At 45.4% G+C, this 68,415-nt stretch overlaps 1 protein-coding gene across 1 annotated transcript; it reads left to right on the top strand.

The window, feature by feature from the left end:
* The first annotated feature begins 20,907 nt into the window (after nucleotides 1-20,907).
* Glrx3 (glutaredoxin 3) lies at nucleotides 20,908-52,053 on the top strand. Its single transcript, XM_052196403.1, has 11 exons — nucleotides 20,908-21,047; nucleotides 28,639-28,747; nucleotides 36,479-36,553; nucleotides 37,210-37,411; nucleotides 43,549-43,721; nucleotides 43,913-43,974; nucleotides 45,798-45,855; nucleotides 47,321-47,373; nucleotides 48,475-48,514; nucleotides 48,605-48,697; nucleotides 51,796-52,053. Exons 1-11 carry the CDS (start codon nucleotides 20,950-20,952, stop codon nucleotides 51,844-51,846), a joined length of 1,014 nt encoding a protein of 337 aa, XP_052052363.1. The 5' UTR covers nucleotides 20,908-20,949; the 3' UTR covers nucleotides 51,847-52,053.
* Nucleotides 52,054-68,415: the final 16,362 nt, after the last annotated feature.

The raw sequence follows: 68,415 nt of genomic DNA, 5'->3' as shown, positions 1-68,415 counted from the left end.
CGCCTGTAATCCAAGGACGTAGGAGGCAGAGGCAGGCAGATTTCTGAGTTTGAGGCCAGCCTGGTCTACAGAGTGAGTTCCAGGACAGCCAGAGCTACACAGAGAAATACTGTCTCTAAAAACCAAAAAAGAAAGGAAGGAAGGAAGGAAGGAAGGAAGGAAGGAAGGAAGGAAGGAAGGAAGGAAGGAAGGAAGGAAGAAAGAAAGAAAGAAAGAAAGAAAGAAAGAAAGAAAGAAAGAAAGAAAGAAAGAAAGAAAGAAAGAAAGGAAGGAAGGAAGGAAGAAAGCAGCCTGACTATGTAGTCCAGGGAGGAGAGGAGAGGGGAGGGGAGGAGAGAAGGGGGGATGGGAGGGAAGGAGAGGAGAAGAGAGAAGAGGGGGAGGAGAGAGGAGGGGAGGAGAGGAGAGGGGAGGGGAAGGGAGAGGAGGGGAGGGGAGGAGAGAAGGGAGAGGGGAGGAGAGGAAAGAAGTCTGACTATATAACTATGTAGTCCTGGCTAGCTTCAGACTCAGTGATTCTCTTGCCTCTACCTCATTGAGTATAGAAATTAGTTGTGTACCACTGTGCAAAGCTGTCTGTAAAGCTGACCAGCCTTTATACCCGATCTGAGTGGATCTCTGTAGTGGCTCTGCTGAGTACAAATGCCTTCAAGTTCATCAGCACAGTAGCACCTGTCGACATTTCCTCCTTCCAGAGGCAGAACCACATTCATCCTATGGTGTTGGGTTCCATAGCTGCCTGCAGCTATTATGAAGTGGGTTTCTGGAACAGAAGCTGAGGGATGAATAGGGAAGGGGCGAAAAGAAGAATGGCCAGGACAATGTTCACTGATCGAGGCCGGAAACTTTAATGGCGCCAGACCTTTTAATGGTTTGGGCAAACCCTTCCCCCCAGACTCCGGGTTGAGTTCCGGTGGAAGTTGTCTAGTTTCTCTTGGAGGTCCTCGTCTTGACTGCTCCGGCAGCTGGGTGGGTCACCTGCTTAATTCAGGAATTCCTAGACCTAGAGGAACAAAGAACTCAACCTTTACTTCACCTAGGTGGAGCAGGATCCTGGCTATCTGGGAGAAGTTAACCTTGACCATAGTCAAGTACAATCTTAGCACTCCACCCAAGGATAAAAATTCCTGCTTTAACCTACTTCTCTATTATGTCCTAATGGCAGATTCCTGCCCAAAGCCAGGGATTGTCCTTGACCAAAGTCAAACTCAAACCAGGTGCATGACTGCCCCAATATGGCTCTGTACACTATGGGTCGATAGCACGGTGTGGATTCATTCATCTGTCTCCAGTACATAGCTTGCCTCCATGTTTCTGTATTATGGAAAGTGCTGTTAGTGAAACACTGACGCATGTTTCTAAAAAAAAAAAAGAATTACTGTCTAGTGGGTAACTCTTCTGCCTTTCTTTCTGTCTGTCTATTGGAGACACAAGTCAGTTGTGTCTATAATGTTCCCACCAACAAAGCACAAAAGTCTCATTTCTTCATTTATCATCTGACAAGTACCCTGAAGTGGAAACTTAAAGGTGCTTTGGAAAGTCAGCTGGATGGTGTTTTGCTGGGGCAAACACATGAAGGAATGTTTAGCTGAAGTGGACACAGGTGTGAAAGGCTAAGGCAGACTCGTGAAGGGACATTTAGCTGAAGTAGACACAGGAGAGAGGATGTTCTGCCAAAGCAAGCATGTGAAAGGACACGTGATGAAGGATTCTTTGCCAACAACACACATGTATTGTCCTGCTTTACATTGCATAGTTGAGCTGCATTCGTCCAGACTCCATAGAGAGAAATGTACCAAAAAACTTCTGGTGGTGTGCTGCAGTTTCTTGCTGCTTCCGCAGATTCAAGCTGATGGGCAGAGTGATGTCTCCTGAGGCATATGCATGAGAGGAAGCATGACCCACGATGTTTGAAGGGTATAAATACAACTCGGCACAGTACTAGGGACTGAGATTGGCTTACAGCGCTAGCTGAGCAACGCTGGTAGGTCTCTCATCTTTGTTGATCTTCACTTCTCTGAGAGAGGCACAGCCAAGAACTTCTGGTGTCCTTCCAGGTCCCTCCTGCTGACTTTGTAAGACCCCCCAAAACCGAGGGTTCTCCAGCACCCCACGCCCCGGAAGGTGACACCCAAATCACCCACGAGAAATGGTCTCAATGCAATAACATGAGGATTTCTTTATTCCAGAATTCTGGTCTCAGTGCAATAACATGAGGATTTCTTTATTCCAGAATTCTGGGTTCCACAGCCAGTATACCTCGCAGGGTTAGAGGACTGTGGACCACAAGTGCTGAATTGCGACAGCTTTTATAAGTTTACGACAAAGCCCGCAAATCACAAACCAATCATTTCTTAGCATGGAGAGCCCTCGAATCACAAACCAATCATTTCTTAGCACGGAGAGCCCGTGAAATGTGAGCCAATCGATTTGTACCACTCCATAGTTTTTAGGCCAATCAGTTTAAATTATTGGAGCATGCGCTCAGTGGACCAATTAGTTTCCTATTTTTTTGAATGTCTATAGCTGCGTGAACTCCTGCATAGGGGTAATGGCGTAATTTTACAGAAGCAAGATAAACTTAGCCCATTTCCAGTTACCTTATGTGGCCAGGATCACCTATTCAAGGCCTTTCTGCTAGCTCTAAACAAAGGGCGGGCTCTGGAATGTGACCTTTTACCTAGTTTCTAACAAAGTGAGATAGCATTTTAAATTTCTGACTTCTTGGGGTCATTAGAGGTAGGCTGTATTATTTTCTATCCTTTCAACTTGTGCAGAAGCTGAGGCCTGACTGTCTCTGCTAGGTAGTGCCTCTGTCACTGATTCCTGTTTGCTGTATACTGACTCTACCAAACTGGATTGCTGGTGTATCCATAAGGTGTTTGAGAGTGGGTCGAGCTGCCGCTGCTAACCTGTGAACTGCTGATTTCCAGACAACAGATGGGACTTGCTTCAAAGAACCTTTTTAAACAGGTCCTCTTCCCCCTTCTCCCCCTTCTCCCCGCCCTGTATCCTTGCTTTTTCATTATTTCTGGTGGGCTAAAAAGGAGGTTAAACTGTTTAAGAACCATCATTAAAAATAGGTTTTGAGGGCTGGAAAGATGGCTCAGCGGTTAAGAGCACTGACTGCTCTTCCAGAGGTCCTGAGTTCAATTCCTAGCAACCACATGATGACTCACAACCATCTGTAGTGGGGTCCAATGCAGTCTTCTGGTGTGTGTCTGAAGACAGCTACAGTGTACTCATATAAATAAAAATAAATAAAATCTTTTAAAAAATGAAAAAATAAAAATAGGTTTTGAAAAATTAAAGTTACACTTCCATATTGCTGTTCATCACAGAAGGAAGTCAAGACAGCAATTAAACGGCTGGAACATGGAGGCAGGAGTGACGCAGAGGCCATGGAGGAATGCTGCTGACTAGCTTCCTCATCAAGGCTTGCTCATCCTGCTTTCGTATAGAATCCAGGACTACCAGCCCAGGGATGGCACCACCCACAATGGGCTGGGCCCTTCCTCCAGGGATCACTAATTTAGAAAATGCCCAGCAGGCTTGCCCATAGCCTGATCTTAAGGAAGCAACTTGTGAGACTCCTCCTTTCAGATGACTTTAGCTGTGTCAGGTACACATAAAATGAGCCAGCACACCAAGGACTGTGTTCTTAATGTAAATCTTATATGCCTATTTATTTTTATTTATTTACTTATTATTGTGTGTGTGATGTGAGTGTGAATGCAAGTGAATAGTTTCTCCACAAATGTGTGAAGGTCAGAGGAGGGACAGCTTTGAGCAGTCAATTCTCTATTTCATCCATGGGTTCTGGAGGTTCGATTCAGTTCATCTGACTTGGATGACAACTACTTTTACCACTGACTTGCTGATGTGTGTGTGTGTGTGTGTGTGTGTAGTGGTGCATACTTATAGTCCCAGCTGTGTGTGTGTGAGTGTGTGTGTGTGTGTGTAGTGGTATATAGTTATAGTCCCAGCTGTGTATGTGTGTGTTTGTGTGTTTATGTATGTGTATGTGTGTGTGTATGTGTGTGTGTATGTGTGTATGTGTGTAGTGGTACATAGTTATAGTCCCAGCTGTGTGTGTATGTGTGTGTGTGTATGTGTGTGTGTGTGGTGCCTACTTTGTAGTCCCAGCTATCGGAACCCTTCAAATTCCAGTGACTTTTGGACAAAGAGCTGCTGCTTTAGTTCTTGCTTCTGAGAAATGACAGATAACACCTGCAGTACCTGCTAGCTTGGAGTCTGGTTTGTAGTGGGCATTTCATAATGCCCTGCCTGCTTTGTTTCAGCTCTTCTTCAGATACTAGTCTAAGATTGCTCCACCTTTGGAGCTCACAGTTGCTGGAGATCTGGTGGTGACATCTTTCCCCAGGATGCCTCCCTTCTCTATACTGCAGCTGGTCCTTTCATTTTCCAGGCCTTAACTGAAGATCCCTTCCTCTGAGGAACTGACAACCTGACCTAAAGTCCCGGTCCTCTGCATCCCCATCTCACCTCTCGGACACTGGTCACTGTGCAGCAGTTTTCTTGTTTGCTAATTGAGGTCCCGTGTCCTTAATCCCACACCATTTCACAAACTGATGGTTTCCCGTTGTCCAGGGCCAGGTATACAGTGAGCACTCAGGAATGGACTGTCCCAACTGCACAATTTGTTTCTCTGCCATCTTTGACTTCACTATACTCACGCAAGACATTGCAGGACTACCCTCATGTTTAGATCAAAACAACAGCAAAACAAAACAACAAACAAGACCAGTCAGGGTGACCACTCATGTAATTCCTGGAAGTGGAGGTTGGGGGTGGAGTCAGCAATCCAAAGTCATAGTCTGAGACTAGCCTACTGGGATTCAGAAGACTTTAGACAAAAAGAAGGAGAGGTAGGGAGGAAAAAACAGTTGAGGCACAGAGGTGCCCAAGCCTGCAAAAGGATCGAGGAACATGCCTGATTGTAAACTATACCTTTTTTCCTTTCTGCTTTTCTGTGGATGTTGGTCTGATGTGAAGCCTCTTTACTGAGCTGTGGGTCTTCTGGAAACAAGTGGATTGGAGAAAAAAAAAAAAACGGAAAAACCGAGGGCAGCCAAGCACCCCAAGCCTTGGAAGGCGACATCCAAATCACTCTTGAGAAATGGTCTTGATGCAATAGCAAGAGGATTTTTATTCCAGAGCTCTGGGGTCCACAGCCGTACACCGTGCAGGGGGAGAGGACTGTGGGACACCGAGCAACTGAAGTCAGGGGTATTTTTTTTTTTGGATTTTTTTTTTTTTTTTTTTTTTTTGGTTTTTTTCGAGACAGGGTTTCTCTGTATAGCACTGGCTGTCCTAGAACTCATTCTGTAGACCAGGCTGGCCTCGAACTCAGAAATCCGCCTGCCTCTGCCTCCCAGAGTGCTGGGATTAAAGGCGTGCGCCACCACCGCCCGGCAAGTCAGGGGTATTTAAAGGGGAAAAGTCACAAGGCAAGGGGTGGAGACAAATCAAGCAAGGATCGGGGGAAGTACAGAATGAGGAAGTCAAGCAATAGTTTATGCCTTAAGGAAGGTTAGAGATTATCTGGAGCAAACAACCTTGGGGCATTGTATAGTTAAACATTGGGCCTGTCATCTGATGTGTCAAGAATGTGGTGAGCTAGTTTCTGGGACAGGGTGGGCTATCTTTCTCAAGCTGAAAGCAGAAAAACAAGTCACTCTGTGCTGGGCTAGTTAGGGATCTAAAAACATTGAGTTGGGTCTCTCACATCATGTGGCTCAGATACCACTGGAGTAATAATAAATGAAATGACCTGGCATGCCTGAGCTGGCCTCAGCGCTGCCTCTTAAATGGCTGGGATGCACACTGATGACCTCGTGCTTTGTGTTCACTTCTAGTCTAATCTTTGGCTTCTTCTCTCCCCTCAGACAGGACAGTCATTCCATCCTACACTGTTAGATCTGAAGCTACCCTTCATCCTAAGCTTGTGCTGATGCTGAGGAAGGACATGGCTTTCTCCCTATGCCATTATAAATTAGGTGTTTTTTTTCCTAGACAGTGTCTCACACTGCAGTTTATGGTAATCCTCCTGCCTCAGCCTCCTGAGTGTTAAACCTCTAGCTGTGAGCCTTCAGTCTTGGCTTTTGTTCTAGCTTGCCTTCCTGTTGTTGTAATAAAACATCACAACCAAAATCAATTTGGGGAGGAAAGAGTTCATTTCATCATACAACTCCCTAGGAAGCCAGGGCAGGTTCTCAAGGCAAGAGCCTGGAAGCAGAACTGAAGCAGAGACTATGGTGGAATATTGCTTCCTTGCTTGTTCTCCATGGCTTCCTCAGCCCGTTTTGTTATGCAACATAAGGCCACCTTTCCAGTAGTGGCACTGCTCAGTGGGCTGGGTCCTCCCATATCAATCTTTAAAGAAGAAACGCCATACATTTGCCTACCAATCTGAAGGAGGAGATTACACAGCTGAGATTCCCTTTTCCCAGATGACTCTAGCTTGTGTCTAGCTGATAAAAAAAAAAAAACACCAGCCAGCACAGCCTTTAAGAACTTTCACTTCTAGTAAGACTTCATACAGATTCTAAACCCACTCCTTAGGACTGGCAGTACTTCATTATGGTAAACCTCAGGATAACAGACAGCCCATGGCCTTTCTGCTTTCCTGAAGACCTTTGTGAGTTTAGCTACTTCCTAAAATATTTTCTGTCTTTGTAAATGTACTTTGCAAAGCGAACCCAAACATAGCAGAATTAACATTTGAGAAATATACGACTGATGCAAGCTGGAGATGTATAAGAGTATATGCCGTGTGTTAGGCGTGTTCCTGTATCCACTCCACACATCACAGTAGACACTGACTACACACAGAACTCATCCTTCCTCAGCCTGCCATCTTCACAGATGTCATCAGTGCATAAGAATATTAATCAGTCACAAAAGTCCCTTCCAAAACCAATAGCTTCATATTTGAGTGGAACGCATTAATTATATTCCATTTTGACTTAGCCTTGCCTTTAATCACTGGGTGACGTTTGTCAAATGCCACATACCCCTGCACTTTCTGGGTTATACTTTGTTTCGGGAATAGATGAGAACTTTAGCACAAGGTTTTATATTTTGTCCTAAATTTTTTCACTTGCAAGGATACGCAGTCACATTAGTTATGTCGGATAATCCATTTTGGGTGTGCATTTCCATATAAATTATGGGGTATTTTTGCCTTTCGGCTCTCTCAACATAAGAAAGGAAAAATCTCCAGCATGTGGAAATATGACTGATGCTGTGTTTGCATGTGGGTTGGAAATAATAAGGATTATAAATGACTCACTAGGTATAGAAAATAAGGGGAGAAGACTTATTGAGGAGAAGTAAAGAGCTTGCTCTCTTTATGCACAGCTGAGAGGAGGCACCATGAAAGATATATTGCTATTCACCTTCCTTTTATTTCTAAGGGAGTTTTTATTAACCCCTTTTTATCAATCAAAATAAATTGATTGCTAGAGAATGCAATATTTCCTGACTGTTTAAAATTATAAAACAAAATCAAAGACATGCAAGGCTATAGTCTACATCTCTGGTAACTAAGAGATCAACCTTTCCTGGAGAGATTGTTAAATAATGTTAAAGATTACAAGCATCTTTCAAAACAGAGCATTCATTTAAGTAGAAGGCTGGGCCTCAAGATTGTCTGGGACTCCTGCCTCTCCCAGCTGTGCTGGTGACCAGGTATGCCAGACATTGTTAGTTAATATTTATATCCCATCGTAAAAGAACATATTTCTGTAGGGTAAATACAGTTATGCCCAATAATAATGGCTCTGGATAAGGAATGATGGTATAATAACCCAATTCTCAAGGAGAGAAAACTGGATGACAAGGGACACATCTGTGACTCACTACCCCAAGAGGGGGTCTGGTCATTTGTAATGTCACTCGTACAGTGATTTACAGTGTGGAGAAATCAGAAAATAAAGATTTCCATCAAATTGGTGACAAGATTTCTTTTGATCTCCACTTGTCTTAAAGATGGTCAGAGAATTTGGGACAATAGGAATAAACCTCGAGGCTAGAGACCTGGCTCAGTGCTCAGAACAGATAGTGTTCTTGCAGAGGACCTGAGTTCAGTCCCTAGCATCTACTTCAAGTGGGTTACAACTATAACTCCAGCTCCAGGGAAATCTGATGCCTCAGGCCTCTCAGGGCACTGCACACATGTGCACATACCCACACACATGTACACATAATTTAAACAAACAAACAAACTTGGGCTAGAGAGCCGGCTCGGTGGTTAAGAGCCGGCTCTCTGGCTACTCTTCCAGGGGATCTGGTTTTGATTCCCAGCATTTATATAGAGGCTCACAATCCTCTGTAACTCCAATCCCAGATAATCTGACCCTGTCTTCTGAGGGAACCAGGCAGACATATGGAACATAAGCAGTACATGCAAGAAAAACATCCATATACAAAATAAAATTTAATCCCCCCCCAAACTAGTTACTATTCAAAGTTACATACAAACTTGCAATATTGAGGGGATAACTTGGTGGTAGACTGCTTGCTTTTGTATACACAAGGCCCAAGGTTCAATCGTTAAATACATTAAATCAATACATTAAAAAAAATAAGCCAAGCCGGGCAGTGGTGGCACATGCCTTTAATCCCAGCACTTGGGAGGCAGAGGCAGGCAGATTTCTGAGTTTGAGGCCAGCCTGGTCTACAGAGTGAGTTCCAGGACAGCCAGGGATACACAGAGAAACCCTGTCTTGGAAAAAAAATAAAAATAAAAATAAAACAAAAAAATTAAGACAAAACAAAAACTAGCTTAGAAGATGAGGCCAGATACGGCTCTGGTGCAGAAGAGAGGAGTTGAATAGGCAACTCCTGAAACACACACGGCAGCTCCGGGCTCCTTGCTGTTCACTGCTAAGGCAACTGCTGCTTGTTCAAAGCCAGACTTCTGATGGAAGACTTTGGTAACCAGAGGACTTCTCACTGTCTTTGTCTACAGTTGACCAGACAAAGCAGAGTGGGTTGGGCACTGCTCCTTCCCTCAGCTTCATGAAAGAAAAGACAGCTCATCTGGGGGCCGTCCCCATCTGTCTCTAAGCCTAGAAAGGTAAATAGTGACAGTGACTTGCTTGATTGAAACATTTCTTTGACTAAACAAACTGTTCCCAAGCAAGTAATGGGCCCGGTCTCCCACACAGGTGCTTCTCAGAGCCCCTCTGAGTGCGTAATTGTTAGAAAGTAAGCAACTTCATCTTGAGATTGTGAGAAAAATTACATAGCAATTTGATTTATTTAGAAAGACTCCAGGTTATTGGAGACTGTATGTTCTTTTTTAAAAAAGATTTATTTTTATTATCTTAATTATGTGCAAGTGTGTGTGTGTGTGTGTGTGTGTGTGGTATATACCCATGAATGCAAGTGCCCAGAGGTCAGATGTGTTAAATTCCCCTGAAGCTGAGGTTACAGGCTGTTCTAAGTCTCCTGGTGGAGGTGCTGAGAATTGAACCCAGGTCCTCTGGAAGAGCAGCCAGTGCTCTTTAACTACTGAGCCATTTCTCAGGGACTCTGCATTCTTAAAATTCCCAACTCCTTCCTTTCTCTCTTGCTGGGCTCTGTGAGTTTCCCAGAATTTTTGCAGTCTAGGCTGGCTTCAAATTCACTAAGTAATGGAGGTTGGCTTTGAACTCCTGATCCTCCTGCTTCTTTCTCATGAGTGGGATTATAAGGATTTGATACCACACAAATTTTTCTTCTCATTAAAAAGAAAGATGACTTGTATCTTATGTGTGTGAGCATTTTGCAAGCTTGGATTGTATGTATGGGCAGTATGTGGGAGCCTGGCACCAAGGAGGCCCCAAGGCACCAGATATCCTGGAACTGGTGCTACAGACAATTGTAAGCTGCCATATGGATGCTGGGAAATGAATGCAGATCCTCTAAAAGAGCAGCAGGAGGTCTTAACCACCCTCACATCTCTCTAGTCCTTAGCTGTTTTGTTGTTGTTTTTTTGGTTTTTGTTGTTGTTTTTTTTTGTTTGTTTTTTGAAGAAAGGCCTCATGCTACCTACCCTGGTCTCAAACTGCTGATCCTCACACCTCCACCTGACAGCTGCCATCACAGGCCTGGGCTATCTTGCCTGAAGCTGTGTGTGTGTGTGTGTGTGTGTCCTTGAAGAAGGAACTCTGTCAGTGTGGTTTTTTGTTGTTGTTGTTGTTTGTTTGTTTGTTTTTTATTTTTCGAGACAGGGTTTCTCTCTATAGCCCTGGCTGTCCTGGAACTCACTCTGTAGACCAGGCTGGCCTCAAACTCAGAAATCCACCTGCCTCTGCCTCCCCAAGTGCTGGGATTACAGGCATGCGCCACCACCGCCCGGCGTCAGTGTGGTTTTATATAACAAAACCACAGAAAAACTTCCTGACTATTTGAGTCCAGGGTGGGGCCCCAGTTTGGAGAGTTTCCCGTGGGAGGGAATGTTTTGGGGATGAAGCAGGCCCTAACACCTCCTGCTTGCCCAGATTGTCTGATGACACTGGCTCCCTGACTTTCCAACCTTCCTTCAGTCAATGCTGCCCTGCAGCAGAGGGATGCATGGAGTTTCTTGAGGAGGCCTAAGGACCACACATTCCTGTCTACTCTGCCCACTGGATTCCTAGGGTGCTCAGGATGGGTAAAAATTCAGATGACAGGAATTAATAGTAGCAAACAATCAGAATTCTTTGGGCCTGGTGACACAAATCTAAAATGCTAGGTACCTAGGAGGCAAAGGTAGGAGGATTGAAGGTTCATTGTCACCCTGGGCTATTTGGGAAGGCCTATCTCACAGAGTAAAATGGCAGGATTTTAGCTCTGTGATGGAGTGTTTGCCTAGGATGCTGACACCTGGATTCCAGTCCTAGGATTGGGAAAACAAAAACAGAACTCCCAAACAAGAAGTTATTGTTTCTTTTTTGCACCCAAGAGAAAGATCTCTTGTTTATTAGGGAGGAAACTCTGGTTAGTGCAGTGGATGTTTGAAGGATACAGCAATGATAACTGAGGTCATGGGCTTAGTTCAGTCTCATGATCTGATTTCCATACTAGGATGCTGTCTGCAACACAAAGAGTCAGTCAATTACTGATTGGTTGGCTTTTGTCTATGTGCACCCATATTGTAAAGGTTTCTCTCCCCTCCCCCCCCCTGTGTGTGTGTGTGTGTGTGTGTGTGTGTGTGTGTGTGTGTGTGTATTCCTCATAAATACCTACTTTGAATCCTTCTGCTAGCAGGAGGGGGCAGGAGTTGGGTCTCCTCTGACTACTAGAGAGATCTACTCAGGGAGATGGCATCTCTGAGCACACACAGCAAGTGAGAGTTTTGGACAGGGAGCCTGCTGTCTTAGGGTTTTACTGCTGTGAACAGATGCCATGACCAAGGCAAGTCTTATAAGGACCACATTTAATTGGGGCTGGCTTACAGGTTCAGAGGTTCAGTCCATTATCATCAAGGTAGGAGCATGACAACATCCAGACAGTCATGGTGCAGGAGGACCTGAGAGTTCTGCATCTTCATCTAAAGGCTGCTAGTAAAACACTGGCTTCCAGGTAGCTAGAATGAGGGCCTTAAAGCCCACGCCCACAGGGACACACCTACTCCAACAAGCCACATCTTCTGATAGTGCCACTCCCTAGGCCAAGCATATACAAACCATCACACCTGTGTATTCAAGTAGCTGACCTGGAAGTTTCTGGCAGAAACGTGAACTCTTTGAGCCACTAGCCTGAGTCTGGCTGGCTAGAGCTTCTTAGCTTTGTAAGGAATTACTTCTAGTTCCACAAGCTGTGTTTGTTTGTGTTTTGCTGTTATGATAAATACCTGAGGGGGTGGGGAATCCAAGCAAGAAAAACTTAATTTCTCTTAGTTTCAGAGGTTGGAGTTTGTGGTCCACTGGGGCTGTTGGTACCTCTGAAACCTGTGATACATAGACGACAACGCGACACCTGTTGCCAAGAGATTGTTCACCATATTCCCAGAACCCATTGGGCTCACCTTTACCTGTGACCACGTGTATATATGAAGAACACCCCCTCCCTGTTTCTCTCGATCCTTTCTATTTCTGATGCCACCTTTGCCCTTTCTTCCCTCAATAAACCTCACATGTAACTGTTTGGCCTGGTATGGTCCTTCTGAAGCCACATGCAGTTCAAGATCCTAACAGGGGCCATCACTGTGAGGCCTTTGATGAGGCAGAGTACATCATGGTGGGGGTGGGGTAATGGCAGAGCAGATCAATTTGTAGCAGCCAGGAAGCAGAGAGAGGCAAGGGACCAGGAATAGTGGATGTCTTTCAGGGCATGTCCCCATCGAACACGCTCCCACTGCTGGGCCCTGTCCTTCCAGGCTTCATATTTGGAATCAATCCATGAAGAGGTTATTCCAGACAATTTTCAAAGCCCATCAACAGACAACCAAGTCTCCAACAACTGAGCTTTTGGGAAACTCCTGATTCAAGTCACTACACATGCTATATTGGCTGTGACAAGGGTGAGTTCACCTGTGTCCTTGTTTCTTATATAAGGAACAAACATTACAGCTGCCACACACCATTAGTTCCAGAACTTGGGCGGAAGAGGCAGGCAGATCTCTGTGAGTTTGAGGCCAGGCCCAGTCTACATAGTGAGTTCCAAGACAGTTGAGCTAGATAGTGATATCCTGTCTAAAAAAAGGAAAGAAAGAAACAAGACTTACTTATAAATCAGTACAGAACATTAACTCTCAATGGACTAGGAGAATAAATACATCTGCATGCACTGTTTATATGTGAAACATTTTGGCTTCGAAAAGACAGGATGCATATCTGCATGTTCAGGCTAATGTAGTGTTATGTCTGGGGTGGTCCCTTGCACCTGGACCCCTGGCAAGTAGCAATGTGTGGGGGAATGTGTGTGTCAGTGATTGTGCGAGTTCTTCCTTTTCTTATCTCTCCTATCACTGTGCTGGCAATGCTTTCAAATATACAGTCCAGATGTGGTGGCATTTGTAAGCTCTCAAGTACTTAGCTGATTGGAACGAGAGGGGTTGGGGAAGGTATTAAAAATCTATAGGTCAGCCAGGCAGTGGTGGTGCACACCTTTAATCCCAGCATTTGGGAAGCAGAGGCAGGTGGATTTCTGAGTTTGAGGTCAGCCTGGTCTACAGAGTGAGTTCCAGGACAGCCTGGAATATACAGAGACACCCTGTCTCGAAAAACTAAAAACAAACAAACACTTCATAGGTCAAGAAAAAGGAGCATTAAAAACCACAAGCATTAACAGAGCCTTGGAGCTGTTGGTGTTAAATCATCTTCCTGGGTCTTCCAGGAAGTGGACTAGAGAATCCACTCAACAAAGACACTCTCAGTTTGGGGTGGAGGCTGAGTCACCTGCAGTTCTGACTCTACACCACACAGCTCCTTCTTGACCAGGGTAGAGAGAGGATAGGGGGTGGGGGGGGGCGATTAAGGCTGGGGAGGGAAGACTCATAGGTCCATTAAATGGTTTTAACAGAAGTCTTTGGGGGAGGGGGAACAGAGCAGCTGGGTTAAGTTTGCTGAGCTGCATTCTCACTGATGGATTCTTTCTGAGTTGGCCTTTTGGGATCTGATCATTCAACCCTGTCCATAGCAGCCCCAGTGGTCAACACAAGCTCCTGGTGGAGGAATCGCCCATTCATTCAGCACATCTTCCTTTCTTCGGGGGAAACCAGATTATGTGGAGCCATCAGACAGCACCCGCTCCTGAAAAGAAATGGAACACATTTTATTGGCACAGCCAAGATGAAGTATGTCTTGAAATCTGTTTTACAAATAAACTCGCACATAAATTGTCCATTCTCCGCTTGGAAACCTGCTTTTTTTCTCTCTCTCTTCACATTTGAGGAGCTGTCAGAGGTCCCTAATAAACACTGAGTCTTATTTAGTTTACTGGATATGTAATTCTTCTTTTCTTTGGAAATAATTATTTTTCAAGCAAGTGCAGCAGAAATATAACCAATAAACATCTAGCTATGACAGCATAAACAACCTTTATAGCAAACCCATACATCGAGCTCTCCAATAAAAGTACCTATGCTAAGAAGGGAGCTACAAAATTGGCTGTCTTGTCCCCAGACGGAACTCCTTCTCTGAGGATCTGGAGACTTCTTATAGCTACTTTCCACTTCTGTGCTACAGAAATGTCTATCGAGTGCCAGGCAGACAGTCCGGCTGCCAAAATGGCCTTGGGTTTAGGAGAAGGAGTCTGGCCTCATGGTCGGGCCAAGGTACAGTGTATCTACATGGTTTGGCAAAACCCTGCCTCTCCAGGTCCACTGTGGGTTTAAAACTCTCCATAGGACTCTGGAGGGGCCTTGTGAGGACCTCAGCCTTTGGCCACCCTCCCTTTAGTTAAGGCCAGATGTCACACACAGTATGGACGGCTATACCTGTGCATGAGGCAAGAATAGTCTTTCTAGGAAACTCCCACCTCGGAATTCTGCTCATGGCTGGGTCAACCTTTCCAGGACTCTGGGAAGAGGGAGATTTGTTCAGGTCTTTCCCACCTAAGAGCTCAGGCTGCCTCTCACTGTGCCCAAATCAGTGGGCAGCATGGGAGTTGGTGTGTGTGTGTGTGTGTGTGTGTGTGTGTGTGAGAGAGAGAGAGAGAGAGAGAGAGCCCTGCTGGGCCAAGTGGGCTCCAGGCTTCTCCTGGGGAGCTGTGTGTGTTGCGAGTCCCCAGCAGACTTGCAGGGCTCTTTGGGGCTCATTTATGCTTTTATGGTAGCTCACAAGATGTTATCACAGCTTGAGAACTGAAATTAAAATATGTATCCTTCAGGTGCAAATCCGGTACTAACAGCTTCCCCGCTGCTCAGCGGGGGCTCCATTAATCTCGCACCAGAGAAATTCCTAAGGAAATTAATTCCCTCCAGTTGGGGTTATTCTCAACTGGTCTTTGGGGGGCGGAGTAATTGGAATTTAAGAGTCTCTCTTAAAAGAAGGGAAACCTTGGCCATTTTACTTGAGTGGCAGCCCTTTTCAGTGCCACAGTTTTTCCTCCCCCGCAACTCCCCCAATATCCCTTTATGATTCTCCGTTCTCTAGGTAGGGTTTACAGATCTCTACCCACAGAAGGGAGCTGGACTTTGAGGCTTCATTTCAGCCGACCAGGTATGGTCCTCTGCAGAATGGTTTGTTTGTGGCCTCACAGTCCTGCCACTGTACGGGCTGAGTAAGATTTGGCCACAGGAATGCATGACAAAGCACTAAAAGCTGGTGGTTAAAATACTGTACTAACAAGAGTAACTAAAAAGAGCTTGGCTGTTTAGGAGCAGTAAATGAGTTGTTGTCCAGCCCAGCAGCCTGCCCTCCCCCACCCACAAGTTTACAACACAGTTGAAGGCTGAGTGATATAGCTCAGAGGTAAAGTGCTCAGAGCTTGCCTTGTAAGCATGAGGGCCTAAGTTCTATACCTAGAGCCCACTTGAAAAAAGATGGCTCTGGTGGCCTGCTTGTAATCCCAGTGCTGGGGATAGAGAAGGGGAGACAGACACCTAGATCCTTGGGGCTCACTGTCTCACCAGCCTAGCCTACTTGGAGAGTTCCAGGTCACTGAGGCTTTGTCTCCAAAACTAAGGTGGACAGATCCTGAGAACCTACAGACAAGGTCCCCTAGTCTCTATAAGAACACACGCACATGCACACACACACACACACACACACACACACACACACACACACACACACACACACACAGAGGCACGCACAGAGGCACGCACAGGCATGCATATGTCCCACAGTTGATTGCAAAACCCACAGTTGATTGCAAACACAAGATGGAGTTCTCTGGTTGCCCCCTCTTTGAAGCATTCTTCCTCCTGGGCAAAGACTTTAGCTCACTGACTGGAATCCCAAGTCCAGAGTTTCTATGCTCTGGAAGTTACCTCAAAGTGCTCCTGGGGCAGCTTTATTGTCTTAATCTGCAGGTTAGAAGCAGCTCCTTTGCTGGGAGAGCCATTTCTGGCCAGGCAAATCCAGCAACACAGAATAGCATCTTAACAGAGGGGGTTGGAGGTTCAGGTGTCAAGGGCTCTCAGCGACACCAGTGAGTGTTGTATGCAGAATGACTCTCCAGGGACATAGGCCCAGATCAGCTCCAATCTCTTGCTTTCCTGTGGGTTTTTTTTTTTCCCCACTGCATAGAGAAAAGCCAAGTGAAACCTACGATACGATAGGTAACCTCTAGTTAGGGTTACTATTGCTGTAATATAACACCACGACCGAAGTAAATTGGAGAAGAAAGGGTTTGTTTAACTCAGTTCTATATCACTGTTCATCCCCGAAGGAAGTCAGGACAGGAACTCAAACAGGACACCATCCTGGAGGCAGGGTCTGATGCAGAGACCATGGAGGGGTGCTACTTCCTGGCTTGCTCAACATGGCTTGTTCAGTGCGCTTCCGTATAGAACCCAGGACCACCAACCTAGGGATGGCACCACCTACCATGGGCTGAGCTCTTCCCCATTAATCACTAAGAAAATGCTATACAGGCATGCAGGGAGCCTGATTTTTATGGGAGCATTTTTTTAAATTGATGTTTCCACCTCTCGAATAATTTTAGCCTGTGTCAATTTGACATAAAATTAGCCAGCACACTGTAAATGTGGGTTGTTCTGAACAAGCCCAAACCACTGAACCTAAAAGTGGCTGGTGTGAGCTGAGTGGTGGTGGCACACGCCTGTAATCCCAGCACTCTGAGAGGCAGAGGCAGGTGAATTTCTGAGTTTGAGGCCAGCCTGGTGTACAGAGTGAGTTCCAGGACAGCCAGGGCTATACAGAGAAACCCTGTTTCGAAAAAAAAAAAACAAATCCAAAAAAACAAAATAAAACAAAAAAGTGGCTGGTGTGTTTTCCCAAGGTTGTCAGAAGGAAAGGCCTTGGCTTCCTAGAGTGACAAGATGAGGAGAGTTTGCCCTTAGAAGGGGTAGGGGGAACTCCTGATGTTGTCCTCAAGGCTGGTGAGTGGTGAGCTTCCTTAGCTGTAAATGGGGCAAGAGCAGTGATGCTCACTCTGTCAGCCTGAAGGATGCTGAGGGAGAAATATGCACCCCATCTAATAGCTTTAAGAGGCAGAAAACCTCTAGCCCCCTCCCTCAGCCTGGATCTGTAGAGAGCCATAACTTAGCTTTCTAAAGTGCAGCTTGGCCCCATCCTGAGCTCCCTGGTCTTAGAAGCTGAAGTCAGAGCATTTTTCTAGGCATGAACTCACCTGCAGCCTCCAGGGTTATCTACTCTAGCAGAGGTAACTGCAGAGAGGGTGGGTGGAGAACGCCCCAGGATAGTTCCTGCTGCTTTCCCAAAGTCAGAGCCCCCTCCCCCCCCTCCAGCTGGTGTCTACCGCTTGTAGCAAATTCCATTAACCTGGGAAAGTCAGAATTTGTAAAACTGCCAGATGAGAAGTAGGGTGATGCCCCTTTAAAAAGAGAATTCTATAACATACTTCCCTAAATTACAGTTTTACCGATTTCATGTGTCTGAGTTCTTTGAAGGCAGGCAGAAGCAGGTGCAGAGCAGTGGTCCTCAACCTTCCTAATGCTGCGACCCTTTAATACAGTTCCTCGTGCTGCCTGTGGTGACCCCCTAATCATAAAATTATTTCATTGCTACATCACAACTGTAAATTTGCTACTGTTGTGAATTATAAGGTAAGTATCTGATATGGAGGATATTTGAAATGTGACCCCCCCCCAAAGGAGTCAAAACCCACAGGTCAGGAATTGCTGGGTTAGAGAATGAAGGGCCTCCCATTCGCACCCCAACTCTCATTCTTGGCTAGCAAGCTCTCAGACTTTGGGAAACTTTCAGGAGCCCTTCCTCTATGCCACATTCAGCTATATAGCTTATATGTTTAAATATAATAACATTCTGTTATTATCTTATTTCTTATTCTTTTATTAAGGCAAGGTTTCACACTGAAGCCCTGGCTCTCTGGAACTTACTATTGAGAGACCCTCAACTCAGTGTTTTTAGACCTCTAAACTAGCCCAGCACAGAGTAATTTGTTTTTCTGCTTTCAGCTTGAGAAAGATAGCCCACCCTATTCTAGTTCCAATGTTTAACTATACAGTGCCCCAAGGACGTTTGCTCCAGATAATCTCTAACTTTCCTTACTTCCCCATTCCGTGCATGTTTTGTCCTTCACCCCTTGCCTTGTGAATTGTGTCCTCCAACCCTTATCTTGTGATTTTTCCCCTTTAAATACCCCTGACTTCAGTTGCATGGGGTCCTCAGTTCTCTACCCCTGCATGGTGTATGGCTGTGGAACCCAGAATTCTGGAATAAAGAAATCCTCATGCTATTGCTTCGAGACCGTTTCTTGCGAGTGATTTGGGTGTCGCCTTCCGAGGCGTGGGGTGCTGGGGCACCCTCGGTTTTTGGGGTCTTACACTATGTAGCACAAAGGGACCTCAAACTCTTGATTCTTCTGCCTTAGCCCAGAGAGCTGGGATTCCTGGCCTGTGTTCCCCCAACCCCCACCCCATCCTGTTTCTGCAACATGATTCTCTCCTTTCTCATGCATTTTATCTCCAAAGAGTTCTCTACAGTTTTTGTTTTCCGTCAACCTACTCTTTATTCAAAGATGTAGATTCATATACACTTAATATGAAAAGAAAAGTGCTGGGTCTGGGGGCACATACCTGTAATCCCAGTATTTAGACAGTGGAGGCAGGAGGATCAGGAGAGCACAACAAACTTCAGCTACCTGGGCCAATCAAGAATGTATTTCAATAAAAACAATAATAAATTTATTATCAACTAGGTACACCTGGTAGGTAAGTTTATTTTCAACTAGGTGGTACATATATATAATTCCAACATTTAGGAGGAAGAAACAAGCAGGTCATGAGTTCAAGGCCAGCCTTAACTTCATAGTCAACTCTAGGCCATCAGGCTACATAAAAACTTGTTTCAAAATATAAAGGGTATGTGTGTCAAGATACAGAGATAATGGGTGTACTGTCGCCCAGTGATGAAACCTTGTGTCTTGGTTTTACTAATGTGAACAGACACCATGACCAAAGCAATTCTTATAAAGGAAGACATTTAGTTGCTTACAGGTTCAGAGGTTCAGTCCATAATCATTAAGGTGGGAGCATGGCAGGGTCCAGGTAGCCATGAGGCTGGAGGAGCTGAGGGTTCCACTGCTCGTTCTGAAGGTAACTAGAAGACTGGCTTCCAGGCAGCTAGGATGAGGGCCTTAAAGACCATGCCCACACCCACAGTGCCACACCTACTCTGACAAGGCCATGCCTTCTAAGAGTGCCACTCCCTGGGCCAAGCATAGACAACCCATCACACCTTGCAAACCTGTAATACAATATTATAATCAGGGTGTTAATGTCCGTGTGTGACCCTGATGTCTTTCTGAGGTCTCTGTGGCTTTACTGGTGTTTGTGTATGTTTATTTTCTTACAGTCCTAAGTTTGGGGTTCTTTTTTGTTTGTTTGTTTGTTTTATTTTTTTTCGAGACAGGGTTTCTCTGTGCAGCCCTGGCTGTCCTGGAACTCACTCTGTAGACCAGACTGGCTTTGAACTCAGAAATCCGCCTGTCTCTGCCTCCTAAGTGCTGGGATTAAAGGCATGCCCCACCACTGCCCTGCCCTAAGTTTAGGGTTCTACCACCCCAGCTAAGAAGCAAAACAATTTGACCTGTTGCATTTGGAGCACTGTGATTTACATTTTTAGTAGCTGTGTTTCTCAAGATGTGTGTGATGTGGCTCCCAGGGCTGTTTGTAATCACACGAGCAGGACTACCAATAGAATACAGGAGTGGCTACCGCAAGCGACTCTCCTGTGTACTTTATTTTTTTTAAAGATTTATTTGTTAATTATATGTAAGTACACTGTAGCTGTCTTCAGACACACCAAAAGAGGGCATCAAATCTCATTACGAAAGGTTGTGAGTCACCATGTGGTTGCTGGGATTTGAACTCAGGACCTCCAGAAGAACAGTCAGTGCTCTTAAATTGCTGAGTCATCTCTCCAGCTCTCCTCTGTACTTTAAAATGGTCCAGCAAACAAAGGTAAGAGAAAAAGTTTAATTTCCAATATATCCAAAATATTTCAATATGTAATCTACTACTGTTACTCAGGATGGACTGGAACTCACTGTATAACCCAGGCTGGACTCAAACTTAAGGAACTCTTTCTGTCTTAGTATGGGAAGATATGACTGGAGAATCATATCTTCCCATACTAAGGCTTCCCATACTAAGGATTGAAGCCTGGGAAGGCTTCAAGTAAGAGGGTCAGGGAGACGGGGCCTGGGTGGGGAGGTGCAGGAACTCTAAAAAGGAGCCTAATGGTTCTTAGAGTCAATGGAGACTTAGACCTTGCCTTGTTAAGGTTGTAACGGGTAACAGGTGTCACAGGGTTGTACTGAAGGGTTGATTTTGGGGTTCAGAGGGCATCTCTAGAAGAGTTCGAGTTTCCTCCAGGACTGAGATACAGGGATTATCAGGGTTGTGCTCAGACCCTATTGTCTTTTAGTCTTAAGACTCCTAGTTCATCTTTATGCAGCTTCCTGTGAGATTTCATCTTGCCAATGTTCTAATCTGACTTCACTCTGACTTACAATACACACATACTTACATCCCTTCCTATTGTAGGTTTATGAGCTCCAGAGCTACAACAGCCAGGGGCCAAGGCATCTAGCTAGTTAGCACACCAATATTAAAGCAGGGAGGCTGCGCTAGCTCAACCCAGAGCCGTCAGTAGTGCAGACAAGCCTCCTAGTTCTCCCGGCTCGAGGGCGTGACCTTCAGAGCCAGAGGGCGTGGTATAGTGTATCAGGGGTGGGGCCCCGACCTCAGCGGGCGTGGCTTCCCGTGCGCAGCCTCCTCGCGTGTCCGCCCCGCCCTATCGAGCCTCCGGCGCTCGACTGCTGGTGTCTGGCGGAGGCAGCATGGCGGCGGGGGCGGCTGAGGCAGCCGAGGCAGCCGTGGCAGTGGTGGAAGTCGTCTCTGCCCAGCAATTTGAAGAGCTATTGCGCCTCAAAACCAAGTACGCGGGGCGGCGTGAGGGCCCGGGGACCAGAGGGCAGCGGGCCGAGGGTCACGGGACTTGGGGGCATCCCCCAACGCCGCACGTCCGGAGCTGAGCTCGTGGTCCAACGGCGGCCCTAGTTGGGCCGCGGCGGTAACCCCTCCTAGGGAAGCGGAGCTCGGCGGCCCGCGTGCACAATGGATCTGCCCTCCGGAGACCCGCTTGTGGCGCCTCCTAATGGAAGCCTTGGCTGGTGACCAGCCTGCAGGCCCAGCTAGGGTCCGGTGCTTTCCTGAATCACCGGCTGGCTTAGGGAGGGTCTGCTGCGGCCCGGTGCACGCGGGTCTCGCCTTTGGACAAGACTTCCAAAGGCCAGCCCTGGGGATGCGTGGGGGAAACAACGACCTCGGCGCTCTGTGATGCTTCCCAGCCTTGGTCTGCAGAGTCGTGGGGTGGGGGGTCAGGGTCAACTGCCTGGGACCCCCAACCTTTCCTTTAGTCCCTTATGTGCTTGTAACCCTGGGGCAAGTTTCATAATCTCACCTTCAGCTTCCTCCCGGGTGGACCGGTTCTATTAAAGCGCTGCTGTGGTTGGCGTACCGGAAGCACTCTCCCCTAATGTGGGACCTTGGTACCTTTACAGAGCAGAGTGGGCAGGTGGGAGATTGACTGGCTGACATCTGCCACTCCATACAGCATGGAGGAGAATTAAAATAGCTCATCCAGAGGCTGGCCTGTGTAGCTAGCTAGTGCTTAATATGTAAGAAGCCCTTAGTTCCACTTCTAGCACCGAAAACAATAAATCAACAACAACAACAACAACAACAACAACAACAAGACCTTCCAGTTCTTTCACATTTCAGGTTTACTTGATTTTTTTTTTCAAAGGAAAAGGGAGAATGAAAATACATTAGGTAGAAGCTGAGTTCTGATTGATCCAGCCAGGTTGTTTACCAGGCTTTACGGAGGACGTCAGAGTTGGCCTCTTGGAGTTTTGAGGGCGTGTGTGGACACGTCCTGAAAAGATTGAACTTAAATCATCTGAGAAGATTCATTTTTGTGTGTGTGTTTCACATGCTTCGCTTGTTTTTTTTGTTTCATGTTTTAAGTAGGCCTTAGTGGGTAAAAGTTAGCAGAAGCCATTTATTCTGCAAGTTCAAGGTCAGTTTGATCTTCAGAGTGGGTTTCAGGCTAGCCAGAGGTATATCAGGAGACCCTATTGCAAAAAACAAGGAGACAAACATTCTTTCCTCTTCAGGAGGAGGGGGGCCAAACAAGAACAGCAACAAACCCCAAACCCATTTGCATGTATTCTTGTCACTGGTGTATGCCTGAGATGACTCAGGAGCCTGTTCTGCAGTGATGTCTGGAATGGTGTCATGGGAAGTGCTTTGTGTGGAGACGGGAGCCATTGAGAATATTAAATAACACTTGTGAGTGCAGTCATTCCCATGTCAAGGCTTTTCAGTTTTGATGTGGATTTAAATCTACTTTTTAGTTTTATTATTACTTTGTCATCATTTTACGTGTATTTCTGTATTGCCAGCATGCAGTGCCCTCAGAGGCCAGAAGAGGGCATTGGTTCCTCTGGGATTGGAGTTACCGATGTCATGGGCCCTTGAGTAGGTGCTAGGAATGAGATCTCCAGTCTTCTGGAAGAACAGTTAGTGCTCTTCGTCATCTGCCCAGCCCAGAAGTTTACTTATATTAATTTTTTATGTATTTATGTGTTTGTACTTTTTTCTCTCTATACATTTTGTATATATAAGTTTTTGTGTATATGTAGGTTTTATGTTTATGTAAGATACTGAAATCTCAGTTTCTGTCTGTACAGTAGGGGTGGGAAATGGGTACCAGAGTTTGGGCCTATTCATAAACCACTTAGAGTCCAGAATATGGTAGTGCTTAGAATTGGTAGTATAATTTGCAGATAAATAACTGGAGTAGTGGAAAACTATAATAGAACAACAAATGATTGTTGGGCTCTAATTGTTTCATTGATGGAGAATGGTGACTCGTTTTGTCTGCTAAAATATTCAAATATTCTGGGGTACAGTGTAGCTCAGTGGTGGGGTGCATGTTTAAAGCTCTAGGTTTAAACACCAGTGTGGTGGTAAGGGAGTCATGTTAGTGAGATTTTTCAACTTGATCGTTCTATAAATGTCCTAAAACAATGTATACTGGCTAGTTTTGTGTGTCAACTTGACATAGGCTGGAGTTATCACAGAGAAAGGAGCTTCAGTTGGGGAAGTGCCTCCATGAGATCCAGCTGTGGGGCATTTTCTCAATTAGTGACCAAGTGGGGAGGGCCCCTTGTGGGTGGTACCACCTTTGGGCTGGTGCTCTTGGGTTCTATAAGAGAGCAGGCTGAGCAACCCAGGGGAAGCAAGCCAGTAAGAAACATCCCTCCATGGCCTCTGCATCAGCTCCTGCTTCCTGACCTGCTTGAGTTCCAGTCCTGACTTCCTTTAGTGATGAACTGCAACGTGGAAGTGTAAGCTGAATAAACCCTTTCCTCCCCAACTTGCTTCTTGGTCCTGATGATTGTGCAGGAATAGAAACCCTGACTAAGACACAATGCATAGGGCACATCGGCCTGTCTGTTATGAGGGAGAAACTGGTTACATATAGTACACAAGAGGATGACATCATCCCTATTACATGTGCAGTTGGTATTCCATGCTTAAATGGAAAATAAGAGCTAGGCATGCAGATATAGGAATATCTCGGGCAATACATAATCATTTACATTAAACGCATGCAATGGTGTTATCAAAACACATTTTAGTTTGCTCTTTCTACCATCTCAGGATGGTAGAAAGTTATTAGTTATAGTTGTTATAGTTATAAGTTATAGTTGTGGGCGTTCAAAGAATTCAAAGCCATATTAGTGCCATTGGAGCAAAACAGCTCTGTGTGCGTACATTCCTCTCCCTGCTGCTCTTCTTTTTGAAGCCAGGACTCATATACTGGAGGCTGGCTTGGAACCCCAGATGTAGCTGAGGAAGACCTTGAGCTCCTGCTCCCTCTTCCTCTGCTTGGGAGAAAGGTGCTGTGATTACAGGCAGGTGTCAGCACCTAGCTCTTCTCTTTTTTTCACACGTCGGCTCATACTGGGAACAAACCTGGTCACTTATTTTAATTTATCATCATCATCATCATCATCATCATCTCTGCTGGAATTAAGCCTAGGGCCTGAGGCATGCTAGACTGTGCCATGAGCTACAGCTCTACCCACCTCTTGTAATTTTTAAAAGCAAGCCAATATCGTCAGCATTTACTTATGTCATTAAAATTTCTTTGTGGCCTGGCAGTGGTGGTGCTTGCCTTTAATTCCAGCACTTGGGAGGCAGAGGTAGGTGGATTTCAGAGTTCGAGGCCAGCCTGAATGTATTTTAAATATTTAAAAATATTCTGTTTTGGTTATTTGAAAGCTGTTGTGAGATAAGAGGTTTTTTTTTTGTTGTTGTTGTTATTTTCTGTAGTAGTAGGAAGATACTGGTCTTCCTAAATCTTTGTATTTTTAATTCTTAGAATAAATACCTGGGCTGGAGAGATGGCTCAGCGGTTAAGAGCACCGACTGTTCTTCCGAAGGTCCTGAGTTCAAATCCCAGCAACCACATGGTGGCTCACAACCATCTGTAACGAGATCTGATGCCCTCTTCTGGAGTGTCTGAAAACAGCTACAGTTTACTTACATATAATAAATAAATAAATCTTTAAAAAAAAAAGAATAAATACCTGTGGTGTGGACTTCGTGGGAGGTCTTGTTTTTAATTTCTACCAGCAGTGTAAGAAGGTGTTTCTTTCACTTCCTTTTAGAAATCCTAACTGAAAAGTGTATTCACCTTTCCAGAGTAGTGCTGCTCATGTGCGGCAGCAAGGCTAGTGGGTTTAGCTGTCTTGAAAGCAGGCTCTGGAACTCCTGGAGCCCCTCAGCCACTGATCTGTCAGCATGGTTGCCTTGTTCTTGGATTTCTGTATATATTGCAGTTTCTGCCCTCCCTTCCTTTCTTGGGCTCTCCTTTGCTCTTGTGATTAATAGTGATTTTCACCTTGGCAGGAGCTATGACCTGTCCTGGGCGCTTTGAAAGGGCTCTAGATTGGGTTAATTGAGATGGGAAGACCCACCTTGAATGTGCGTGGTACCCTTCCTTCCACTTCTGCTTTCCAAGAGATGGGATTAACGGTGTGCACTGCCATGCTGGCTAAGTGAGTTTTTTCCTTCTTCAGAATAAGCCTTTACGTGGCTTTGTCAGGCGCACTGCCAGTGCCACACTTGGGCCAGTTGCTAATATGCTCCCCCCTTGCCATGTAAGGATTTTATCTGTGCTGCCCAGCAGGATCACCTTAGTTCTCTGAAGCCAAGTCAGGATTCCCCTCAAGGAGGCCCTGCTTTGAGTCATGAATCAGTCTTTGGGATCCTAGATTTTCAAGCAGGCCAGTCTGTAGCAGGTATTAGTGATGGTGCTTGTTCTCAATTTCTGTCACATTCTCTAAACAAATGTACTGAGTTGTCTTTGATCATAGGCCGTCATGCTCATGGAGGACAGGTGTGTGGGTTTCTTCAGCGATTCAATGCTAGACATGTTCTCAAGCTAAAAGCCCCGTTTTAAAACTTGGGTATTTTGATTTAATCATGTCAGAATGAAAACTGTATGTTAGTACTGAATGAGGGCACAAGTCTTTCCTCTTGTGCTGCTGCTACCCTCAACACTATGAACTGTCTTGGCTGTCATGGTATTCTCCCTTTTTCCCCCATAATATTCAGATCTAGCATCTTTGGCTTGGCTTGTTTTCCAGACCTGACTAGTGGTTGTGTGTATCTCTAGAAAAGCTGTTTTTTTGTTGTTGTTGTTGTTGTTTGTTTTGAGACAGACCTTGGCTGTCTTGCCTCTGCCTTTGCCTCCTAAGTGCTGGGATTAAAGGTATATGCCACCACCGACCAGCAGTCCCCTACCACCCCCCTATAATTGACTTGTGTTTCATTGTTGGAGGGTGGGGTGTTTTGTTCCATCTGTGGGCATTTGGGTGTAGCACAGACTGCTTGGGTGTCCTTGACAAGGTTGTTGACTTGTTTTCTTCTTTCCACAGTTAGGCCTTGGGACCTCTCTTAGATGCTCTGCTGGGCTAGGAGGTGTGGTCAGAACCTTCACAGGCTTATGAGGGAGGCTTTCAGTGTTCTGTAGGTTAGAACTGTACGTGGTCCCCAGACAACTTTAAGGAGGACTGAAAAATGTTGTCTAGCTGAATGAATGACTGAGAGGCAACATTGCTTGCTAGAGCAGTTGCTATCAGCTGAGGTCCAAGTATTCTTCAACGATCTACCAGATACAGGCCTGTATGGTGCAAATTGTAACCCATTCATGGAACATTCAGTGTGTCTTTTTTTGCCTTAGGTGGATCCTCCTGTTTGCCTTTTGTATCCTCTCAAATGGTTTTCTCTTCATCATTTCCATCTAGTTAGTTCTAGTCTTCCATATCTGTCTGCCTCCCCTCTCTGACCCCAGCCCCATTTTCGAGGTGGTCCTACTGGCTCAGGATGGCCTTCAGCAGACTGTACGCAGTCCGCCTTTGAATTGCTCATTCCTGCACCTCAGCCTCGGCAGTGCTGGAGTTACAAGCATGTAGCTCCACACTGGGCTTCCATTTCTCCTTCAGTGTGTGATCTGGCTTTATACTTGAGCAAACCCAGGATTTCAGGAACCTTCTTCCTCAGCCCTCCCCATCCCTTCTTTGTCCATGTCATTTAATCTGCTCTTATTTCTTTGGCGTTGGACTGGAGGTACTGTTCTCTTTGCTCTAGCTGCCTTTCCCGTTCCTAATTTCTTGGAAACCTTGCACCTACAGCTGCCTCAGATTTTCAACTCTGTCTGCACTGGCATTGTTTCTGCACAATACAAGCAGCTGGGGATTGATTTCCTGCACCGGAGTTAAGCTGGATCCTGTGCTCTTGGATTCCTCGGTGCAGTCCAGATCTCTTGAGGTTGATTTCCGTGGTGGCCACTTCCAGTGGGCTCCTGCTTCTTTTGGCAGTTGGCCTCATTCACTGTTTGTTGCTATCTTAGTGGTGTAAATTTTCCCTTCTTGCCATTCTCTTGACTTCTGGGAAACTCTGATCTTAAAACTCCTGAAGCTGTCCCTCTTTTTTTCTCTGTCCATCCATCTGGCCTGATGCGATATTGATGAGACCCAGAGACATTGACCTCCAGTTTCCTCTGTTCCTTCTGTGACATGGTTGGCTCTGCATTTCTAGATTCCCAGATCTATAGAGAGCTGAGGTTCTCTGCGCTTGAGCCCTGGTCCTAATATTCCAATAGACTCCCTTTCCTCCTAGTATGACATTCACCATCAGTGTTTAAGCCAGAGCTTATAGTCAACCTTTGTGGTCTGTTAACTTTTCCTGCCCCTTCTGGCTGTAACCTTCCTCATCCCATATGTGTCTTTTGTTGTGGGTAGGGTCCCACTTCTCATCTGTGTTTTTGTTTTGTTTTTTTTTTTAAATATTTATTTATTATATGTAAGTACGCTGTAGCTGTCTTCAGACACACCAGAAGAGGGCATCAGATCTCATTACAGATGATTGTGAGCCACCGTGTGGTTGCTGGGATTTGAACTCAGAGCCTATAGAAGAATAGTCAGTATTCTTAACTGCTGAGCCATCTCTCCAGCCCTGTTTTTTCTTTTTTTAAAAAAATTTAATTTCTCTGTGTTTCTGTGTGTACATGTATATGTGTACAGGTGCATGTGGGTGCCGGTGGAGGGTGGAATGTTGGAGCTGGTGTTGAGACCTTTGTGAACTGTGTGACCTGCGTGAGTGATGGGGGCTGACTCTGGTCCTTGTGACAGGTAGAGCAGCAAGCACTGCTCGTGCAGAGCATCTCTCCAGCCCTTTATCATTTCTTATTCCATTCCTTGCTGGTAGGTAAATATATTTGCATCTTTTCTCCATGTAACACATTTTTTTTATGTGTTTTCCCCCCACCTTGGAGGAGGGTTTTATTTGAACTTAGAATCCTGTAAATTCAAGTTTCAGTTAAATTTGAGGTGGTTTCAAACATAGGTCTTTGTGAAAACAGTTTTGTATGAAATAAGATTGGTAAAATTGCCTAGTATCTAATGACTCCACTGTCAGCTCACACAGAGGGCTCTCTGGTAGCATAACTGCAGCGGACATCTGTGAACTGTGATTGCAGCCCTGCTCTCTACTGCCTTGCCTTTACTGTTAAGACTTTTGCTCTTCTGTGGTTTCAGTTGTATCCCTTTGTCACAATATTATGTGAGATTAATATTAATAATGTGTCTACAACCATTTCTCAGCAGCAGCTTGCTTGTACAGAAATTCAGTCTCCACTTTCATCATGGGTCTGAAAATATAATTGACACGGCTGTTAGTTGAGATGGATGGTCATTTAGAACCACTTACTAGGGCTTAATCTTGATTTAAGAAATCCCATTAACTTGAATATTCATCTAAGTAGTCTGCAGGCTGGTAGTGATGCTGCACAGACAACGGCATTCTTTGTGTCCCAGCTAGGAGATTTGATCTACACCTGTATTTGCTTCCAGGATCATTAAAATAAAAAAATAATGTTTTTTGATTTACAGGTCACTCCTTGTGGTCCATTTCTGGGCGCCATGGGCCCCACAGTGTGCGCAGATGAACGATGTCATGGCAGAGTTAGCTAAAGAACACCCTCGCGTTTCATTTGTGAAGGTACTATAAATTTTCAGTCTTATATCTTTTATTAATATCTGACTAATGAAATAGACTAGATTTTATAATGTAAAGGAAGAAGCAGTGAAATTCCAAATACTTGAACTTTGTTAAATTCTGTTATATTTGTAGCAAGTTATTTTGACAGATCTTTTAATGTCACATTTCTCACATAGTTTTAAAAAAATCACTATAGAATGGGCAGAGGACAGTGTCTGAAGGACAGGCAGACCAGATAATTCGCTGGATAATTTTGGTTTGATAGCAGTTGATGAACATTGAGAAGGTAGTGTGTTGTGAAATGATTCTAGAAAGTGCATATATAAACACTGGTGGCAGTTGCTGGGGTCAGTTATGTCTGCCTCTCCTTTGTATACTGAGCTCCTGCTTTATTCTTTTTATTTTTTATTTTTTGGTTTTTTGGATTTTGGTTTTTCTGAGACAGGGTTTCTCTGTGTAGCCCTGGCTGTCCTGGAACTCACTCTGTAAACCAGGCTGGTCTCGAACTCAGAAATCTGCCTGCCTCTGCCTCCCAGAGTGCTGGGATTACAGGCGTGCGCCACCACCACCGGCTCTGAACTCCTGCTTTATTCAAGTCTTGGTTCCTACATTTCCTGTTGTCTTTTGAGAGACTGGGCTTTAAGAGGAAGTTCATAGATGTGCCTGGAGGTTAGCAGATTTACTTTTACTCACACATAATTCTAGTCATTCCGGAAGTAATACTGTTTTAGGTTTTTAAAAAAGTGAAATATGTGTTAAGAATAATGAATTATTGGGAAGGGAGGGATACTCTCTGTATTCAAAAGTGTTAATTCTTAGAGTTGATTTATTTACTTTGAGACAGGGTCTCATAGCACAGGTTGGCCTCAAGATCTCAGTATTTTTGCATCCCAAGTCAGTGGCTTGTGCCTTTTTGCCAGTGATGAATCCTTAGTAGTCAAAAGAAAAACAAAAACCTTCATTTTAAAGCTATACATTGTGAATTCAAAATACATGTTGATAAATGAGGTTAGAAACCATGTGAAGCTCTGGGTGTCTGTAGGTCAGATTTCTGACATCTAGTTTCTTAATTCCTTTGCATGGTAGTGATTACATTTTCTGACTGCATTTGCATAGATAGAATTTGTATGCTTTGAATAGGTGCTATATTCTGATGGCTCAAAATGCCAAGCAGTATAGCCGGGTGGTCAATGAGAAGGTTCACTCCATGTCTTCCCTGCCAACCCTTTGTCTGTCCCCATAAGTAACCAGTTGTATTAATTTTGTATGAATTCTCTCAGTGTTTCTTTATGCAGATAGCACAAATATGAATATAATAGTTAGCTTTTTAAAATTTAAGGACTTATTTAAAATTCTGATGAAATGCATAATGTAACCTTAGAAGGTAACCCTAAAATGTCCAGTATAAATAATAGAAGGGGGCATTAAAACTGCATGTTTGGTCAGTGATAAAAGATAATGACTACAAGTGAAATGAATGATTAAACACTTCAATCATAGAATTAGTCAGGATGATGGTAATTGTTCCATGTCAGCTTTCATACGTATAATGTTACTGGTTTAGGTAACACGCTGTTCTCAGCTGCCATCTGAATGATTTATTTAAAGTCACTATAGAATTGCTTCTCACCTTGGTACCAGACTTGGCAGTGAGATTTTAAGTTGTTTAAGTGCTTAAATGTAGCTGTGGGCCAAGAGTTGGAGGTATGCTGTCCGGCTGGATTGTCAGGGGCACCTGAGCCTGACTGTTTAAGGGGTTAGCATCAGTATTTTTGTTAAGTAGGTGTTCTGGAAATTTCTGGAGTAAGGCAAATATTCTATCTCATCAGTGACAGAGTAGAATTTTTTTTTACCTATTTGAGTTGGGAGTCTCACTGTGTTGCCTCGGCTGGTCTCAAACTCTTGCATTCAAGCCAGACTTTGGCATCAGCCTCTTATAGCTGGCACCTCAAGAATGGCCTACTACACCTACTTTCCTTTCATTTTTTAAAAAAAAGGTGTATTTGGCTTTTTTTGTTTGTTTGTTTTGTTTTGTTTTCTTTTTTTTTTTTCAAGACAGGGCTTCTCTGTGTAGCCCTGGCTGTCCTGGAACTCACTCTGTAGACCAGACTGGCCTCGAACTCAGAAATCCGCCTGCCTCTGCCTCCCAATTTTTGGTCTTTCAAGAGAGTGTTTCTCTGTGTAGCCCTGGCTATCCTGTAACTCACTTTGTAGACTGGACTGGCCTCAAAACTTATAGAGATCTACTTGCTTCTGCCTCTTGGAATTAGGCATGTGCCACTACTGCCCAGCTAGTTTGGCATTTTTGACTTATGAAATGAAGTGATTGTTCCAGTCTTTGATAGTAGAGTCACAAAGTCATTTAAATAAGTGATTTTATTTTAAATAAGTTTTTGCATTTAAATTATTACTGCTACTACTTCTTCCTTGTCTTCTTCCTCCTCTTATTTTAAAACAGAGCCTTGTGTGTCCTAGGCTGGCTTGGAGCTTACTATGTAGCCATGGATGATTTTGAGGTTTTGATCCTCTTGCCTCTATCTCACTGTTGATGGGATTTTAGTGGGCTCTATCATGCCCCAGTTATATGGTGCTGAGAATCAAACCAGGGCTTCCTGATGGTAGGCCAGCAGCACCGTGCTTACTGAGCTACATCCCCAGCCTAGAAGACAATCTTGAGTAAGGTGTTTTAAACTGGTTATAAGTACCAAGAACTAGTTTTCTAATTATTAAGAAACCACCAGCTCAGACAAACCAGCCACACATTTCTGGTGAGAGTTGTGAAACTTGTTCCTACCAGGACTGAAAACTGAGAGGCAAGGCTTTCACATTTTCTGCTGAGACTCTTGTTCCCCAACTTGTGATGTGGCTGTAAGATGCTACCTCTGATGGCTAGGTCCTTCCTTGCCTCAGTTGCTGCCATATCTAGTTGGATCCTGAAACTTGGGTTTTTCTGTATTTCTAGAACTGTGAGGAAGTACATGAATTACTTCCATTGGTAAATGCTTTACAAAAAAGATTCAAACTTATCCTGAATAGAGTGAAATAGCTAATTAAAATATTTAGAAGTGCTTTTTCTTTTCAAAATGCCTAGTAAGATCTCTACCTAAACGCTTTATTGATGATCTGTGGCTGTGTCTGGGTAGGTGAAAGGATGAATTTATCATCATCTGCCTCAGCCTCCTGGGGGCGGAATAGGCTTGTGTACCGCGCTGCTGGGAATACATATTTGTCAATTATTTGGTAGAATCTTTCAGATTATGATGTTTGGGAATGAGAGGTAATAGGAAGGAAACAGAAATTCCATGACTTTGTCTGTGAGGAAAAGGTGGGGAAAAACATCAGACCCTGTTTGTAGGAAATCCATCCTTCCCTCCTGCATTTCTCATTTGCCATGTGTCAAAGTTGCATTCCTATCGATGTGATGGCATACTCTGACAGAAACAACTTAAGGGAGAAAGGTTTATTTAGTTCATAATTCCAGGTCCATCATAGCAGGGAAGTCAACTGTAGAAACTTGAGGCAACTGCTCAGATTGCAGTCATATTCCCAAGAGAACAAGAATGACACATGCTGTTGCTTGGCTCCCTTCTCCACTTACCCAGCCCAGGGTCCCCTGCCAAGGAATTGACACTCCCCATGCCCCATTGGGTAATTAGGGCAGTCATGCCCAGAAGCCAGTCTCTCAGATGTTTCAAACTTTTGTCAAGTTGAGAGTTAACACTGACTATTACTAACAGTTTCACTTCATTATAAACTTTCTCAAAGATTAAGAGTCAGCACTGGGTGGTGGTGGCGCACGCCTTTAATCCCAGCACTTGAGAAGCAGAGGCAGGGGGATTTCTGAGTTCGAGGCCAGCCTGGTCTACAGAGGGAGTTCCAGGACAGCCAGGGCTATACAGAGAAACCCTGTCTCGAAAAAACCAAACCAAACCAAACCAAACCAAACCAACCCCCCCCCAAAAAGATTAGAATTAGCTATTTAGGGAGAGTTTTATGATGTTGCTCTAGTCAGTATTATTTTATTGTATGGTGCAGTGATTCTCACCCTGTGGGTTGTAACAAAGGGGTTCTTTGAAAGTTGAAGGACCCTTTCACAGGGTGTCACCTAAGACTATCAGATAATTACATTATGATTCATAACGGTAGCAACATTATAGTTATGAAGTAGTAATGAAAATAATTTTATGTGAACATACCATGAGGAGGTGTACTCAAGGGCCGCAGGGTGAGGGAGGTTGAGGACCACTGGTACAGTGGTTGCTGTCCTGCGAGTTAGGGCATGGAGGAGTTAGAGAGTTACAGAACTGTGCTTTTCATCCCCTACACCAGCGCTTGTGCTGTTGGGGACTGTACTCAGGACCTCACATTTATGTTGGGCAAGTGCTCTACTACTAAGTTACATTGAGGTCATTGTAGGAATCATGGTGGCTCAGCAATGAAGAGTATTTGATACCCTTGCTAGGACCTGGTTTTAGTTCCCTCACCTACACAGTGGCTCATAATTGTCTGTAACTGCAGTTCTGGGGCATCTGATCTGTGGGTACCAGGCATGGTACTCTTATATATATATATATATGCAGGTAAACACTCATATACACGTGATAAAAATACATAAATCTTAAAAAACAAACAGACAGGTTTTGGGCTGGAGAGATGGCTCAGCAGTTAAGAACACTGACTGCTCTTCCAGAGGTTCTGAGTTCAATTCCCAGCAACCACATGGTGGCTCACAACCATCTGTAACAGGCACCCAATGCCACCTTCTGCTGTGTCTGAAGACAGTAACAGTATACCCACATACATGAAATAAATAAATCTTTAAAAAAAAACCAGTTTTTTTTAATATCTGAAAAAGCCAAGTGTCATAAAGATAGTTTATGCTACTTTCTAGATGTTTGCACAATTGCTCTGTATAAAATAACTGAGATGATACTGCTGGCCATTGCCAGGAGTAAATAAGTGAATCAGTGTTCCAAACCCCAGGCATTTTCTAGCTTAGAGTAACTCTCAGCTGTGAGCTGATGCTCTGATGTCACTGACCTGTAAAATGAAGCCTGAGAGTGCGGACCCTGCTGGGCGGGTTGGCGCACACCTCTAATGCCAGCATTCAGGCAGACGGGCCTTCAGAGGGTCAGAGTTTGAGGCTGTCATTCTACATGGCAAATTCTAGGCAGCTAAGACTACACAGGGCACCCCTGTCTCATACCTCTCAAAATGAATGAGGACCCCCTCTTCCCACCCGCCTACCATGTTCTTTCCTTTCACTCCTTCTCACAGGCACACCATGGGAAGGCTCTGAAGAGCTCAGTTCCCAGCAGAGACATTGTGAAGAAGCAGTGTGGGTAAACCAGTCCCTAAAGTGCAGTCTTTGTTCTGACTGTAGCACTAGAAAGCTACATGTGGCATAATGACAGAGGCACAGATTTTATATTTAGGCTTCATTTCTGAGTTGCGTTATTTCTCTGAATCTGATTATGTCACCCATGTCACCTTTTACATCAGCCAGACTTGTTCAGGGAAACAGCCAGTAGGATATGGAGTTATAGTGAGTAAGGAGATTTGTTGTAGGAATCTGCTTACCTCATCGAAGAGCTTTAGAAGTCTCTTGAAGCTGGAGAAGCAGGGGTGTTGTGGTGTGTCTGCCTGTGGCCCAAGGAGCTGACAGTGTAGAGCTTGAGCTCCCAAGGACTCAGGAACTGGGCCTCTTATTCCAGGGGTGGAGACAGGTGTTCCAGCCTGAGAAGAAAGCCGGAACTCACTTTTCCTTTGTTCTTGTTTTTGTTCTGTTGATGCTGTTGGGTGGTGCACTCAGGGTTTGAGGACAGAGGAGACTTCCTTGCTCAGTCTGCCTCTTGCTGGCTGAAACACTTTATAGGTATGTCCACAAATGATGGTTTACTGGTTGGTTATCAAGTTTATTCATCGAGTTTAGAGAAGAGCTCATGGTATGGAGCTGGTGTTTATGAGAGGTAGCTTTGAGCTCTTGTACACACACGGAGGTCATTTAAAAGTATTTTCTATTTTCATTACTAAGACCATTATACTCTGTTGGGGCCATATTTTCAAAGAATTTGAATGCTACAAAGATTCCTTTCTGCGATGCTAGGGATCGTACCCAGGGCCACAGGCATGCTAGACAAATCCTGGGAACCTCTACCCCAGCTCTGCACAGGTGTTAGGACATCAAATGGTGATGTTTTGGGGAACTTTATGACTGTAGTGGAAGTCATCACCTCTTCTGTGTGTCTGTATGTTCCCATTGCCTCTGAGGAAGAGCTAGTCTTCTGGAAGCTGATGGGAGGGGAGGCACTTTTAGTTGGTCCTTAGGCAGGAATGGCAGTAGAAATGGAGTTCACATATGTAGGCCTGTGTTAAGAGTTAGGGTGTTGTCTGTCTGGTGGAGGAATGTGTTTCTTAAGCTGTATTGCAGGTAGGCTCTCTTTCTGAGCAGTGCTCAGCTGATCAGAGAGCTGAAGAAAAGTGAGAGCTGCTGTGTGATGTCATGGGCACCATTGGTCTGAGTATGGGATTGCGCTTAAGAGAGAGATAGAACATACATTTCTAAAGCTGTAGTCTGCTCAAAATGTTTGTGTCAGACTGGTCTCTCTTAAAGTACACCTGAAAAATAGATACAATTAAAAACACTTTTGCAGAAGGCACTAAAAGTATTCTTACAAAGCTGAGAAAAGGTGAGGCCCCAGGTAAGGCCACATGAGAGTGCAGGCAGGACAGTGAGTGCCCCAGGTACAGCAGAGGCAAAAATCACATTTCAAGCCCAGTGGAAATCTTTCACTCTTAGAGAAATTCGGTATATATATTTTTAAACACATTTAACAATATAATTTATCAATAAATTTTATTTCCTATAGGTATAATGTGAATACAAGTTTTTATTGGTTTCAAAAAGTTTATATTAAATTGACAGTCCTATGAGAGAAAAATATAATACATCTTGGTTTTCCCTCAAAGTATATTTATAAAGACCTACGTAAATATTTTACAGTGATTGTGTTCTAATTATCTGGAAATTGTGTTTCTAAATCTGTTCAAAACCCATGTGCCAGATACCACATCATACCATGTTTGATGAGGGGCCCCAAGGAAATGATCAGACCAAATACAGTCATCTTAGTCAAAATGAGTTTACATGTTTGAATAGACAGGAGTGTAAGCAACCCAGCAGGCTGTTTGCATAGTGTCCAGCAGCCATGCGGGGGTTAAAAGTAAAATTTATCAGACATCAATAGTTTATTGAAGAAATACTCCTTTTTGCTTCATAATTTGCAGAAAGCCGCAACTGTCAGTCATGATGTACTGCCTCTTGAAATTAGTCAATAGCGCAAACGGCAAGGATTGCTGTGGGCAGAAAATAAGCACTGTAATCATGACATAACTGGGGTCAGTGATTTATGGATTTCAATATAGTAGTAGCTGCATATGATTGAAAATTTACTAGGTCACTAGTGCACCAAAAATTTTATTCACAGCCTCCAGGCATCTTTTGAAATGTGCAACAAAATAAAAACCTCTGAACCTGTTTTGACACTGCAGACTCCGTGGATGACATGCCAGCCCAGTGAGTCTCATTTAAATGTAAATGTGTCATAAACTTTTGTCCTGTAGTCTTAAAATACCTTGGACTTGAAGGGACAGTGCATGTGAAACTGATTTACATATCAGAGTAGAAAAAGGACCAGTGATAATGAATCTTGGATTCTTTTATTTTTAAAGCTGGAAGCCGAAGCTGTTCCTGAAGTATCTGAAAAATATGAAATTAGCTCTGTTCCCACCTTCCTGTTCTTCAAGGTAAGGATGAAAGAGGCACCAGAGATGGTCCACCCAGGAGGCTCCTGGGACTGTGTGTTTTGATTCTTTTATCCTCTCCTGACCTCCTTGGTTGCTCCTAGCCTTGTACCTTTTTCTGGTACTCTCTTTTTTTGCCCTGATGAAGACCATGCTGGTTGCTTGCCATGGGCAGCGGGCAGCCCACAGCTAGAACTGGAGCCTCCTGACCAGAATCCAGTCTTCTCCTGCAGACTCGTACTCTCTGACCCAGGTTTGAAGTGGGTTATTGAGGACATGTGCCTGGATGTGAGGAGACATCTGGCTGGTTCTAGTTGATTAATGACTCCTTGGGAATCGAGTGCAAATCTGTGCTTCAGGGCACCCACGGGTATTATTACCACTTACCACAGCTCTCCAGAACTTCATTTGTGTTCAGTAGGTCTATTCAAGCTGGGATTACTTGGAGATGTCTGTTTCCCCAGCATGCTCCAAAATGAGTGTTTCTAAGTGAGAAGCAGTGCAAGCAGTTGCTAATCATACTCTCTCACTTTAGTAACAACAGAGATAGATACCTTTAAATTGGCTAGAGCTTTAGTTACTTCCTAGAACCTTGGAGTCTAAAGTATAGGTGATGCTTAGAAATGCCACTTTATTCTAAATGACATTTCAAACTTCAGAATTCTCAGAAAGTCGACCGGTTAGATGGTGCACATGCCCCAGAGTTGACCAAAAAAGTCCAGCGACACGTGTCTAGCGGAGCCTTTCCTCCTAGTACTAATGAGCACCTTAAAGAAGATCTCAACATTCGCCTGAAAAAGCTGACTCACGCTGCCCCCTGCATGCTGTTCATGAAGGGAACACCTCAAGAACCACGCTGTGGTAAGAAGCTGGTCCTGATGATTGGAACAGAATGTCCTTGCCTGCATGGGTGCTGATGATGTGCCTAGAGTTAGGCTGGTTACACTTCCATGTGTTGGCATACAAGTCATCAATAGCTGTCAGTGACTGTATACTTGGAGGACATGGGAGCCGGAGGGGGGAATCTTTGCAAATAACTGGGCTCAGGCTTTCCGTTTCCCTCTGAGTCCTCAGCTACAAAAATAACTTGCTCACATGGTAGTTGAGCTGGGGGAGGGATTAGGTTCCAGCTGTCTGTCATATTGCCATCTCTATTAAAGGGTCTTTGGCCTGTGTAGGTTTTTTTTTTTTTTAAAGGTATGGGTGTCTGTGTCTGTGTCTGTGTCTTTGTCTTTGTCTTTGTCTTTGTATGTGAGCATAGCATGTAGGCCCAAAGAGTCTAGAAGAGGATGTTGGATTCTCTGGAGCTGCAAGCAGAGGTGGTTGTGAGCTTCCCAGCATGAGTGCTGAGAGTGAAACTCGGGTCCTCTGCAAGAACAGCTAGTACAAGCACTCTTAATCTCTGGGTCACCCTCTAGCCCAGTCTTTTAGGGAGCACTTGCCAGGAAGGACATGGGAGGGTCTTTGTCAGTTTCTACCCATCATTTGAGGCAATGTCTGGAACCTGCTAGGCTGGCAAGTCCCAGTCATATTCCTGTCTCCATCTTCTGGGAGCTGGAGTTAGAATTGTGTACTGACTCATGGGATGTTACGTGCTTGCTGGGATACAGCTCCAGTCTTGCTGGTTGTGTAGAAGCACTTTTATCTCCTGAACATCTCTGGCCTGTGTAATTTGCTCTGAACAGTTTTCTTTCTTGGCAGCCTCCTTCATGTCTTTGTGTTTAGATTTCATAATTTAACAGCTTGAGGGCTTTCAGTAGGGCCTGAGTCTGCTCTGTCTTCCTGCTTCCCGTCTTGTTCTTGCGTGATGACATTTTTCACCCACTGCTGTCACTTCTTGTGGATAGCTGTTAGTAGATTAAAGATCTCTGAGTCTTGGCTTATAGTCTCATGTACTTTCTGTATGGGAGGGCGCTTGTAATTTTACCCTTAAATAACTTTTGTAATTATTTGACCCTCTGGTATTGAGCTTATGTTGTTTTCTTTTTACTGTGCCTATTACATTATTATGCTACATAATTGAGTTGTTAATGCCTCTTGGTGATTCTGTTGAGACTCTAAGGGTATTCCAGCCTCACTAGGGGGGATTATAAAAATAGGTGGCAGTACAGTTGGGAAGCTGCTGTCAGGATTACTGTGTGTCCAGTGTAGCTGGAGAGAGCCATGCTGCTGTTCTGAGTGCGGTCTGTGGTCAGCAAACAGTCTGCTGCTAGCAGGAAAGGATCCTGATAAGTTCTGTTGAGAAGGTGAAGTGATTCCTTTCTCTCTTAGTTCTGCCTCGAAGGTTTCCCAGGTGGTATCTTTTGGAGTCAGCCTTGTAAAGCTTCCTGGGTCTGTGCTTGAGTTAAGTAGTGACAGGGAACAGCCAGTCTTCATGGTGCTTTTTTTGTTACTTTATTTTTATGAATGTGAGTACACTGTCACCGTTTTCAGACACCCCAGAAGAGGGCATCAGATCCCCTTACAGATGGTTGTGAGCCACCATGTGGGTGCTGAGATTTGAACTCGGGACCTGGAAAAGCAGTCAGTGCTCCCAACGTCCTCCCTCCCTCCCTCCCTCCCTCCCTCCCTCCCTCCCTCCCTCCCTCCCCCCTCTTTCTTTCTTTCTTTCTTTCTTTCTTTCTTTCTTTCTTTCTTTCTTTCTTTCTTTCTTTCTTTCTTTCTTTCTTTCTTTCTTTCTTTCTTTCTTTCTTTCTTTCTTTCTTTCTTTCTCCCTTTTTCTTTCTCCCTTTCTTTCTCCCTTTCTTTTTCTTTCTTTCTTTCTTTCTTTCTTTCTTTCTTTCTTTCTTTCTTTCTTTCTTTCTTTCTCCCTTTCTTTCTCTCTTTCTTTCTCTTTCTTTCTTTCTTTCTTTCTTTCTTTCTTTCTTTCTTTCTTTCTTTCTTTCTTTCTTTCTCCCTTTCTTTCTTTCTCTTTTCTTTTTCTTTCCTTTTTTCTCTTTCTTTCTTTCTTTCTTTCTTTCTTTCTTTCTTTCTTTCTTTCTTTCTTTCTTTCTTTCTTTCTTTCTTTCTTTCTCCCTTTCTTTTTCTTTCTCCCTTTCTTTTTCTTTCTCCCTTTCTTTTTCTTTCTCCCTTTCTTTTTCTTTCTCCCTTTCTTTCTCCCTTTCTCTCTCTCTCTCTCTCTCTCTCTCTCTCTCTCTCTCTCTCTCTCTCTCTCTCTCTCTCTCTCTCTCTCTCTCTCTCCCTGTTTTTTAGAGACAGGGTTTCTTTGTGTAGCCCTGGCTGTCCTGGAATTGACTCTGTAGACCAAGTTGACCTCAAACTCAGAAATTCGCCTGCCTCTGCCTCCCAAGTGCTGGGATTAAATGTGTATGCCACCACCACCTGGCTCTGTTACTTTAATGAGGGTTAGAGTTATTGCCCTGTCTGGTTGTCTAGATAAGGACTTCTCTTCTTCCTGTGTAAAGGGAAGAAGGAAGTAGGAAGCCCTGTAAGGTACAGATAAGCCTCCCTGGCAGGTTACACATAGCAAACTGTCTAACACCCCCCGCCCCCCCCCCCCCTTTTTTTGAAACTCAACAGCACCACTCTGTAAACCTCTGCTGATAACCTAGTGATTTTGGCAGGAGGCAAAATTGGCTGGCAAAGTGTTAGCAGGCAGCAGAGGTAGGGTTTGTGTCACTTGTTGGCCTCAGCCTTCCATTGAAGTTGGCCCTGCTCAGGAACTTGGTATAAGTCAGGTACTAGAAGTACCTTGGCTTTCAGCTGCTCTGGGGGGGCGCTGGGGTGGGGCATGTCACTGAAGGCCTTTCGGTGCAGGGGCTTTCTAATTTTTCAAACATATCAGTGGCAAACATAGAAATAGTCATTTTTAGAAATTAACTTTTAGGTTAGCATACATTGGATTGTGATAGGATCTTTGCCCTTCCCCCACACTATCTCAAGCCTCTTCCAGTTGCAGCTGGTTCTCCTTTGTCAGCTCCCTGTGCTTTCTTGTGGCCTGTGTTTCACCCCTGTTTCCCATTGTCAGAGTTAGTGCCTCTTTTCCTCCCTTCCTTTTCAGAATTGTGACTTTCCCCATTTCCCCATGCATGGGGTCGCGCGCGCACGCGCACACACACACACACACACACACACACACACACACACACACACACAGAGGTGCTCATACCCAGACACAAAGGCACAAACACAATTCTAAATCTAGTTTCTTCATACAAAGCAAAGTATTTCCTTTACTTGTCTTTCTGAATTTGGCTTATTTAGAAATAGTGTATTTCTCGGGGTTTTCTTTTTTCTTTTTTTTTTTTTGTTTTTGTTTTTTGGATTTGTTTTCTTTGAGACAGGGTTTCTCTGTATAGCCCTGGTTGTCCTGGAATTCACTCTGTAGACCAGGCTGGCCCTGACCTCAGAAATCCACCTGCTTCTGCCTCCCAGAGTGCTGGGATTACAGGCATGCGTGTATTTCTCTAAACTGAATTTATAACATATTTCTTGAGTTTTTTTCTTATGTTGCGACATTCAGACTACAAAAAGAATAAAAAGAAAATTTAGATATTTTAGAGCGATGAAAAAGAAGAGTTTTAGGCATTTAAATAATGGAAAAAAGATAAAGAGATTATTAGATGCATAAAGGTTTAACTGCTAGTTCTTTTTGGGTGCCATCTTTGTAACCTTTCTAACAATTCCAGTAAGCACCCTTTTCCTGATATTTGGTTTCTTTTTATGTGTCTTACTTCCTGGCACATAGAACAAACAGATTATTGGAGAGTACTTACTAAAGTGTCCATGTCGGTCAGCTGAAAAGCCTTTGCATGGGGACTTCCTGGTCACTTCTGGTGTGTGCTCTCATCACTTTGCTCCATCTCCTGTCTTTGAGAAACATGTGGCTTTGCTTCTGTTCTTGCTTTCTGAGCTGCCTAGTATAGATTTGATCTTCACAGGAGAGCAACACTCCTGTGAAGAGTGTGGGCTAGCCCCTTTATAAAAACATAGGCCATGTCTGTGAACTGGTGAGGTTCCTGTCCTGCAGTAGAGTCTGTTTTGAGAGCACCCTGCCACTCATACTGCTTTGCTCGTGACTCAGCATCTGCTGTGGAGGAGGGTTACACTTGCATTTCAATTGGTGGCCCTGGCCTTGCTTTATGTTACCCAGAAAACTTGAATAACATTTGCACTTCCTGTCCAAGACAGTGGGAGACTGTTTCTAGAGCCTGTCTGTTCTAGAACCAATGCAGGCCTCTGCTGCACCGTCTGTTCTCCTAGACTCCATCTGCAGAGTTGATGGTGACTTACAAGCACAGACCTGAGCTGCCTCTCTTCTGGCTTCTCATAGAAGATAGGAAGAGAAATTGCTTACATTTGAGGAAGGTTTCTGAATCATTGAGGCTCTTTAGCAGGATAATGAGGTTATTGGAGGACTCCCAGCTATTGCGGTACAGCTCTGGTAGATGTTTGGCTGTGGGAGCTTTGAGAGTCAGATGCAGAGCACAGTACAGAACTACTCCTAGGGTCTGTGAGGCATTCAGTGTAGCACTTAGGCTTATTACTCATGTCACAAGTGGAAATGACTGCACACAGAAATGCTGATTTCCTGGTAAATGAGATTTTTTTTTTTTAAACTTTTAAGTGCTTCTGTTACATGCATGCATTTTTCTTCAGGAGTGTATAAATATTTTGTTATTAGAATAAAGCCTTATTACTACTTTATCCTTAAGCATAACATTTCCAGTCTGCCACTTTAACCCTTAAAAATGAAACCCTACCAATCAATCTTTCTAGTCTGCATGTAATTGCCTAAAGCCAAAATAAAGCCTTTTCTCAGCCAGTTACAGTAGAAACGAGCTAATATATTGGGAACAGAATAACCATCAGCAGTCAGCCGTTAGCTGTTTACTAATGAACTCCCAGATGAGTGAGAACATTCAGAAACAGTGTTTGACTTGAGGCTGTGTGGGAACGCCACACTTCAGTTGGAGGAACGCAGCGTCTGTGCTGCACGCTCTCCTAGTGCTTCAGCAACTGCAGAGCTGGGAAGCTCTCGGAGGGAGCTCAGCTCTACATCCATGTTCTTAAAGGAAATGTACTTTTGGGTGACGTCAGGCAAGATCATTGCAGTTCATCTTATACTGAATTTCATGATTTGTTTTTATTTGAAAATAATTGCTGATGTGGGGAAATCTTAAAGGAAGAGTAGTTTACATTTCAGTGAATTAAGAGTATCTTTCAAAGAACGCTGAAGTGAGAAAGAGGAAGGTGGTTCAGACTGGGAGCTGTAGTTGGTAAGGATTAGCATCTGGGAAGAAAAGTGACCCTTTTTCAGCCTGGACTGATAGGTTCATAAGACTGGTGCGAACCCTGGAAGAAGATGGCTTCACCAAACTCTAAACTCCTGGGACAAATTTGTCGCTGTAGTGTAGCTTAAAAGAAAATCATCCTGCACACTAAAGGGATGTAAATAGTTTCAGGAAAGAATCTATCAAGTTATATATAACAAAAGCTGAGAAGGAATGGCAATTGATATGTAACAACAAAGATGGCTTGAATGTTTACTGGACTGTGCAGACTTCAGACCCAAAGAGAGCACTTCTGATTGGATCCCCATGCATCCTGCTCAGAGGTGACGATGAGAGAGAAGCACCTGCACAGGCGTGTGCACAGGCGTGTGCACCAGAGTGCCAGGAAGGGGGGGGGCTGCACGCGGGTCAGGCAGTGGTTAAAACAGCTGTTGTAGGTTCCTGGTCAGTTTCTTGAAAGGAGAAGGAGCAACCAGAGAGCTTTGTCCCTCTCAGGGTGGAGCCTGTTGGCTTTCATGGTTCTGCTGTTTGACTAACGCTGTGTCTCCAATTAAAGGGCAGTTTTGATAAACACACACACTTCACTGTAATTATGCTCTGTGTGAGGCTCTAGGTCAAATGGATTTTTAGCACTTACTTTTGTCTTATATTATCCAGTTTTGCTGATTCAATCACTGTGCAGGTGAGGTGGGCGGGCGTTTCTGTCCCCCGGACACCGTGTGGGATGTGAGAGATGCTGAATCTCTTTTCCTTGTTCTGTTGCAGGTTTCAGCAAGCAGATGGTGGAAATCCTTCACAAACACAATATTCAGTTCAGCAGTTTTGATATCTTCTCAGATGAAGAAGTTCGACAGGGCCTCAAAACTTATTCTAATTGGCCCACCTACCCTCAGCTCTATGTTTCTGGGGAGCTAATAGGAGGACTTGACATAATTAAGGTTAGATTCTTTATAAAGACAACTTATTTAGAGCATACTTTTCTAAAGTGTTGTAATAAATTGAAAGCACATATTTCTTATTGTACCTCGGGATTTCCTTATGAGAACTCAGTATTTCTGATAGACATTTGTCAGGGCTCCACAGTGGGGTGGTCATGATGGTTTACGTTGTCATAATGTGCTTCTTTCAGGAGCTGGAAGCATCAGAAGAGCTAGATACAATTTGTCCCAAAGCACCCAAGTTAGAGGAACGGTAAGTGATGGGGGTCTGGCAGCAGTGTGCTCTGTGTATCTAACCAGTCTGTAAATCCTGTGTGGTTCTCTGAGTAGACACCAAACATTCAGTGCTTTCCTATTTGGGTCATAATGTTGTGGTCCTCAGCACCTAGTCTTGCAAACTTGGGATGCTCTCATTTGGACTGGAGATGTTTTAGCTTGAATTAGCGATTATGAAGAGTATATTTGATGCTGGAGAAATGTCGCTTTCAGTGGGTCCAGGGTCCTATTTGGTTCTTGCTCTTTTGTGTGAGCATAGCACCTCTGTTTTTATGTACAGCTCAAGTGCTGTGTTTAATCCCTAAATGTGGTAAGAGTTTAATGGGAAAAGCTAGGGTTCTCAGAGGCTTCTCTCTGCTGTAGTCAAAAAACTCAGGCAGACTCTGGAGCTGTGAAACCATCTTTCTATTTATGAGAGATTGCAGCCTGCTTTAGAAGTCTTGTAAAAATGGTGGATTTTGGTGTAGAGGGACATGTGAAGGAGGTTCTTTTGTAATAAATGTGAATTTATTAATTCACATTTTATATTAATAGTTAATTAAAAATAATTTGTGTTGAAATGCATCAGAGCTCAACAACTGTTAGTTGGTCCTTGAGTTTGTAATTTTCTTGCTATTTCACATTTTGAGAATTTCTACAAATACTTAATAAAGATCATTTGTCTGTATTTAATCCAAGTATTCCTTAGGAACAGTAAGGAGTCATGCTGGTTAATATGTCGTGCTGGCCTGGTGCCACTGGGCCACCTTTCTGTTGCGATGAGAAGATGGTGGTGTTGTGGATGTCACACAGGGACCCCTTTGTGGCCTTTATTGTGGCCCATGACGTCCTTGCCCCTGAGGCTGTGCTGCTGCTGTAGGGTGGCTCTGCAGCTCCCTCCCTGCATTGCCCTTGCTGCCCTGGCGGGTCTTCCTTAGGTCTTCTTTCCTCATGCTGCTTCCAGCTCTCCCTGCTTCAGGCACGCAGAGACCGACTAGAGCTGCATGCTGTGGGTAGTAATCTAAAGCGCTCCTCCAGCAGCATGAGGCGCATTCTGATAGCCGAGTGCCCTGTGATACAAGGATCTAGGTGGTTTGATCACCTGGTGAGTGGGCTTGGCTAGGTGTGTGTCCTGTTGGCCTGTGTGATCTGTACACATGACCAGCGTCAGCTTCTACAGGGTTCTGACCCGTGCTGCTTCTACAGCAGGAGAAGAATGAAGAGAAAATAAGACCCATCATCTGTACACTGATTTTCCAAAAGATTTGTGACTAAACTTTGTTTTATATTTGGGTCATTAACACTCGTGATAGATAGCAAGTTAGATTGTGCTTTTTGACAGGTGACATATAAAGTTAAGATGAGAAGTGTTGATTTTTCATGGTTAGTGGTGGTTGGAGGACTAAGATTTTGCTTTCTTATACTCACTGCCCTGCTGGTGTGAAGAGCATTGTGTACCATCATGATGGGAAGTGCTTGCTGCTTCATTTGGGCAACTGTAGATGGCTCGATGTACAGGCCCCCCATCGAATAATTCCTTGCTGAATTGGTTATTATTATTTTTTTAGTACTACAAGTTGATGGGCTTAAATTGCAACTTGAAAGAACATTCGTTGCCTTAAAAAGCCATATTATGTTTTACAGTGGCTCAGGGAGAGAATGAAATAAAAGAAAGTGTCAATGCTTGTGCTTGTTTAGTACCACTCAAAGCTGTGAGCCGTCATCCTCCTCTCCCTCAAATATGCCTGCTCCTCATGAAGCAGTGCGGAAGTGGTGTTTAATAATTGAGCTGAGCCGTTTTGTATCGTTTTCTCTCTTCAGGCTCAAAGTGCTGACCAATAAAGCTTCTGTGATGCTCTTTATGAAAGGAAACAAACAGGTAAAGCACTCAAAGATGGGTTGATTGGTAATCTCTTATGTGTTAACATCTGCAGCGAGGGGACAGTTAAGTCTTTTTTACTAGTTTAGCTAATGAAGCTGTAGTAGTATCAGGAAGTTATCCAGGCCTTAATTGGTGCTTATGGAGATCAAGCAAAGTAATCTCCATTTTGCTTGACTTTATCATCAGCATCCCAGCAGGGTGCATTTCTTTCTGCTGCCAAACTTTGTCAGCTGAAGTGGTCAACGCTGCCAGTCCCTTTTCCGAGGATGTGGACTGTGGGCAGATGTACGTCCCTGGTAGTCCTCAGGTTCTTGTCCTTAGGTCCACAGAGTAGGAAATAAATCCTGACAGTGGCCCTTGTGCTCTGAGGTAACGTGATTGGTTCTTGTAGTCTGATGAAAGTACATACTGAATTAGTTTATTAGGTCCCCTTGCGCTCGTTAAGTGGTGAAAACTGACTCTCTCCTGTGTTGGGATTAGATTGGTAATTTCAAAAAGCTAGTCCTGTCATTTCTCTTATATTTTGCAGTTAACAGTTGTTTCAGCTGTTCAACTTCAGGCAAGCAAAGCTGTGCAGTTCGCTTCCCCCTCAGGATAAGGAGGCTAACTCAGAAGGGTGAGGTAGTGGAGTGAGGAGCTGCCCTGCCCAGGCTCTGGACAAGCCACCATGGGCAGACGCCATAGAGACCCTTGCCTTCCTTGTGTCCTTTTGTAAATGGATCTATTAATGCCATGGTATCAACACAGTGAAGGCCATTAGTTAAAACAATTAACTCGTTAATGTAACTAGTGTGATGGGAGTAATAATAAGAAAGACATTAATATACATTTAGCATGTAGATAGCACTGTGTTAGGACATAGACTCTATAACTGGAACAATGCACAATGTTAATAACTTGTAGTAAGGATGAATGGTACTCTTGCTCCATTACTGTTGAAAGCAGACTTTCATTCTCCACATTTCTTGTTCCTGTCTAGGAAGAATTTGTATGTCTTGGAAATGGTGTCCTGGGGGCTTTTAAGTTGTTGTGTATTGTCAGTCTTTTTTCCCAGGGTAGCTGGGGCTTGGGAAATCTGCACTGAAATAAAGCATAGGATTTCAATCACTTCAAATAGCTGATGCCACAATGCAAAGATCTGGCTTAACTGTTTTATTGTTTTGCATAGAGCAAGAAAGAGTCAGGTGATTCTGTGTAGATGATCTGCATTTTATTTAGGGGACCATCCTGACCACAAAGGTTTTAAGCTGCTACATGTCACTCAAAAGGTTAAAGCCAAAGTCAGTGTGAAGGTTGTTTGGGATGATGTCAGAGGGGATGGAAGAAGCCCAGGAGCTGGGTCCACAGAGTGGGGGGGGGGGGGGGGGGAGGTCTAACTTGAGCACTCGCAGTGGCGCTGGCCACACTCACTGGGTCTGTGGGAAAAGATGCAATGTACTTTTTTTTTTTTTTTTTAATTTAGGAAGCAAAATGTGGATTTAGCAAACAAATTCTGGAAATACTGAATAGTACTGGGTATGTATATAAATTTTATGTTCCATTCTGCTACTGATAACTTCACAGTTTTAATGTTTAAACATATTTGCATAATACTTATTTATTGACACACATTTCTAATTTTTATAGTGTATTTTGAATGCTTTAACTTAGACCAAAAAGGAATTTTATGGTCCTTGTTCTCGCCATGCATAAGGAAATACAGGGAGACTATCACATAATCTAAGCATTTTTTGAAGTCTGTTCTTTCAGAGCTAGAAAGATGGCTCAGTGATTAAGTGTGTACTGTTCTTTAAGAATATGAGAGTTGGTTCCCAGTACCCATATCAGGCATCTCATAGCTGCCTGTAACTCAGGTCCTGGGGGACAGAAGGCCTCTGGCCTGCTTTGTGTGGAGTAAGGTGAGCTGTTTAAGTGTCTGCTCCTGGGTTGGAGCCGTTGGGATAGCTGTCCAGTGGGGACTCCCTGATTGAGTTTTGTGTTTAGAACCAGTCCATCTGTGTGGAGCTGTTTAGCACATGTTCTTTTGGATTTTCAAATGTTTGACATCTCTTGTTTCATGATTGCTTTTCAAATTGCAATATGTGTTCTGATCATGGTTTGTATAGCCAGCCTGTTCTCTGCAGTTGCAGATCTGAAGTTGCAGGACGGAAGGCAGTTTTGTAGCATAGTCTGAATATGACCTTTAAAACATGGCTCTTCTTAAAGCAAGGTTGGGGGTCAGCAAGATGGTATAGAGGGTAAAGGCACTTGTCCCCAAGGCTGATGCTCTTGAGTTTGATCCCTGGGACCCAACTAGTGGATGGAGAGAATTGACTCCTACAAATTGTCCTCTGACTGACACACACATATCTTGGTCTTCTACTGTGCCCATAAATACGTAAGAGAAGTTTGGCAGGTCCCACTGTAGCTAGTGTTGTCTATCAAAAGACTGAGTGATTTTGTCTCAGAATGACAAGCCTGACAGTGAAAGTCCTTCCCATTGCTTTATAGCAGGCTTTCTAGAGTAAGTTTTGTTAGCAGTGGACTGCTTTTCTTGACTATATTAAAAGCACTAGATAGATTTTATGTTTTTTGTTTAAAATGGACACCTGATAAAAATACTTTCTCCTTTTGCAGGGTTGAATATGAAACTTTTGATATACTGGAAGATGAAGAAGTACGTTCTAGGTTTCCTGTTTCAACCCATGTTTTAGCTTTGTTCACAAGGTCTGATGGGAAGGATTCAGTATTTCTGTTGTTCCTTTAGGTGCGCCAGGGATTAAAAACGTTCTCAAATTGGCCAACCTACCCTCAGCTGTATGTGAGAGGGGATCTTGTTGGAGGATTGGACATCGTCAAGGTAAGAGCTTTTCATCGCTATTCTCGAGAACTGGAATACATGATGTTTAAACATCCCGCTCCGGTGGTGTCCGTCTCCTCTTTTCGGCGGCCTCACACCCAGCCTCCTCTGTGGATGTGTCGCGGTTCATGCCTCCTTCTGCTCTGAGCCATCTTGAAAGCCTTTGAATGCTGCCAGCTGCTAGGGAGAGTTAACCCCTTAGCTGAGTGTCCAGATGACCTCAGAGCCACTGTACTAACTCCAGCACAGCCTCCTTCCCTCTTGTCAGACTATCTTTACCTGGTTCCTGTAGCATTAAGTTTTTTTGTATCTTCCGTATTTAAGTCTTTTTATCTCCATCCTTTGGGGCCCAACTTCTTCTGTAAATGTGCATTTCTCCTGCTAGGAACATTTCTCTGCTCTAAAATTCTTATGCGTCTTCATTTTTTGTTAATTGTAATTGTTTCTTTGGGTCATTTTCCTTTTCCCTTAATTGCCCTTAACGATGCAGGCGTGAGGAGGAGGACTAGGAGATCATGGTCTGTCTCAGCCTTCCCAGTTCTGAGATTACGGGTATGAGCTATCAAAGCTGCTCTTACATTACTTCAAATCCTTCCTGATGCTCTGTTTATTTTAGGAACTTGTAAATGGTTATTAGTTTAAAAACTTGTTTCTCTTGTCTTTTAAGCGGGCCTGGCATTTCTTTTTAGTTTTTCGAAACAAGAGTTTCTCTGTGTAGCCTTGGCTGTCCTGGAACTCCTTCTGTAGTCTAGGTTGGCTTCTGATTGCCTACCTCTGCCTCTTGAGTGGTGACATTTGCTGCCAATGCCTGGCAACGGACCTGACATTTTTAAATGTGCGACAAGGTGGCCTTATCCAAGAGTAACTGTGTTTATTAGTTGTGTTGGTTACTGTAAACTTACCAAGGGAAGTTGCAGCTTTCATGGCCTTTGTCTACCCGACTGCTGTCCACCTTAGCCAGTGTGTTGAGGGTGTAACCAGCAGGTGGTGGGCCAGCTCCTCCTCCCGGGCAGGATATTGCCCTCTGGCCTTCTGATTGTTTCTCTGAGTTTTAAGTGGAAAAAACCAAAACAAAACATAATTAACATTATAAAGTAAAACCTTTAAAAACAGGCTTTCATAATATGGACAAACTCAATCTCTGGACCAGCCAACAGTCTATGAAATCAGGGCAGAAGGCAGCTTTAGGGATGCTTTGCCCTGCTATTGCAAGGCAGGCTTTATTTTCTGCCAAGTGCAGAGTTTGATGGCACTTTGACATTGAGGTAGGGGCAAAAATAAGGCAGAGATGGAATTTTCCTAGTCAATGGTCTCTTTCCTGGAGGAAAAGAAAGCACTGTAGCTTTTAGGGGCCCCGAGGCAACAAGGTAAGGGTGCACTTGTTACTTTAACATCTAGGTGCACACATAGCATATGCAGGTAGACTTCTTATTAAGTCACAAACTATCTTTATATCCCAGATGCTTTTGAGCCTGTTCTTGTCTGAATGTCTCACAGTCCATGCCTTAGCCAAAGGGTCTTAGGAGACCAGGAAGTAGTTGAAACCTTTCTCCCGAAGACTGTATGACTTTTACAATCCCTTCTCAGAACACATGCATTTGCAAGTTGATGCTACTGCTCCTTCTCTTTGTGAACTGTCGCAGTTCGTGGAACTGTCACTTTGTGTTTTCTGCGGAGTGCAGTTTTTCATCTGTTCATTAATACACATTCCATACAGTAACTCTGATTGGCTTCTGTTAGAGCACTGGTACTTGTAACTCAGTGACTTGTTCAGTCTGAGATCCTGGGAAAGGCAGCTACTGACAGGCTGTGGATGAGCTGAGGAGCTCTTAGACTTGGGGCCCTTGGTTGAGTGTCTTCAAATGCCTAGAGAAGATCTGTGAGCTGCCTGCTCTGAGGAGAGAGAAGCTCTCCAGTAGTCTCAGAGGGAAGGATTCCTCTTATGTAGAGTTCATCTCCTTTCCACCATAGCTTAGGTATAAATGTGGAAATCAGAAGAGTGAACAGTGATGCAGCATGGTGCTAGCTTGTATAGGAAAGACTTGAAAGACCCTGCCCCGGCCTGCGGGGGTTTTTGACAGGGGACCCTAGGGAGAGAAGGGCAGAGAAATAGGACAGGAGACGCAAAGAACGAGGCCAAGACCAACTTGTTCAAGGTCCCCCCACCAACTGTATTTTCTTAGGCAACATATACAGGCAGGGGAAGAAGAAAGGCCAGTGGGATTCTTCACGTAGCCCGGGCTTTCTGCCAAGGTGAATCTCTGGCAGCTGTAAAATGTTTTCGTCTTCTGGGAGGGCACAGTGACCATTGATCACCCGATCTCTCCAAGGTCTGTAGCTGAGGAGAAGTCAAAACCTAAGCCTATCTTTAAAATGAACTCTAAACATAAAGTAAGGTCAGTTTGACTCCTGGCAAGACCTGATGCTATTGAAGGCTACCTGATGAGTTACGGACCTGAACTCGGGCTGCCTGGGCTTAGTGGTTTTGTGTTCACTAATGTATTGGTTTAGAACTCCATTTAACTTTGTAACCTGAGATTGTTTGCCAGCCCTCCCTACCATATGTGAGTTCTATGTACAGATTCTACTACTGAAGATATATATATCTTCCGTACACACACACACACACACACACACACACACACACGATTTAATCTGTAGAATTGAGACTTGGTAGTGTATTTAATCTTTAAATAATTAAGTTGCCTTTAATCCCAACATTTGGCATGCAAAGGCAGTGGCAAATTATTATCTTCTGTAAGGAATGAGCCCAAAGTCAGTCTCCATGAATACAAAAAAATGACTATTTAGTTTTAAAATAAATGCTAACCTACAATTTGTGTTCAGCAGAGCGAGGAGGGGAAAGAGAGACTTGAGCCCAGGGCCTTGGCATGTTTGGCCATTGTTCTACTGCTGAGCCTTGTATTCTGTTTTATGGTGTAAGAATGTTGGCATATTGACAGCTTGTAGGTTTAATTGAGTGTGTGTCCTTTTGGTGTCAGCTAAGGGGAAAGCTTGTTGCTTAGGTACTTTCTTCCTACGACCATAGACTTTCTCTCCTTTCTCTCATCACATGCTTTTTTTTTTTTAAATTTTAGGAACTGAAAGACAACGGTGAATTGCTGCCTATACTGAAAGGAGAAAATTAGTGAGCATGGAGCATGGTGTCCAAGGACTGCAAGAAGTATTTGATTACCGTGGAACAACTGACAACTGGTCCTGACAGTGGACAAAGAGTAGAAATCCCACACACTCAGCTGTGCTCAATGTGCTTCACGAAGCTGTGCTGAAGAAACATGTTACATTTTCCAAGAAACAGAGAAGTCAATAAACTCTTCAGAGTCAGCTAACAATGATCGTGTGTGCAATGTGTCTTCGTAACGTACAGTCACTGTCACTGATTTCTTTAAATCCTTTTCTTAGTGCACAGGCCTCTTGTAACAATTAGGGAAGGCCGCATCACACAGTGAAGGCCTCTTACAAGCAGAGTGCTGTAGAGCTTAGATAACTCCTGTACCAGTCCAATAGCTCCCCTCACTGGCCAGAGAGCTCCTCACAGCCCTGGAAAATGCAGCCCAAAAGTTTATCATGCTGGCAATGATGAGTTCCATACGGTGCAGAAAACCAGAACTCCCGTGTACCAGCATCCAGAAGAGGGAGCAGTAGTGGCTGTTGAGGCTTCATTGCAATGAATGTGCTAATTTTGCCTTCCAGTAGGTGGAGAATATTCTAAAAGCCATGGAAAATCTAAATGTTGTCCCCCCCCCCACCCCCCACCCCGCCCCCAACTTTGCATGCCTTAAGACACACGTGTCCCATTAGGCTTTGCTGTACAACCCTTTCTTAGGATTTCTGACTTCACAGCTGTGAAGGGGATCTCGGTATTTGCTGCCTGTGGGCTGTTGTTCTTAACTGATCATGGCCTGCTAATGTGGGCTGGGAGGCACTGTGGTGCAAAGGAAAGCAGTGTGTGTCAGTGAGTGATGAGAGCAGTGAGTGCGGAGTGAGACCCCAGCCTCTCCAGAGCTCCTACAGAGACTGCTGCCTGTTGCCCTGGGTCCTGTGGCTTAAGGTGGAGGAGTTGAAGCACACAGGTCTGAGAGGTGGTTGGGGCCTGGCTTCCTAAGCTTGGGATGCCTATGAGGGATTTGATGGAAAACAAGGCTCTTCATTTCCACTCAAAGAAAACCATTGGGTAGGTGAAACTTTTAAATGCAGGCAGATGTAAGTATCTTTTGAGTTCTTACCAAGGCTTCCTGTGTGTCTCATGGTGTCTGACCATATTAGTTACTGTCCTTTTGCTGAGATAAAACACTGCTACCAAGGCAGTTTCTAGAAGAAAGTACTTTCTTGGTCAGGGAGATAGGTGATGGTGGTAAGCCGTAGGCACCGTGTCTGGAGCAGAAGCTGAGGACTCACAGTTGGAACCTAAGCATGGAGCTGAGAGATAAGCAGAACGGAGCAAACCTTAAGACTCCCATCTCCAGTGACGAACATCCCCAAACAAGGCCGCCTGAGCCTCCAAACAGCACCCGCAACGGGAGTGTACTGGCTGGTTTTGTGCGTCAACTTGACACAGGCTGGAGTTATCACAGAGAAAGGAGTTTGAGTTGGGGAAGTGCCCCCATGTGATCCATCTGTGGGGCATTTTCTCAATTAGTGATCAAGGATGGAGGGCTCCTTGTGGGTTTTACCATCCCTGGGCTGGTATTCTTGGGTTCTATAAGAGAGCAAGCTGAGAGCTGGGCAGTGGTGGCACACGCCTTTAATCCCAGCACTTGGGAGGCAGACGCAGGTGGATTTCTGAGTTCGAGGTCAGCATTGTCTACAGAGTGAGTTCCAGGACAGCCAGGGCTACAACAGAGAAACCCTGTCTCGAAAAAGAGGAAAAGAAAAAAAAAAAAAAAAAAAAAGAAAGCTGAGCAAGCCAGAGGAAGCAAGCCAGTAAGTACCATCCCTCCATGCCTCTGCATCAGCTTCTGCTTCCTGACCTGCTTGAGTTCCAGACCTGACTTCCTTTGGTGATGAAAAGTAGTGTGGAAAGTGTAAGCTGAATAAACCCTTTCCTCCCCAACTTGCTTCTTGGTCATGATGTTTGTGCAGGAATAGAAACCCTGACTAAGACAGTAAGGAAGTTTCAAGAGCCACCTGATAAAGCAGTCTTTATCTCAGTAGGAAGACTGGTTTTCTGGTTTTCTTTAGTCTTCCCAAACTGGAATTATTTGTACATGGCCTTTGTGATTTTTTTTTTTTGTCTGCCAGTGCCTCCTGTCCTATTCCATCACCCTCACCTTATGCTGTGTGTTCCACTTTCTTTTCTGTTGTGATAGGACACCGTGACAAAAATAACTTCAGGGAGAAGTTTATTTGGCTTACAGTAGGGAAGCCAGTGTGGGAACTGGAAGCAGCAAAGGCAGGGTGAAAATGAATGCATTGAAGTCCACTTGGGTTCTAGAGTTCAGTTCTACAGCATCTGCCACACCTATTCATTTCCTGAGGAAAGGCTGCAGTGCTTGGATGTCTTATTGGGTGTCTGTTGCTTCTAAGTGTGTGCTGTGTGGAGTTGAGCAAGTTTGGACATGTCTGAACCCCCAAATGGGACATTGGTGCCATCTCGTCCAAGGCCAAAGGAACATTCCAGAAGAGGGAGTGGAGGAGGGTCGGAGGCAGGGGCTGGATGGGAAGAAGGGTCAGGAGGAGGAGGGGAATGAGCACAGTGGGCGTGGCTTATATACAAGGACAACATTGTGAGAAGTCAAAATTCATGCCCAAAATAGTATAACAAGCTCAAAGTCTATGGCTGTGGAGAGGTATACATATAACACCTATCCTGACAATTGAAGCGGAGGCTCAGAGCTTAAGATTTTCTGGGCTTGGTGACAAGTTTTTAATCTGGAAGGACCAGGAGGGAGATGGAGGCAGTCCAGAGTTACCCTGACATGAGACGGCTGAGAGGACGGCACAGGACTTAAGAGTGCATACTGCTCTTGCAGAGGACCCTGTTTGATTCCCAGAACCCATGCCAGGTGCCTCAGAACCGCGTGTGTCATTTGAGGGCAGTTGTATATAATTATAGATAACCAGGTGCACATACCTACGCACCAAGACAGCCATATGCACAAAATGAAAAATTGTGAAAGAAAGCCAAAAATGCCTAACATTTCAACATGAAAGAAGATTTCATTTCTGATGAAATTTTAAAATCATTTTTCTTAAAAATGGAAAACTGGGACTTGTTACCAAATTCAAACATTTCCGAATAAAAACGACTTAGTTTTTTGCAAGCACACCCCCCGTTACTGCACATGTCTGGTGTCACAGGAACGAACAGCCCCAGTTGAAACGGTGCTCTAGCTAAGTCTTCATAGCTGGTCTTCACAGCTATTCAGATCTGAAGGACTCCTGGTAAGCTGGTTTTAGGGACTCGAAAGGGCTGGACATAGACCAGGTCATTATTGACCCTTATCCCAAACCTGGTATCCTGCAGGAGGAATAGTGGTGTGTGGAAGTTCCCCTGCAAGGGCCCTTGCTTTTTGGATTTATTCATTGCATGTGCATGTGTGTTTTGCTTGCATGTGTATCTGGGTGGGTACCATGTGTGTGCTTGGTGCCCGTGGAGGTCACCAAGAAGAGGGTGTCAGCTTCCCTGGAAGAGGGTGCAGGGCTGCTCATGAGCATCATGAGTGCCGGGGACCAAATCCATGGCTTCAGCAAGAACCACCGAGCCATCTCTCCAGCCCTCTATTGTGTTTTGATGTGGGGAGCCCAGGCTGGGGCAGCGTAGCCTCACTGCCTGCCTCTGCCTTCTGTGTGAGCCATCAGGTTAGCATCAGCAGCTGCCATTCAAGCCAGGCACATGTCCAGCCCTGGGCTATGCCTGAAGCACTGTGTGCATTCTACAGGAGAGCTGTGCCATCTAGCGGGAAAGGAAAGGCCTCTGGTTCTGAATGGTGTGTGTGTGTGTGTGTGTGTGTGTGTGTTTAGCCCTGGGTCAGGAGTAGGGTGGATTCAAAAGCTCCATGGCCTGGCACATTTCTGATTCTAAATGTGTTTTTTATGCTGCCCCACTCTCATCTAAATGGCTACCAGTGACTAATTATTAAACACACCCAATAGTTCTTTAAAAAAAAATCACACTTAATTCGAAGAAGTTGCAATTTCCCCACACGGACACTAGATGGGGAGCTTGCCTGATGATGATCATGACCTGGGTGTGGTGATGCTTGTCTGGGAAGAAGAGGAGATTGGTTGGTAATTTGGGGGCGTTAAACAAGTTTTGATGCTACCGGGCCAAGTTTCTCCTCAAAAGCAATGGCCGTAGCATGCTGAAAAAGCTAGAAGAAGGTCAGAGGCCTTCAGATGCCTACCGTCGACCCCACCCCCATAGTCAAGCATTCTCTTTCTATTTCACTGAGATGTGTCTCCTTCTGTAGCTGTATTTGCCAGTCGTGTCAGAAGGGTCTTATTCATAAATTATGAGCACCTGCCACACAAGGTGTCTACCACACTGCAGAGGGCAGCAAGGTCCAGGATGGGCTTAGATGAAGGTCTGGGCTTGGGGATGGTGGCCACAGGGCAGCCTGGCACCAGTGTCCTGTCCCATTGTGAACTCTGTGGCACAGAGAGGAAATGCACTTGGACGTAAGTATGCACCTGAGGAAAAGGACACTGGGGACACTCCAGGGAGTGGTGGTGGGTGTTGCCCCGCCTGATACCCACAGCCGAGACCTGGAGTTGCCTGGAGGTCCTCTTCAGAGCTGTCCTCCTCCATCTCCTGGGAAGGAGCCTCTGATTCCTGTGGCGCTTGCACGAATCATCTGCTGTGTGAGCTGTGGCCCCTTCCTTGTTCAGGAAGCAGGAAGGAACTGTCTCTAAAGGTGGACCGGGAATAAAGCTTTCTCCCGGCTCCCTCTTCGCTTGTGGATTTCTTTTCATTCTTCTCTCATATGTTGCATCCCAGCAACAGTCTTCCCTCCCTCTCCTCCCCCAGCCTCTGCCCATCCCCCCTCCTGCTGTACTTCTCCCTCAGATCCCCTTCCCCTCAGAAAAGACCAGGCTTCCCAGGGAATCAACCAGACCTGGCACAGCACGCTATATAATAAGAGCAGGCATGTACCATCACGTCAAGGCTGGGCAAGGCAACCTAGTAAGGGGAGGGGGAAGAGTCCCACGAGCAGGCAAAAGAGTCAGGGACAGTCTCCCTCCCACTGTTAGGAGCGCCGCAAGAACCCCAAGCCACCCAGCCCTAACATGGCTGTAGGTCAGACCCCTAGCCTCCCTGATCTCTGTGAGCCCCGATGAGTCCCCACCATTTGCTTCTGTGGACTGTGTTCTTGTGGTGTGTCCCTGACCTTTCTGGCTCTTTCCTCCAACCTGTCCCCTCGAGACTCCCACCCACATCCCCCGCCCTGAGGTTCCGCTGTGGGACTCTGCTTCTGCCCTGTCAGTTGCTGGGTGAAGTTTCTCTGGTCTCTTCAGGCAGGAACAAACTGTAGGTTGAGGGTTTTGTGGCTGGGTTGGTTCACTTGCGGCTTTGATGTGCTGTACAGTGTTACGAATAAGGACAACGCGAGCATAGGCGTTTTCTCGCTGTCCGTTGTGCACGGTGATTCTTAAACACAAACACAAGAATGTTTAACTTGTAGGTGACACGTTTGTCTAGCACAGCCTCTGTGGGAATGAATGGTGGGTTTCGCTTGGTCTGCATGGCCCCTTCACACTCTTCCTTTGGTGTGGGATGAGTAGGATGCGGACTGTGAGCGGGTGGGTTGCTTCCGGGTTCTTTGTGAAAGGGAAGGGTTGGTGTAGTCAAGATACACATCTCGCTGATGTCACAAGCTCCGGGGCTGCCACGCTTAGGATGTTCTTGCTCTCTGCAACGTCATTGCCACGTGATAGGGAGGCGTGGTTGCTGAGCTGACACCTCTCTCGGTGCCTGCCAGGGGGTAGCACCGGGTTTCCTCACATCCTCTGTCCACCGTCGGACTTGACCCTAGAGAACTGCAACTGCCTTCTTTCCCAAGATATACACATGGGCTGTTGTTGACCCCTCACATCCTGGGGCTGGGGTAAGGAGGGGCCTTAGGTGCCAGGGGACCCGGGCCCAAATCCCAGCTATAGTACATTTTGTGTGACCTTGCTGGGTCTTGCTCTGGGTCTGAGCTCCCACGCATCGTGGTCCACTAGGATTCTGTACTGGGGTATGGGCCTTACTGCCATCAAGGATGTTCTGCTGCCAAGCTTGACGCTGCACCTATGGTAAGTCTAGAGGCTAGACAGGAGGTTGGGAATGACAGCATCAGAGCCCTCTGCGTGCACAACCCGAGGATGCCGTGGCCACAGGCTAAGATTCTTCCCATCGTGTGCATGGCCGAGGAGGGTCCAATCTGCTGGGATCTTCTGTGGTTCTCTCCCTAAACCTGATCAAGGAGTTCATGGAGGGGTCTGTTATGACCAGCGGGGCCGTGCAGGCAGTTGCCCGCCGGTCATAATAGGGTCTGCACTTGACTGACTGTCAGTACCACTTGTCATGGGGGAAGCCTTGTTCAGGGAACATTCCTGCCGGAGCACACGTTATACCTATAGCTGGCTCAAAACAGCCAAGACACACATGGTGTCATCAGGCAGTGACCCAAGTACTCAATTCAGCACGAGTCACTGCTGTCTCAACACCACGGTACAGGAGGAAATAGGTTAAGCAAATTGCTCAAGGTCGCAGTACTTGGTGTAGCTGGGATTTGACTCTCTGTCTCAAGCCATGCTTCCAATTGGCCTCTTATCTCGAACAGGATGTGGAGTTCTAGTCCATTTGTGTCACTTGGGGGGGGGGAGTACAGTTGTAGCCCTCAAGGGTCAAGGCCAATGGTAGGTAGAGGATGGGAGGGGCTGGATCTTCTCCGTTGGCCTAAGAGAAGCCAAAGATGAGGATGGCTCTGCAGAGGGTGGGGCGTGCACTTCCAGCTGCCAGGAGAGTAGGCTTGAGTTGCTAAGCACAGGACCCAACAGATGCTCCCTGTCCAGGCACCTCGACAAACAGCTACTACATGAATTAGAATGGGTGCTAGCACCTCTGGGTGCTAGTCTCCATCAGGGTAGATTGGCACCTCCTGTGAGTTTTGTTCTTGTGCTCTCTCCTCAAGGGCACAGGGGAGGATGCACAGCCTGCAGGAAATCAGCATTGTCTATGGCTTTGAAGGTCTGTGGAGATGAGCGCATACCTCATTAACGCCTGCTCCTGGAGCAGTAAGATGGGGAATGCGCCACGCTGGAGGGGTCATCCCCAGACTGCTGGATCTCTGGTGGTCCAGGGCTGTCTATTTGCTCCCTGTGTGACTGCCCAGCTGGTCCTGACTGACTGAGGTCCCTGTTCTTGGCTGTCGGAGGCCCTTGGTGTTCAGACCCGGCTTGGGGGAGCAGTCAATCCTCAACACCGTGACGGGTAGTGATAGGCAATGCCGGGTTTCCTGTGCAAATTCAGCTTCTCTGTCCCCGAGGTCCACTTGTAACTTTGCAGAAACTAGCCTGGTATCCTTCGCACCTGGTCACCACTGGGCTATGAATGTCACAATCAGCTCCTGGCTATAGGAGGCAGCGACAGGTGGTGATCGTGTCTGTCCACGCGAGGGCGCTGCGCACCGTGGGCCGGATCAGCCGCGCTGTCTGCGAGGGCGACCTTTGGACACCAGGGGGCGCGCGAGGACCAAGTCTAGCGCAGCACGGACAGGAGTGCGGTCTGTCCCTCCCGTCTCGCCTCCGCTCCAGTATTGGAACTGCTTGTTTTGAAATTCTACCTCCCGTTTCCTTTACAGATAAAGCATGTGGAAAATTGAGGTTGACTAGCTGGGGAGCAGAGTTCACAGACCTGTGTGGCTGTCTCCTGTTGTCTGCCCTGTTACCTGTTCGAATATCAGAGCTGACACCGCCCTGCCCCCAACCCCATGCATCCTGTCCCCAATCTCCTGGTCCTTGGAAGTCACCTAGATGGCGCTGCTGCTTTGCACCCGCGGAAGCCAGCATCAACCCTGTGGAGCGAAGCCATCAGCTCAGCCTAGGCTTTCAGGTGCATAGGTGGAACACCTCACACCGATTCCCCCGGCTCAGCTTCACAGAGGTCACACCATAGAGTAAGATGCCACTGTCTCATTGCATCATAAGACGGTACTGTCCCTATGATCTCTCACAGCCTGAAGACATTTGTGGATGTCTTCACGGTGACACAATCATCTTCCTCTTTCCATACTGTGTTGCCTGGAGATCAGAGACAGTTCACACCTGAGCGGCAGGCATCTTTAGGGGTTCTGTTGGGGGAATTTTTGGATATTCGTCTCTTTACCCTGCTTATTCTTTTGTCTAGCCATTCGTTCACATCAGGGCGTGCTTACCGGTATTTTATACCTGCTGTGGAGTTCTGCTCTCTGGGCATGACATGACCAAGGCCATCTCAAAATCATTAGCGGTTCCAATTATCTGCATAAGACCCTTGGCCATTAACATTCCCGCAAGGCTGGTGGGGCTGATAAGATATGGCTCAGGAGGCTGTGCTTGAGAGAAGGATATAATTGATTAACAGTTAGGAGCACTCTTCTTTGGAGGTATGGCTGTCCATAAACGGCTCTTGTTTCTGAACTCCAGTTAAATGTAATGATTAGTCAAGGTAGATTTTGCAGGTGTGGGCTCTTTGGACTATTGCTGGCACCCTGTCTGGAGGGACATTCATGTCTCCCCATGCAAAGTTTAGCAACAATAGCCAAGGGAGTGAGGGTGTGGTCGCGGAATGGTAGGCGTGGCCACAGGAGTGTGGGAGGCGGGGCTTGTGGTATACCCATGGGCCTCTGTGTGTGTGTCCCGATTCTAGTCTTTTTGAAATGGAATGGTTCAAAGGAGAAAAAAACCAAGGCAGGTTTAGGATAAACAGTGTTGCCAAAACATGCTGAGGATAGCCCCTCACCGTAGTCTGGTCGCTATAGTAAGAAAGGCTGGGTGGCGTGATTGCTCTCGGTTTATCCATCGCTGCCTCTGTTCACTGTTCTAATGTCTATGGTCATGCCAAGAGTTCTTGGGACACAGGTGTGGCTCCTGTTGACATCCCTTATCCCAGTGCCCTTGCTTAGTGGACTCAAGCTGAGAGCCCTAGCCTTGCCTTTTTAAGTGATGTCCTCACAGGGTGCATCCTTAATGTCTTTCACTGGCCCCCAACATGGACAGGGCTGCCAGGTGTCCTGTAGAAACCTTTTCATCTGATCTGCCAGATGATTGAACCTGTGCCTACAGAGTCATTTGCTCGGAGCTGTCTCTCCTCTCTTGGGACACACCTATTTTCTTTGGATGGCCATCTGCTCCGGGGTGATGGATTGTAAGCGAATCCTGTCTGTCTTGGAAGAAGGTATTTGCTTGGCAGTTAACAAAGGGTTTTAATTAAAGAGAAAAGAATCATTTTGGCAAACTAGTTTTGCTCCTAAACTCAAGTGATCTGTCAAAGTTATAAGTTTGGTTCATTTCCACATAAGTCTCACTGTTTGGGGGAATTCACCCTAGAATCTGTGGGAGACAGAGTTCCAAGTCCAGGTATCCTGGAGAGAGCTCTTCTCTCTCTCCCCCATCCCCCGTGGAATTCTCCAAAGCTGTGCCCGTCTCTACCCCAGGTTTCCAATATGTCTGGACCTTGCCTTGACCCCTTCTCTGGGCATGCGCACTTTTCACCTTGGCCCAGCCGGCCGTGACATGGCTGGTCTCAGCTGTCTTGTGCTTTCTGCAAGTGCTGTTTAGTTTTTGTCAAACTGACACAAATCTACACGTAAGCCTGGGAAGAGGGAATCTCAACAGAGGAACGGTCTCTACCAGGTTGTCTTATGAGTACGCTGTACTGAGTCCTGCCTCTCCGTGGGGATACCCGGACTCTGCGGACATGTTGCTGGGAGAAGGCAGGGCAAAGTTCGAAACTGGTGGTCCGCAGTGGTTCCAGATTTCCTCTCTGGGTACCCGGGCACCTCCAGCATACCGCTGAGAGAAGGAGTTAGGAGCTGAGGTCCATGGTCTAACCTTTCATCCATGTGCCAGGCAGGAGGGCAAAGGTAGAGCCCAGGGTGAGCAAAATGATTGGAAGCGAGGGCGGAGAGTACCAGAGCGGTGAGAGGGAGAAAGCCTTCCTCGGGAGTCACAGACTGTGTGCCTTAGTGCTTCGATCCTTAATGAAGCCGCTCTCTGAGACAATCCCTGCTCGCTCACATTGCTTTATTTGATGATGGAGGTAAACACACACATACCAGGGATTATTTACTTTTTGTGGGAAGGAATACCCAGGAAGAGAAAGTCACTGAACTATTTAGAGACCTCATTAGCATGGAGAAGAACCCCAGGGTGATACTATGGTCCTCTTAGTGGGGTGTCATGGTTATGTGTCCCAGAGCATGTACAGAGATGGGTAGAGAAGGACTCTACTTCTGCCATCAAATCTCTGAGATTCCTGGGGTTTGAACTCATTCAGCCTTACCAGTTTTTATGCCTGTCTGGTAGAATGGTCCCAAATACCCTGAATGAATATGCCTGTGAGGTATTTTCTTGATTGCAAATTAATATAGAAGGGCCCAGCCCACAATGGGCAGTGCTATCTCTAGGCAGGTGGGCCTGCTCTGTATAAGAAAACAGGATGATTGATTGCTCTAGCTAGTACTTAAAATACTGTATTGAAGAGGTAGGGAGAGAGTGGACAGCCTTTTCTTGTCCCTGATTTTAGTAGAATTGCTCTAAGTTTCTCTCCATTTAATTTGATGGTGGCAATTGGCTTGCTGTATATTGCTTTTATTGTATTGTATTGTGTGCCTTGTATCTCTGATCTCTCCAAGGTTTTTAACATGAAGGAGTGTTGGGTTTTGTCAAAGGCTTTTTCAGCGTCTAATGAGATGATCATGTGGTTTTTTTTTCCCCTTTCGGTTTGTTTGTATGATGGATCATGTTCATGGGTTTTCATATGCTCAAGCACCTCTGCATCCCTGGGATGCAGCCTCCTTGCATATGCTGGATGTTGTCTTTGACGTGTTCTTGGATTTGGTTTGCAAGTATTTTATTGAGTATTTTTGCATTAATCTTTATAAGGGAGATTGGCCTGAAATTCTCTTTCTTTGTTGAGTTGTGTGGTTTAGGTATCAGCCTGACTGTGGCCTCATAGAATGAATGAGTTTGGCAATGTTCTTTCTGTTTCTATTTTGTGGAATAGTTTGAGATGCATTGGTATTAGCTCTTCTTTGAAAGTCTGGTAGAATTCTGTGCAAAAACCATCTGCCCCTGGGCTTTATTTTTGGTTGGGAGACTTTAATAACTGCTTTTATTTCCGTAGGGGTTATAGGACTATTTATATAGTCCTATATTTATAGTTTACCTGATCTTGATTTGACTTTAGTAATTTGTGTCTGTGTAGAAAATCATTTATTTTATTTAGATTTTCCAATTTTGTGGAGTACAGGCTTTTGGAATAAGCCCTAACGACTCTTTGGATTTCCTCGGTGTCTGTTGTTATGTTTCCCTTTTGATTCCTGATTTTGTTTATTTGGATATTGTCTCTCTACCTTTTAGTTATTGGCTAAGGGTTTGTCTATCTAGTTGGTTTTCTCAAAGAACCAGCTCTTGGTTTTGTTGATTCTTTGTATGTTTGAAGACAGGAGCCTAGCATAACTGTCCTCTGAGGGGCTCCACCCTGCAGCCAATGGAAAGAGATGCAGAGGCCCACAGCCAAACACTAGATGGAGCTTGGGGAGTCTTTGGAGAAGTTGAGGGAAGGATTGAGGGACCCGAGGTGGACAGGGTTTCCATAGGAAGACCAACAGAGACAACTAACCTAAACCCTTGGGGCCTCCCAGAGACTGAGCTACCAACCAAAGAACTGAGCACAGGCTGGACCTTGCCCCTCCCCCACATACCTAGCGGGTGTGCCGCTTGGTCTTCATGCGGGTCTCCCAACAACTGGAGCAGGGGCTGTCCCTGAATCTGGAGCACACATTCACTGCTCCCTCCTTGCCCCTCCCAGGCTCCACCCACAGGACTTCCCTCTGGGTCTTGTTCCATCTACTGGTGGAAGTGGGGTAGGGGGAGGTGTTGGGGGTTGGTTGTGATATCCAGAGGGGGGCTCCCCTTCTCAAAGGAGAAGGGGAGGGAGGAATGGGGGAAGGATCTACATGAGAAGGTACTGGGAGGAGAGGGGGCTTATACTGTAATGTAAAGCAGGTGAATAAATAAATAAAACCAAAAAAAAAAAAAAAAAAAAAACCAAACACCAAAACAAAACAATAGAAAGCAGGGTGAATAAGTTAAGGTAAACAAGCCAGGAAGCAGCATTCCTCGTGGTCTCTGCTCCGTGTCTGCCTTGAGCTCCTGGCTTTCCAGGACGGAGGGCTGTAACCTGTAAGACGTAAAAAGCCCCCCTTCCCTCCCCAAGTTGCTTTGACTCAAAGTGTCTGTCACAGCAACAGAAAGGTGTATACATTCCATGTACCAGCAGAGGGGACTTTGGGAACTTTTGACCCCATCCTCCCGATGCTGGGAATTAAACCCACAGCGTTAAACACGCTAGACAGGCACTGGACCGTGAGTTACGTTCCCACCCGCCTAGGAATTTTTCGAGATGGTTGTTGGTCCCCAGAGAATGGAAAGAAATGGTGACTTTCAGTCAGTTTTCCCCAAGAGGAGCATCTTGCAAAATTGAAGGTATCGCTCAGTGGACGGGCATTTGCTTAGCAATGCAAAGGCCCGGGATTTGATTCCTGGCCCTGCAAATCAAAGCCCCACACAGCAGCGATACAACCCTGACCAAATTGCTCTCTCAATGCAGTGACGCGATCCTCACTCAAAGTTGCCCATTCTCTGTGTGTGGACCAAGCGTGTAGCTCATGCGCCTGCCTTCACAGTCAGTTACAAGCAGCCTGTTTCCAGAACAGGCTCTTTCCACAGGTCAGGACACATTCACTGCTCCCTCCTTGCCCCTACCAGGCTCCACCCACAGGACTTCCCTGTGGCTCCTGAGTCACAGTCATGGGCCCTCTGCCTCTGCCCGTGGCCTGCTTCAGCATGGCCCCCTCCCCCTCTACTCGCCTTGCACGTTTCTGCTGCACCATACCTCACAAAGACCTAACTATTTTTGTCTTTTGCTACTTCTCTTCCTGTTTGTCTTTTTCTCCCCCAGTGTCTATCTTAATCCCTGTTTTTTCTCTCTCCTTATCCATCCTGTGTATTAGGTCCATCTCTTACCTCTTTCCAAACACTCCCATATTGCTGGACAGAGGCCACAGTCCAGAGGACAGTGGCTGTCACTGAATGTGCATCCTACGCCATCCCTTTCCTGAGCTGGGTGGGGTCAGGGAGCCAGGTCACCCTGGACAGCATCCTGGACAGCATCACTTAGTGCCAGCTCCAGGTCTTTCTTTTTTTTTTTTTATTCATCCTGGTCTCAAACTCTCTCTCAGTCCTTCGGACCACCTCCCAAGTACTACATACAATAACAGACATATACCACCGCAGACACACCCATCCTTGGCTATCTTTTAAAATCAAACACGGTGGAACGTCCCTCACCCCAGGCATCTGCATCAACCGTGAGCAGGGCCAGCTGCCCATTTATTATTGAACTGAGGGTATCTTTGGTTACCTTGCAAGACCGTGAGTAACTGATTTCAGATTTAGCACAAAACAGACACTGTGAGAAAGTCATTGAGTCTTGGCGTTGTGAGCTCTTCGCCGTAGCCTTTGTGCTTTCTGAGGTGTGCTGATGACCCCAGGCAGTAGGGAAGGGCTGTTCCATCTGGAGGTTCATGGCGCACCAGATTTATTGGAGCAGCCTTTTAAGGGGTGCCTGGGAAGACGACACTCCAATAAAAAGCTCACTGGTTCTCTGTGAAAAGTTGGATTTGCAGCATGTTGAGAAGGCAATTTGGTTTCATTCCCTCTAAGTGCCCCGTGTATTACAGATGTAGATGGCCCCCAGAGGCCCCCAGCGGGCTAATGGGAATGCTCTTTTACTGTGGGACATTCCAGAATGCGTTTTCATAAACATAAATATAAAAATCTTACTGCTCCTGAAATACCTCTTCATTTGTAGTCACTAGTTCCTGAAGCCCTGGTTCTAATGAAGTGGGGCTGCCACAAGACCATGCTTCTGGGAGAGGGGGGAGGGGAGAAGAAGGAAGAGGAGGGGAGAGGAGGGAAGGGAGGAGGAGGGGGAGGAGGAGGAGGAGGAGGAAGAGAGGAATGGAAAGAAGAATCCAAGTAACGTCTTCCCATTGGGAGCTTCACAGATATGGAAGGACCCAAAAGGGTAGCCAGCGCTGTGGGAGGAGCGAGCCAGCTGGTGGATATCAGTCATGAAGCCCTCTGTGGTACTTGTAGTGGGGCTTTGGTGCTGGGGGACTCTTTCCTCCCCAATCCTGGCTCAATGTGAACTGTCCCTACTTCAAAGCAGCCATGTCTCAGAGCCCACAGTGCTCTGATGGAAAAGTCTGGCACTAATGCGTGTGGTCTCCCACACTGTGAGCTGAGAGACTGCCCCGTGACCACTGGCTGTGACCGGAAGCTGAGTCTCCACCCTTCTTCCTTTCTACACCCATGAATGTGTCTCTCAGCACAGGCAAATGCTGCTCTTCCTCAGGCTACCCTAGTGATCTTTGGGATTAGCCTCTGTTTTCTGGATAATGGGGTGATATTCCCCACAAGCCTCCTAGACTCGGGCTGGCATGGGGGCCTGGTCTTAGCTGTGGTCTGGGGGAGCCTCCTAGTCCAGCTGCTGTATTTGCGAGGTAGTCCTGAGGGTTACTGATGGTCCACTGCCCCACGAGCTGATTCTGTCACTGAGGAGCTGAGGAGAACATGTTCCCCCTCCTTTTAGCTGGGAACACTAAGACTTGAGAAGGTAAAGGCGCCATTATTGCACTTTCGGGAAGCCTTAGTGCTATTTCCTGTTGCTGTGAGAAGTGACCTGATCAAAGGAGACTGGAGAGATGGCTCCGCTGTTAAGAGCACGGACTGCTCTTCCAGAGGTCCTGAGTTCTGACGCCCTCTTCTGGTGTGTCTAAAGACAGCTACAATGTGGTTATAAAGTCAATAAATCTTAAAAAAAAAGAAAAGCTACCTCAGGGAGAAAGGGCTTTTTGAATCACAGTTCTATGTTATAGCCCATCATTTCAAGAAAGGTAGAGACAGGAGAAACTTGAAGTTGCTGGCCACCTTGTATCCAGTCAAGAACATAGAGCAATGAATTAATGCAATTTAGTTTGCCTTCTCCATTCTAACACAGTTCTGCATCCCCTTCCTAGAAAATGGCACCTCACACAGCAGGCAGATTGTTCTGTCTTGATTAACGTAATGCCATGATCCTCCGCAGAAATACTCACAGGTCAGCCTAACCTAGACAGGCCCTCACTGAGACTCTGGATTTTCTTACACTGACAATTAAAACCAAGTGTCACAGGACCCAAACTTGAACACACAGGCAGCCATTTCTCATGACTCGCATACTAGTGCCCTCTGATGGAGCCAGGAGTCTCCGGAAGAAACAAGTCTGACCTCTCCCCAATTCTCCAATGAACCTCTTTGCCCCTGAGAACTGGGACTCACCACTCATTTCCAATTCTGAACTGGTTCTTAAAGTTTGAGAAGCTCTTACTGGTAGCCTCCCGTGAGCAAGTTTTCATTCAGTAACCTTTTAAGAGGGATTCTTAAAAGTCTAAACAGTTCCCTCAGGTTCCGTTCAATGTTCTTATTATATGGTTTATACAAAGAACATCCACTCTTTGAATGTCCTTGCTTTCCTGAAAGCTTCAGGGTTACTTTAGCTGGACACCTTCAGAATAAGGTAGATGGGTTCATAAGCTAAGTCTGAACTTTCTATGGAATTTGCAGGGTCTACATGACCATCCTCAGGCTGGGATGTCCATGGGCATTGTCATCATAGACCTGAGGACCAGGAGAGCAGGAGAGCCAGCCAGCCATCTCCTGGCCCCATGAGGCTCTGAGTGTGGGACAAGAGGACATAAGTCATCTGCTGCCCCCTCCGGTGGACGCCAGCTGGCCCGCTGCCCAAGCTCTTCCACCAACGCATTTCTTACTGTTTTAAGGATCTTCCCTGTAGGGCTCTTAAAACATCTGCTGATCACAGTGTAAATGATCGCATCATTTGGATTTCTGGGGTACAGATGCTGTAGCTTGAACCCCCCACTCACTGTGTCTTATTTCCGTGTTCATTTTGGCAGCTTTATTTGTGAGAGGATTTGATTGGAAACTGGCCTTGCAGGGAGACTTGGCCCTATATGGGGCAACTCTATTGAACTTTGTGTTAGTCTTCCCAGATTTCAGGAAGTGTTCACTTAGGTTCCAGACTCCTGACAGGGCCCGAGTTCTGCATATTTACAGGGGACCCTTCCCTTGTTTAAAGCCTAGGTTCCCACCTCATTCCCTGTGCTGCACTGCCCTTGTAACAGCTCACTTCTCTCTATAGAGATGTGGAGCTAGGACACTGATCAGTATCCATTCCAGATGGGGCACCTTCCTGGGGTTTGCCACTGCATATTTCTGTTAACGTCTTGTGAACTCAGATTCACGTTTAAAGATCCATTGCATAGCCCTCTCTGTACTCCCTGGGCATCCTATTGGGAGATTTTCTTTTCTTCCTAGATTTGGTCTGTAGAGTTAGTTGGCTTACTTATTTTTAGCTCCTACACTGCACTAGGCTTACGCCACCC

Source organism: Apodemus sylvaticus, chromosome 1 (genome assembly GCF_947179515.1).
Source record: "Apodemus sylvaticus chromosome 1, mApoSyl1.1, whole genome shotgun sequence".
In the NCBI taxonomy this organism is placed as follows: domain Eukaryota; kingdom Metazoa; phylum Chordata; class Mammalia; order Rodentia; family Muridae; genus Apodemus; species Apodemus sylvaticus.
Note: the sequence above shows the minus strand (reverse complement) of the source record. Positions and strands in the feature narration are given on the sequence as shown.

Bases quoted from the DNA above. Each gene is read 5' to 3' on its own strand.
- Glrx3 (XM_052196403.1), top strand. From the start codon at position 20,950: ATGGCGGCGGGGGCGGCTGAGGCAGCCGAGGCAGCCGTGGCAGTGGTG. The intron at 43,722-43,912 runs GTTAGATTCTTT...TGCTTCTTTCAG, and splicing joins GAGGACTTGACATAATTAAG to GAGCTGGAAGCATCAGAAGA. The intron at 48,698-51,795 runs GTAAGAGCTTTT...TTTAAATTTTAG, and splicing joins GAGGATTGGACATCGTCAAG to GAACTGAAAGACAACGGTGA.